The sequence below is a fragment of the Phaenicophaeus curvirostris genome, chromosome 8, assembly GCF_032191515.1.
Source record: "Phaenicophaeus curvirostris isolate KB17595 chromosome 8, BPBGC_Pcur_1.0, whole genome shotgun sequence".
NCBI lineage: Eukaryota > Metazoa > Chordata > Aves > Cuculiformes > Cuculidae > Phaenicophaeus > Phaenicophaeus curvirostris.
The window spans coordinates 39,829,561-39,901,128 of record NC_091399.1 but is presented as its reverse complement, the minus strand read 5'-3'; the positions used below and the strand labels follow the sequence as shown (position 1 = coordinate 39,901,128).

At 44.4% G+C, this 71,568-nt stretch overlaps 1 protein-coding gene and 2 pseudogenes across 1 annotated transcript; 2 read left to right on the top strand and 1 right to left on the bottom strand.

The window, feature by feature from the left end:
• The first annotated feature begins 12,351 nt into the window (after nucleotides 1–12,351).
• Nucleotides 12,352–16,827, top strand: LOC138723391 (tRNA wybutosine-synthesizing protein 3 homolog; annotated as a pseudogene).
• A 26,369-nt stretch (nucleotides 16,828–43,196) lies between these two features.
• LOC138723260 (tRNA wybutosine-synthesizing protein 3 homolog) lies at nucleotides 43,197–46,432 on the bottom strand (annotated as a pseudogene).
• A 2,445-nt stretch (nucleotides 46,433–48,877) lies between these two features.
• On the top strand, nucleotides 48,878–54,181 carry LOC138723389 (quinone oxidoreductase-like). The gene is made up of 8 exons (XM_069862351.1): nucleotides 48,878–48,998; nucleotides 49,328–49,480; nucleotides 50,472–50,635; nucleotides 51,411–51,462; nucleotides 52,683–52,832; nucleotides 53,232–53,333; nucleotides 53,421–53,516; nucleotides 53,772–54,181. Exons 1-8 carry the CDS (start codon nucleotides 48,888–48,890, stop codon nucleotides 53,931–53,933), a joined length of 990 nt encoding a protein of 329 aa, XP_069718452.1. The 5' UTR covers nucleotides 48,878–48,887; the 3' UTR covers nucleotides 53,934–54,181.
• The last annotated feature ends 17,387 nt before the right edge of the window (nucleotides 54,182–71,568 follow it).

Sequence of the window (71,568 nt, the reverse complement as noted above, 5' to 3'; positions counted from 1 at the left end):
GGCAGGTTTGCTCCAAATCCTGCTGTAACATCAAGTAAAGCAATAACTCAGGTTTTGTGGCCAACACTTGTTGGTTCTTTTGTTTTTAATTTCTCTAATAACTGTGGGGGGGAATGGGAGATTGAAATTGCATTCTTTTCAGTTTCTCTTCTGTTTTTCCTACCTAACAGAAATGTAAACAGCTAGAAAACAAAGCATTTGAATGGCCTTTTGAGAGTGTTCCTCTTCTATAACCTGGAGTCACAACTTGTACAGTCAGGAGGCTCATGTAAGAGGCCAGAGTTCCTACTCCTGATTCACTTTACCTGCAAATGCCAAGAGCCACCCCCCACGCACTGCAAGCATCAGGATGCTATCAAAACTGCTTTTTTATGTAAGGCTTCATTACAATTACCCTCACGTTCCAGCTGTTCACAAACTACAGTGAAATTCACAACAATCAGTCTAGAAATCCTTTCAGTTTGTGGGCATGAAATGTAAATGTGACAATGTGACAATTTCTGATAAAGGTCCTACCTTTTAATTATTTGTTCGTGGTATTTTTTTCAGGGACCTTTGAGATAGTGAAGCACTTTTCCTGTAGAGAAATGCTGGACCCAGGCAGCAAAAAACTCTCTGTGCAAGGATCACAGCATCAGCATAGAAATCACTGCAGTGTCCCCTCTTTGTGAATCAAAGCCTTAACCCAACAGGGAAAATCAACTAGGATCTTTACTGAGAATCAGAGTGGGTATTTAACATGTGGATGTGGTCCAACACGCAAAATAGGAGTCAAACATAACTGCGTCCAAATAATTGCCATTTATGGAGAGTATCTGGTTAATGGAGATGATTTTTAGTCACCAGGCAAGGTTGGCTGGACTGGCAAGAAACAGGAAAACTGAGATATCACTAAGATTAAGAGGGGAAAAAGAACAGAAACTGAGGATGACTCAGGAAGATATTAATTCCTGGAAGATTATATTCATTACGAAAATTCACTTCAAGTCTCTCTAGAAATCACAGAGAAGCTGAGATCTGGGCATTTCCTAAACTCTTTTGGTACTATATCCGTTCTGAATGCAGATACTTTTCACTACTTTGAACATACTAAGGAATTCACTTAAAGAAACCATGTTCAGTGTTAGATTGGAGTGGATAAAGCATGGTACAATAAAGCAGATTTTTTTTTCTTGGAATTGAGTCCTTATCCAGAAAACATAGTATAGCTCTATGGATGGTCTCTTCTTCCAACTGGTTGTTGCTCTTTTAAAAATTACTTACGAAAAGAACGAAAAAGTTTAAAAATCACCCATGTGTGCAGAAGTTTACTTGTCTAGCATGGCTTAACAATCTCAGGATTTTATTAAATGTAAGGTTTCTTGGCAAAATGACAGATGTTGCTCAAAGCATGGACTTTTGCCCCAAACCAAGAATCTTCTACACAGATTTGTTGTCTGAAACCTGGCTAACATTCAACACTATCTTATTCGGCAGCCAGGGGTATTACAGCAGAATCCCACCTTAGAGGCAGAGCTGTTTAAAAAGAAATTATCCTGTTCTCACAATCACAAAGAAAACCCTGAAGACTACAGTTAACTCAGCAGTACTCCTAATATTTATTCCACTATCACTTCCACCAGAAACACACAAGCATCTCATGTATACCACCCACAGCTACTCCTCCACACTGGACTGCAGAGAAAGTGCTAACTGCCTCTAGACAAGCTGACAGATCCAGTGCAAACACTGTCCACTGCTCGGCGTGCTCAACAGAGGGACTGACGAGGCAGCACAAAGAATCATAGAATCATAGAATGATCGGGTTGGAAAAGACCCACTGGATCACTGAGTCCAGCCATTGCTATCAATCACTAAACCATGCCCCTCAGCACCTCGTCTACCCGTGCCTTAAACACCACCAGGGAAGGTGACCACCAGGTGAAAAATTTTTTCCTCATGTCCAGCCTGTCTTGTACTCCCCTGTCACTTGGCAGAAGAGCCCAGCACCCTCCTCTCCACAACCTCTTCAAAGGTAGCTGACCTGGATGGCATCCTTGGATGTGGGACCCTGAGGAATAAGCTCAGTTCTGCACATTTCTTAGGGAGCTGAAAAACAGACCAGGTTCTATAGAAAAGAAAGATTAAAAGCTCCTTCTACATTGAGAAAACCAAAGTATCCACGTCTGCCTCCCAGCCTGCTATTCTTGTGATGTTTGTACTCACAGCAACAGCTCAACCTGTCCACTTGCATTCCATTGAGGAAAAAGGTGAGGCTGAATGGGAAACCATGGTGCCTTTTCGAGACGAACTGGAAAGTCTCTGTAATCACAGAAAGGAAACGGATCAAAGGAAAAGGCAATGCCTTTCTATCAGCCAGTCACAATCGTTGTGTCTCATCTGCATCACCACCAAAGTGTCCAGCACTCTGAGGTCAGGTACATGGTTCACAGGTGTATTAATTAGCTGATAAGACTCTACTTCCTCCCCACACAGCAGCCTTGTCTCTTCGCTGTCGAGGAGTACCAAGATGGACACCCCTGCGACAAGCAAATACATCACCAATTTGGCCACTCAGTGCTTCAGCAGAACCAAAACCAGAGCCTCCTGTCTCAAAAAAATTAACTGTCACATGGTTTACGAGAGGTTAAATTACGCACAGAAAGTTTAGGATTCCTGGTGTGTGCCTGGAGCTGTTTCAGCTGCTCTGCAGAGGCACCGTTCAGCATCCAGGCCTGAAGGGCACTGAGGCTGCTACCCAGACCCGTGCTGGGGAGAGTGGGTTGTACTTCCTTCACCCACAAGTCAGAGTATCCTTCCTAACTGACCCGAGCACGTTCCAGCAGGAAGGAAGCCCCACCGTACTCCAGCAGTTTCCCTAGCAGGTGTGAATGGGTCTGGGGACAACAGGATCACACACAAAGAACACCTTCCAGACAGCTGCAATGAATGCCTCTCTGTGGGCACACTGCAGTGCACCCATAACCTCAGGGTATATAGGGAAGTGCAGGGATCTCTGCACCATCTTTCCATAACAAGTGAAAACACAAATCCACACACAGTGTGTCCTGTGAGCAGAAATGAGTAGTATGGTCTGTGAAATCAGTCTTTTTCCTCTAGGCCATTTCCTCTTCCCAATTTCCCAGAACACAGTTCACCTTTCACTGATGTGATGGAATAGCAGTGGCATAAAATAAATGGGAACTGGGCTCCCGCTATGCACTTTTCCTTCTGCAGCAGTAAGCAACACACATTGATGCACTATTGCAAGTCAGAAACAAAGAACCCCTATTTAAGGACAGTTTACTGATACAACTGCTTTATTAATCACACATCTCTGTACAAAACTAGTCAAACCTACAGCATTTTGTTAAATCAGTTCTCTAAATTCATTCTTTTGTTATTTGAAAAAGTAATTGTAACATCATTTTCAGTCATGAAACAGCAGATAAGGTTTAGTCTGGAGGCACACGTCTTGACTGAGCTCAGCTGAAATCATTTCAGTATCACATCAACATTTTAGCCAATCAAGAAGATGTTACTAGAGTCAATACAAACTCTTTGACTCTTTATCCTTACCTCCTTCCAACAGCTTGCCTTTGTAGACACAAAGGTTTTATCCTCCACAATGCTGCTGACAGACTTCAATTTCATCTCTGTAGTCAGTACTGTCATAACGTAAATGCAAACCTTTTCCTAGGAAGATCATGGTAACAAATGCGTTGCTGTGTAACAAGGGCTTAGGGAATCCTCCAGAATTCTGCAGCAGAAAATACACAAAAAGTGCATTTGGCTTCCAGCTCTAATAAAAGGTGAACTCAAAGACCACATATATGTGGAATGCACTTGAGGTTTCCAGCCCTTTAAGACAGGCTTTGAGATGTTTAAATTGGGAAGAGTTTTGTAACATGCAGAAGGGCAATAAAATATTTTTAATTGAAAAGCCATTGCATTGAATTTCCCAGAATGGCAGGGACCAAGTTTGATTGTCTCTCCCAGTCCTGGGTTCCTACAATTTCCTTGCAGCAGTCAAGACTGGCTGGAGTGTAACAGAAGAAGTTTTCACACACTCACAGCATTTCCCCCATCCTGCTGAAGTTCTGGCACCAGATACAGTCAGAGGCAGGATCTTGACTAAGACAGAAGGATTGACTAAGACAGAAGGCCATAAGTAAGAGTTCCTACGCCTTTTTGTTCAAGCACCTTTTTAGCCCCAGCTGAAGAAAAACACCCAATGTTTTAGTATACAGAGAAAAGGGTGGCAGCTATGTATTTTAATAGTTATAATTTTTTTTTCTTTCAAAAATTCAGGGAATCTTTATGCAAACTAGATAGCCACATCTTTCAGCTTTAGGCAAATACACCCACAGGGAAGGTAAAGTAACAATAAACAGAGAAGCAGACAGGAATAACTCACCTTTGGTAAAAGCTGCCCTCTGTCATTTGCTGCAGTGGTGGGATGGAATAATCTGCCTCTGAGCATCCTAGTTCTCACTGCTCTCACTGCATTTACGCTCTTGTCTCCCTTTTGCAGAGCGGGAGGTGGCACTGGTATCATATGATTGATGACTGGGAGTTGATACGGGGATATACCAGTTACGTATTCCACTGAATTCATAAGTGTTAACTCACTCCTCTCCCCCTGCAAAAACATGTTAACCAGGTTAAGTAGGTGACACAAAAAATAGCTACCAAGCATATTGAACTACTCATGGTTTGACTGCTCTTTACAATTAGTAACACTCATGCCTCTCGAACAATTTCCTCACTTGGTGCTTGCCATTACGTTTATGAAAACCTTTATACGCTAAACCTCTTCGGTTTAATTTGCAAAGCAACGGACAGGCGGCTTGAAAATGTGGCCCTTATAGATCTAGACAACATCATTGTTAACCACATACTACTCGTAACCATGCAGAGTTCTGCTTCCAGGCAGGCACAATACTGCACAACCCCACAGCACTGCTGCATTCTTTCCGATGGCAAGCAAATTCCAAAGCAGTCACCCAGAATCTTCCAACAGTAACACTATTTGGCACCAATTATACAAGAAGTTGTTCAAAACGCTTCTTTGCCTTTGTAGCAGAGGTTTAGTCCTCCTTCTGAATGAATTGCAAACAGAGGACCAAGGCCCTGAAAAGCAAAACATCTCTAGAGAATAAATTCTGCAAACATTGCGTGCTCTGGATCCGAGTTCTGCATCATCTTCATGCTTTATGACTGATTTAGCTGTTTTGTCTGTTGTGAGCATTAAAGAAACAATGCAAATCACCCATAATTATAGAAGACATAGAAAGTGTCAGCAAATTCTTGGAGGGAAGATCATGACCATCATAATATGGAACAAATGCACAGCAGCACAAAGTTATTCATGCATTTCCTGCCTGTCAGTGGTCACAGATCCAACATCCTCCATTCCCATGGAACTCCTATCATACAGTCAATTACATAATGCTTTTCCTAGAAGAGAAGTCCAAATCTCACCTGAAAGTAACTGAATGCATATTAAGATCATGTTTGACTACACCAAAAAGCTCTCATTCTCTGAACCCGCTAGTGTGATTTAGTAGTAGTAATGGTAAAAGAAGAAAGATGGTTTTTGCTACTTTTCAGCTGTAGATGAAGATGAAATCTTGTAAGACTGTGTGAAAATATTCCTGAGTTCTTGATCTTACCCAGATGGCTACTTCCCTCTCTACATAAAAGAAAATCTATGTAGAGGTAGAAAAATTTGCACATAGAGAGATTTTAGACTATAAAAGACAAGTCACCACATTTTTCCGGGCTGTGATGAAAAACTGGGCATTAGACCACTAAGACAATGTCTTGAAAATTAAACAGAGATCAAAAAGGAGCATTTAAATAAAAGCTGATAAATATTTGGAAGGCGTGTTGCCTGCAGTATGCAGTTCTGCGAACTGCAGTACTAAAGCACTATTATAAAACTCTCCATGAATCTGCATTATCTTCAGAACGAAATCCAGCCTCACCCCACTGGCAAACTGCTGATCAGGCTCAAGTGTGTGGTGCTTTTGTTTACAGCTTGAAGCCTTCGGCGCAGACCCTATGGCAGCAGAGATACAAACTGGCGGGAGGAGAAGAGGTTGTAGCGTATTTCCTGGAGCTGTATTTGGTCACCAAGAAGTCTAAAAAGGAAAAAGAAAACAGCTACAAAATCTCAGTGGATCATTTCCAGTGCAGAGTAGACTCTTAAAATAAAACATAGCACTGATCAATATATTTGGAAGTGATGAGTGACTCTCAGTTATCCTGGGGAAACAAAATTTCCTGGACTGCCTCCAAAGAGCCAGAGCACTTTAGGCATCTCTAACTGAGCATCCACAAACTGGAGCATCCAAAAGAATTCTTGGCCATAAATACAGTTTTTGCTACTGTCTCTTCACAGTGCAGCCTTGAAGCAAATGTAATGAACTGAAAGGAACTGTAGCAGCATGCTGTTTCGGTGGCTTCACCACGTGGGCATTCAGACAGTACACCACAAAAGCACTTTTGTGCTTGAGGCCACAGGAGCTTGAGGCCACAGCCCCTTGTCCCGTCCCCTGTCACTTGGGAGGCCAGCTCCCTCCTCTCCACAACCTCTTTTCAGGTAGTTACAGAGGTCTCCCCTCAGCCTTCTCTTCTCCAAGCTAAACGACCCCAGTTCCCTCAGCTGCTCCTCGTAAGGCTTGTTCTCCAGCCCCTTCATCATCTTTGTCGCCCTTCTCTGGACACGCTCCAGAAAAAAAAAGCATCTAAATCATCTGAAACAGAAACCTAATTTTGTTAATCCACTAATTGATATAAATGTGACCATAAATCATACCACAGACAAAAGCAGATGCAAAGACAGAAAGCAGCATTTCTTATAAGCTGCCTTCTCCATATACTTACCCCCCCACTGGCTCCATGCACTAGCACGCTCTCTCCTGCTTTGGCATGCCCTCTGAGTGGAAAACAGAAAATATTGGCATGAAGATTGCAGTACACAGCCGTTACGCATCAGATTGTATAAACCAATGTCAAATCTCATCTTTCACACAGTATGATTTCCAATTCATGTTATGGCTAAACAGGTACAGTCAGCTGGAGGCAAAATAAACTATATCACTTATAAATTTACGTACTGCACAGTTATGTTGTGCACCTAGCAGCAAGTCATGGTCTGGTACTGAACTTAAAGATTTTCACCTGTTACAGAACATAAAAGTAAACCATGCTGGTTCTAACAATTTGTTCCATCAAACTAAACCAGATGTCCAGACCTGAGCTCTCACCTAGCTGACATGAAGCCTGGCTTTAACTCATTACCCTGCCCTATGGCACAGACAGGGCTGTACATGAAGCCTCTCTGGCACAGAGGCTCAGGAAGAAGAGAAATTAGAAGAAGAAATTAGAAGAAATTAGAACTATTCCTGTTCTTCACTGGCTAAAGTAACAATTAGCACTGAGAGAGAGTTATACATTTTATTACAAGAATCTTATCGGAGAAGCCTTTCCAGGCCTGTTCTCTTGAGAAGAAATGTGTAACAGGAGAACACAGTTGCTAGCTTCTAGGTGACAATGATATGACAATGCCATCAGCATAACAAATTTAACTTAAGAGTTTTAAACATTTCCACTCATTGATCTCCTCTCCTTTTAGAGGACAATGAAAATGTGGGCTTCAATATTTTAAATATTCATAAGCAAAATGGATAAACTTAGATTTGACACTTACTTTTGGAAAAGAGCACGATAAGCAGTGAAGTAGGGTATTGCAACTGCTGCTCCTTGTTTAAAGTCCAGTTTATCCGACAAAGGAAACACTTTATTAGCTGCAGCAACTGCATAATCTGCATATCCTCCAGAGATTGTACCAATGGTAAAAATCCTGTCACCTTTCTAGAAAGGAGGGAAAAAAAATAGAGACATTAATCATCTCGCTTATATTTTCTTTAATATAGTTTAAGAACCAGTTCACAGATGTTTAGCTGATTTCTAACAGCTCTCCTATTAAAACTAACCGATTATATTTGTCACAGAGAGGATTTTTATAATGCTAATACATACAATCCATGCAATACAAACCATATCATTTCATACACCTAAAGTGTCATAATTAGAACCCCGGCTCTAGAGGGTAACACACAAACCTACTGTCTCATTAATATTGACCTTAATGAACCTGAACACTAGAGAATTCCAAACACAGATTCCAAATGCAAAACCTAAAAAGTTTTCACAAACACAAAATAAACATTTCTCAATTATTTTTGCTTAAACGTGGAAAAGAGATATTCTCTTAATAAACCTTACAACACCTCAATATTGCCACTGTTCTGCAGAAGGGCCGGCTCAAGCCAAAATCCCACAGGCGATGTGGACATGCACAGCGGGCAGCACGTCACCTATGTATGCCCAGCGCCGTGGCACAACACCAGCTGTGGGGCCAAGACAGCACCCAGCCTGGCCCTTGGCCACTGGCAGAGCAATGCCAGGGCCCACAGAAGGCACAGATACACAGCTCTGAGTCTTCTGCTGCCAGCATGGTGACCTCCATAAACATCCAGCATGTGGATGGGGTGGGTCCGGTCTGCGGACACCGGGTAGTAACTGCTGCAGGGTAGTGCAATGGTTTCCCAAGCAGCTCGAGCATGCAAATGCACGAGCTTGGCCACTCGGCATTTTTGGGATGTCTGTCTGGGGCACACACACGGATTGCATCAGCTCTCACTCTGGACTGTCAGGGTGACCCCACTGTGTGCTGCCACTAGCTGGCAAAGGTGAAAAAAGCCAGCAAAGCAATAGAAACAGGATTAGCAGCAGAGCAACCACACAAAGATGATCCCATAAACAATCATGAATTAAAAATGAATGTATTTTCTACACCTGCCTTGAATGCAGTAACATGTTCTCCAACCCCTTCAATTACACCAGCCACATCTGAGCCTGGAGTGTAGGGTAAAGTTGGTTTTCTAGCATAAGTCCCAGAACGAATATACTGATCAAAAACTACATATTCAAGATGAAAAGTTTTGGTTTGCATTCTTTATTCTGTTCTGAGTACGCCTATTATCATTCAATGCCATTATTTCTGTTCACAGAACTCATATATACCTGATTTTCTTTTGGAACAGGAATTACGACGTCTGACTGGATTTTAAGCACTTCAGGGCCACCAAATTCAAAAACTCTGACAGCTCTCATCAGATTTCTTGTGGCTGCCATAGTTATCAGAATATCTGCAGGGAAAAAAAAATATGATATTGCCATCATAATTTATTTTGCATTTTCAAAATAAAGAAAGCAAACAACCACCTGCCAAGCAACAGATTAAACAGAGCTTCACTCTTTATTTAAACTGGGGGAAGGAGAGTTGGTTTGGGCTTTTTTCTCAAAACTTGCAAAACGCAGAACATTTACCCCACCACTTGCAGGGCTTTATGGGTATTAAGAGAACCACATGCAAATAATTTTCCCATAGAAATGTTTCTACAGCAGCTCCTGTGAACAGGAGCTGTCACATCTGTACAGATATACAGCACTTTGGGGGGAAAACTGCTACAATTTACTGCTACACTCTGCCAAAAAAAAAGCCTGCTACACACAGGCCAACAGGGTTGTCTAACCAAGTGACATTCCAGTCACCGCTCCTGCAGGCTGTCAAACCTCCAGGTAAAAAAGGCAAAAAAAGTCTATTAATCAGCTATCACAAACAAAGGTACCCCTAGAACATTAAAACAAGCCAGGAAAGACTGAAATGCAGACATTTAAGATTCCAGTCCTTAATTCCACAACTGCATCTGTATGTGACAGCCCTGTGCTGCAGCTCACAGCTCACAGGCACTGCTGGACACAAGGAAAGCTTATCAACACCGGGAGGTGCAACTGCTCCAACCACACTCATTCCTGATGGGCTCCAACAAACCACCATGAGCATGGTACTCCTGCTAGGAAAGTTACACTTAAAGTAGGATAAAACACTGATCATCGACTAATCAGGAACTAAGACTGAATGTAAAATTTCATGATTCTGTTGATTCTTAACGTATCCTAGCAACAGACCCGAGGTACTTGCTCAAAGGACCTCATGTGACAATAGGATCCAAGTGTGCTTAGGAAAAGTACATACTAGCTACCCTACCCAAGTAGAACATACACCTGCAACAGCCAAAAGACCATCATAAATCTTGTGAAAGACAGAAGAATAGGTTTCAGGAGGCAAGAAAGATATACCTGAGCGGTCAAGTGGAGATAAGTGCGGGTCCAGCCAAGAAAAACCGACGAGTTTGCCAAAAGAACAAGAAGTAATAAAGACAATGCGAGGAAGACTACTTACTTCATCTGAGGAAGACTACTTACTTCATCAGGACGACCACCAGAGGGGGGCTACGCAGGCGCAATAGAGACTGATGTCGCAATAAGGCGATGAAGTAACCTACCTATACATATGTATTAGATAATGAAGTAACCTGTTGAATATACAATAGATTGCGAAACTTTTAGAGAATAAAAAGCGGACGCGATGTGACGGTCTTTGGAACCAGATCTGGGTGCGTACCCCTGGTTCCCGGGGCCTCGAAATAAAGCACCACATATAACCTCCTAGTGTGGTTATGTGTTTGTCATTCTGCTAACACTCCCACCACAGGACAGTTACACACAGGTCTGTCAGGAAGCTGATCCACTCAGAGAGAAGCACTTTACTTGTGACCTAGCAAAAAATCACGGAACAGCAGAGGCACATAGGAACCTTATAGGTATCAGGAGATCCCACTGCTGGCCAGCTCCAGTTATGGAACTTCAGGGCTGCAGACAGAGGCAGGCTTTTCCCAAAGATGATAACAGCTTTCACAAGGACCTGACTTCAACATTATTTTTTTTCCTAACTCTAGTCTGTAAGAAGCCTGCGTAGTTTTGGTTGTCTGTTCAAGCCAGAAAGAGCACTGGTCACAGGGATGTACACTACTAAGATTTCCCTTAGGACGTGGCAAAAATCCACTCTGCCAAGCAATTTCTGCAGTACAGGTCACTTTTATATGTTGTGATAACAAACCAAAAAGCAGCTTCTATTCTGCTCAGAAAAAAAATGGACCCATAAGTTTTAATAAACTATTCTGCAGCCCGGTGATGAACCTAGTATGGGGCCACCTTCAGAGGACTGGAAGCAGCCCGGTACTGGCTGGAGTGGCTGCAGGCAGGCAGACATCATCCCAGTGGCTCCAAGCACCTGGGGAACCCCAGACTCATCGGCACAAACCAGTTGCGGAATGGGGCAGGGCCCAGGGCCTGAGAGTGGGGGAAGCAGGGAAAGCAGCAGCAGCACAGCCCGTACAGAGAGCTCTGCCCCTCGGGATCATAACATCATAGAATGGTCTGCTTTGGAACAGACTTTAAATACCATCCAGTTCCAACTCCCCTGCCATGGCGGGGAACTCCTTCCACCAGACCAGGCTGCTCAAGGCCCTGTCCAACGTGGCCTTGAACGCTTCCAGGGATGGGGCATCCACAGCTTCCCTGGGCAACCTGTGCCAGTGCCTCACCATCCTCATTGGGAAGAAATTTCTCCTTATGTCTAGCCTAAATCTGCCTCTCTCCAGTTTATATCCACTGCAGCTAGTCCTGTCACCACAAACTTTTGTGAACAGTCCCACTCCAGCTTTCTTGTAGCTCCTTTCAGGTACCGTAAGGTCGCTAGAAGGTCTTTTCAGAGCCTTCTCCCAGGCTGAACAACAACAACTCTCTCAGCCTGTCCTCATAGCAGAGGTGCTCCAGCCCTCTGATCATCTTTGTAGCCCTCTTCTGGACCCGTTCCAACAGCTCCATAGTCTTCTTATGTTGAGGATTCTAGAACTGGACACAATACTCCAGGTGGGGTCTCACGAGAGAGGAATAGAGGGGCAGAATCACTTCACTCGCCCTGCTGGCCACGCTTCTTTTGATGCGGCCCAGGACACGGTTGGCCTTCTGGGCTGTGAGTGCACATTGCTGGCTTATGTCGAGCTTCTCATCAACCAGCACCCCCAGGTCCTTCTCTGCAGGGCTGCTCTCAATCACGTCGTCCTCCATCCTGTATTGAAACTGGGGATAGCCCTGACCCAGGTGTAGGACCTTGGCCTTGTTGAACCTCATGAGGTTTCCCCAGGCCTATTTCTCCAGCCTGTCCAGGTCCCTCTGGATTACATTCCGTTCTTCCATGAGGAGCATGGATAAATCCGTTTTAAACTACTCCTATATGAATATATTTTCGTACCTTGAGAAAACACGCTTTTTTAAAAGCAACGTTATTTATGATGAAGGACTGTTTTCTTTACACAAAATCAAAGATCATGTATCTGTAGTGCCGCTTTAATTCTTTCTCTCTGTCTCCAGGATATAAACAGGTCTGAGATCCAGAAGAAAATCTGCACCTGGCTCACGGTAACACATGAAATGTGTAACAAAGACGATGTGGTAAGAGGACATTATGGTACAACTTCTGTATTTATGTAATGCAGGATTCCTAATGTCATGGAAAAAATGGCATGTAAATGGAAAGAAATGTTCAGGTGTTTTTATGACTGTTACTGAGATGAATCAGCACTCTAATTAAAAAATAAACTGTCCTCTAGTTGCTCTACTTAACAGATTCTCAAGACCTGTTTTTAGGAGAATGCTTTTAAGCTTAAGACCAAGTTCCCTGCGTAGTTGTAAATGCAGCCAATATGAAATGTGACTGATTTTGTATGGTCAGAAGTCAGATAATCCCCACGTCTCAATAGCTTCTCAAGAAGTCAGGAATAGGTGTTGCTTCTGTCACAGAACACTGACTTTCAGAAAATGATTTATGAAAATCTCGGATGAAGTGAGCCTTGGTTTTGCAAAGCTGTGGCTCTGTTCAAAATGAAAGCTGTCCTGTCCAGAAGTGAAATAAGCTCAGTTTCTGTCGAATGCTTGCTGGTCTTTGGGCAGTGATATAAGAGTCATTAGCAGGTGCCACAGGGTGAAATACAAAAAATGTATTCCTCACTGACACCACAGTGACAATTGCTGTATCAAACCACGCATTTCACTGGTTGAAGTTCTGTATCAGGCAGCATTGAGATGATGCTTTCTGGAAAAGCAGCGCTCCAGAGAAAATAGGAATTACTAACTTAGCTGTTCAGAAAGACCGGCTTCCAACTTAAAATAAGAACATTTACAGAGGAGATTCTACACAAACACATTTAAGTAGTTTTCAATTTTTGAAGGAAAGTGGAGAGTGCTACTTCAGCAGTTTTCTTTTATGCCATCATGTCTTAAAAAAAGCATATGAATCTGATTATTTTATTGAATATTTTCATTTTGCAAGAAAGATGAGAAGGGCTGGACAAGACAGCAAAGGAAAGGGTAACAGCTGACATCTCTCCAGTTAACGCAGCACATTTCTTAGTGCTGTAAATTGAGCAAGTGAAGGCAAACGGTGGGGGATGGTGCTTCTGGTTAAATAATCATGAAACGAAATAAGTCATATAACTGCCTCAGAGCAACTTTTCTGAATGGAAAAATGTAGTATCAGCCCTTAGAGCCGCTCTGCAAAAAAGATAGCATAGAAGAGTAGGGAAATTGTACTGATAAGCCCTGTGGAATATCATACAGCTTTCTCCACGCTTGCAAATCCAGGAAAAACTGCCATTAGTGTCTCAGTCTTCTGGCACAGCTCAGGGGGTCTGAAGGTGATGTCTTGCATTTTACAGTTATGAAGTTCCTTCCCTCTTTTTTTTCTTTCCTTGTCTTGTGTATATATGCATCTAATTTCAACTTTGACTTTTTTACCTTTGTAGGTGTTATTCTTTAAACTAGGATTCAAACGTGATCAAGTCTGTTAGGCCACAAATTTAATCTGCTGAACCTGAGAAGAGTTTCTAAAGTTGAGGAATGTGCTTCAGAAGTAAATGTCTTTTATTTTAAAGAACAGCTTTAAGTAACTGAATAGTTGTGCTTGGGTTTCACATGGTTGCAGCAACACAGCCCTCAGTCTGTGCTGTCTGACTGAATCTATTTGTTTGCATGTAGGAAGACACAAACAGAGAAGCGTACATCTTTAAAGTCTCTCTTGCTATGAATTGCTATCAAACCTCAAGCTTAGCAAACTGAATCATGGAAATCCATGAGATTTCTGTGTATTACAAGCAATGAAAAATTAAAAGCAGCTGAACGTGATTCCTTGGAGTTCATGGGCTGCATTTTAATGCTTGTTTCACACATGGACTAGGTACTTTTTTTCTTTCTTTTTGTTTTTGTTTTTTCTTTCTTTTGTAGCCCATCTCCAGTGTTAATATAAATATTTTGGTGTTTTTTCCAGATGGCAGCACTTGAGAAAGCTACTGGTGATGTTGTGCTCAAGTTTGAACCATTTGTTCTTCATGTGCAGTGTCAAGAGATGCAGGATGCACAGCTTCTGGTAAAATTACATTGAGTAACAGTATCACAATATTGTTCTCTTATATTCCGTGCTGCAAAGGTCAAAGTGTTGGCTCCTGAGCAAGCTCTAGCACTTTAGAATAGTCCCAGATGTGCTATATGTTTAATAACCAAGGTATTAAAAGTAAGCTAATGAAGAAAACACAGCTTTAAAGTGAGTAGAGATTTTGCTTTCCATTTTAAAATCAAAATTACTCAACTGCAGCTTGGTTTGCAAGCTGAAGCAGATTGCCTGCTAAAAAGCTTTTCCAGCGAGCTCAGGTTGCTTTCATGGGCTGAAAGTGACGGTGTTTGTAGACAGCATTTTGCTGCCAGCCAGGCCATTTGGCTCCTGTGTTGCAGCTCATTGAATAGTACCTTTGCCTTCTGCTTTTCTAGCCTGACTCCAGAGAGTAATGCATGATGCGTTTGTTCCTTCATTGATCTAGAAGAGAGCTGATTAGCTGCTTTTATAGCATTGCTGCCCTTCTAGCTGTACAAGAGTAGCATGACTGAGTGCATGGCTACCAGATAATGCAGTGCCGTGCCCAGAGAGATGGTCATGTCCCATCTGCAGTGACGGGTTTAGATTGGACAGTCAGGATTGACTGGAGCTCTCTTAAAACTGCCCACTATTTGTGACACTACATGGGTTTGATCTTAAAAACATTTTAATGTATCTATTTTCCTGTATTAATCTGGGGAGATGGTTTGGAATAAGTTTTTTGCAAAACTGAGACTGAGCTGCATTGCAACCTACTGGGAATTATTCCTTGCTGTGAAAGTGTGTGAGACTTGTTTAAGGTATCTTTTTTTTTTCCTCAGCATTCAGTGGCTGTTGATTCTGGGTTCAGGAACTCTGGTATTACAGTTGGCAGAGGAGGAAAAAATATGATGGTAAGGACTTTTCTACTGACCTGTAAGGAATATAACAGAATCCCATCATTACTTGTAGCCTCAGTTTTTTTACAAGCCAAGATCTGTGCTGTAACGTGATTGACTGCTTTCACAGGCCATGCTGTAGCACTGCAAATTCTTTCTGCCTCATTTGACAGCAAACTAAGCAATTGTGTGGGAGAGTGGTTTTTTTCCTTTAGTAAATTCCCCATAATATTCAAACAACCTTAATAAAATAAAAAACTTTATTCTAGAGAAATCCTTCTCTGTGTGTTTTTAGGCTGTCCGGAGCACTCATTGCTTAGAAGTTCCATTGAGCCACAAGGGGAAATTGATGGTCTCTGAAGAATATATTGAATTGTTGGATTCCACTAGTCCTGTTCATTACATCTAAATCTGAAAGTGAAAAATGCACAGGAGAGATTGTTTAAATAAAAAAAACAAACCAAAACACAAACTAGACAGCTCTTACAAAGTCTAAAATACAATTTCAATTAATTGTAGGAGCTCCAAAGGCTATAAAGTATTTAAGGAAAAACCTGTAAGCGACATGAGTTTGCAGACTTTGTTATTAAGTGTGGTTTGAGTTTCTTTTCTCATGTTAACAGCATTTGTTATTCTAACACAGTGGCCATCTCAGCAGAATTCAGGTGGCAATACATGCTTTAAACCACTAAATGCTTTGCATAGTTTGCAAAACTGAGGATTTTTGAGGGTGGTGGAGAGTTACACACAGTACAATTGTGTCCAGCTGAGGAAGAGAACAGGCAGAAGTGCCAGAGTGCGAGGGACACAGATACTGGTGAGGCACCTATGTATACGTAACCAGAGGAGTTTCTTTTTATATGTCCACTGGGAATCTCTGTAGTGGTTAAAGTTAGCAGTGACTGCTCATAGCAGCAGTCCATCTGATTGCTAATGCTGTCAGTCATTAAACATTTAACCTGATACCGTTTCTAGTTTCTGTAAGGTTAACAGGGTCTTCATGGCACTTGAGTGCCTCCACCACTTGATTGCTAACATCCAGGCATTACAGAGTGGAGTAGCAGGACACGCACAAGGACACGCACTGGTATTTCTGATTATCCTTCCAGTGTTGGCTAGAACATCTCAATGTCAGTAACAATTTTCTTCTCTTGGCACACTTTGGTGATATTACAAAAGCATTTGTTTGTTTAGTTTTGCAGATCCTGAGCAAACCTACAAAAGTAATACTGACATAATTTGTTTCTTTCTAGATTCTACAGAAGCTTAGAGTCAGCTTTGCAAACTGCCGCTGGTGCAAATGACTTGCATTCTGAGGGGATGGAGAGGAGTCGCTCTGTGTATGTTCGTAGAAGGAAGAGGAAGACAGTTCACAGACAAAGAGTATGCCCCTCTCCCAAGGATCAGCATGAAGAGCTGGAGCCTGAGGATGATATAGAAAACAGTCTTGATATTTTTGCTGATATCATGATCTAGACTAAAGCAAACTGAATAACAATTGTAATGCTCTTTGTAAGAGACAGAAATACTGCTCTGTTCTAAGCAGTAACACTCCTATGGATGTTTACCAGAAAAAAGGTAATTAAACAGAATTGTGCACAGGTTCAATGCCAGAGAACAAAACCTTAGAAGGTTCTGGGTGTTGTTTTTTTTAAAAGCACTGTCTTTTACTCTGTCTGCTAGTCATCACAGAAATAACTGGTTTGGTACAGCCTTTTGCTATGTCCTCAGTGGTGGCGTTTTGTGTCCATATGCTGAGTTTAGGCCTTCTGATTTTCACAGACCAGAGAAACTCTAAAAGCCTAGTTGTTATCCCTGAAGGTTTTTAATCCCTGTAGGAGCTTTGCCAGCAGTACAGATGCCCGTCTCAGAACAGGACAAAGCTACGTGTCAGCCAGCTGAAGGACAGTTGCTGGTGTGGAGATAAGAACAGAAAACTAGAAGTTGGGTCCTGCTCTGTGCCAGCTTCAGCCACTGTGTCCTGGATCCTTTCTGGCCGTTGCACTGGGCAGCAGTGTTGATGTTGTTTTCCTGCACTTTGCTGTGTTTCAGGCTCCAGCCCCCTGTGTGTTGCCATGTTCTGCTTCCCTTGGCCAGTGGCCGTTAAGTGTTATTTTCCTTTGAGTCTTGTAGCCAGCTCCATACGTTGATTTTGCTCCCTTACATCTCATTCCATGTGGCTGGTGCCCAGCCTCCGTTCTAGCTGTCGGGCATAAGGTCATCCGAAGTGTACCCTAACAGGCTTTCTTCCCAGGCTGTGAAGCATCGGCACTCAACAACTGTTAAGCACAAACCAGCGCAATAATGTGCACATTCCTGTATTGCACCCCTGGAAAATTCACTCCTTACTCCAGGTGTATTTTGCAGAACAATGGTGAATTTGTGAGCATTTGCAGCAATGGATCCTGAGCCTGCCCTGCTTTTTATGCCCCTAGTAATACACTAACACTGCAAAACAAGGCCCTGACTGAAGGAAAATGGTTTATTTGGTGCGGTAGCTCCAAGTTCACAGAGCAGGGAGTTGTCTGTTGGGAAATGGTTAAGTGAACAAGGACATGTTCCCTTGAAGGAGCTGTATAAACCATCTCCCTGATGAGCTGGGAGCAGCTGGCTGTACAAGCTATTCTTTTTGATAACATTAAGCCTGACTCTAAGATAAGTCAGCACGTAGCCTAGAACATTGTAACCAAAACAGGACTTTTTGTCCTTGAACATAGAAACTATAGCAGGATGTTAGAAGCAAAATAGCACGTAGTAGTTAATGAATATTAACATAGGGGGCAATATGAATATGGCCAATGAACATGTATTTGCATGCTGTTACTAACCAATGAAATTATAATACGATGATGTAATCAAGTAGAAGAAAAGTATATAACCTGACTTGTTTTGAATAAAGACAACCTTGCTTTATCAATCATATTGATTTGACTGCTTGAGTCCCTCCCGCCGTGGCAAGTGGCGCCCGAACAGGGACCCGAAGACCTGACTGGACCGGGACCTGATATGGTCACCATCCTGACCGGCAGGAGCTCGGAAAAGCACCGGTAGCAGCGACCAGGGGGCAAAAGATCGACGCTGGCTGGAACAGGAAACTCGATCCGTGCCTGAAGAGACCTTATAGAAGGGGTTCGCCGTCCGACGAGGGCCAATGCAAACGTAAGGCTGCACCATTTATGTGATATAGGGAAAGTTACCGGTAACAATGGAAAAGCAAGTGGCCCTAGGTTTACTTCAATGCTTTTTAGAAAAGCGAAAGGTACAGGATATAAATCTTAAAAAGGAATTACCAGGGCTGACAATCCCTTTGATCCGGGTCCGACAGACACCGACAAGGAGCCCAATCCACCCCCTCACTGTCCCTCAGACCAACAGGCGCGAGCCAGGAGGGAGGCACAGCAGCAGGGAGAAGTTGAAATATTGCAAGCTTTGATCTGTGTGCGGCACGGCAGTCTGCGCTGGGGACTAATTAGTGACGAAGCGATGCGGGGGATGTGGGCCATTCACAGGGGAGGTTTGGGATGCAGGGGGTGCGGGACGGCAGCGGGTGCAGGGGTGGCTGCGGTGCAAAGCGTGGGGGCAGGTTCATTCCTGCACTCCAAAACTGGGAAGAAGGGAAAAAGAAAATGAAAAAGTTTAGTTTGGGATTTTGTTTTACTGCCTTTTTCTACCTCTAATGGAATTCGTAGACCTAAAATGATTTGGCAGAACATTTTTCACCCAGCTCTAATCTTGATATTTTAAGCTGCTTTTGACATGGAAACTACTGAACAAACAGCTCTGAATCGCTACATCCATAGCTGTGAGGATTGGCATCGTTGCCACACAGAGGTATTATTGCCTGTGCCTGTCATTTCAGATTTGGCTTTCTATCTTTTAAAATGCATTTTTCCAATTAATTTGTGAGTTACTTTAGTTTTCTGTGTGTTCATAATAGTAGTAATAATTCCAACAATTATTATAAAAATAGCATACGGAACTGGTAGTTACAATCAGCTATAGGAAAAATCTGAGGCATACCTGACATTAAGCTCACTGAAAAGAATGTGTCTATATGACAACCAAAGCAAAAAAGGTGGCTTTGGTTTCAGCTATTTCAGTAAGAACATATGTTCAATTTCTTGTAATTCTTAATATACCTAATTTTTCTTTAATTTTTGAGCAATTAATGTCATAGTTTTATTTTCATCCTTACTACTTATTTTTTTATTTAATTTTGTAAGACTAGCTTTTTACTTTGGAATTCTTCCAGGCCTCAGACTGTGGGTGGGAGGGTCCAAGGAGGAGACATGAATCTCCTTGGTGACCAGTCCTTTGCTGTCTCTAATTCACTCCAAGCTTCAGGAACAGAGGGGGTTTGTTTTATTTTTGTTTTCTCCCTGGCAAGGCTGCACATCAGGACCCCTTGGTGGTCAGCCTGCCCTTTGCTGTGTCTTGTGCTGCAGTTTCAAGCCCAGGAGCAGTGGTGTGAGTTTGGGAGTGGTGCTTCCAGCTGTGAGGATTGTAGCTTGCTGGGGCGCTCGGTGTGGTGTTTGCCTGAGAGGCAGTGCCATTTGGCTGGTGCCCATCGATCCCGCTGGCTGTGCCGCAGTTTGTGGTAGCTGGACTTGCCATGTCTCTTCCTCGTGTGCAGAGAAGTCAGCCACAGCACAGTCCCTCTGCCCCCCAAGAATCAACACTGTGTTACTCCACTGCTTTTCTCCTGGCAGACTCAATGAGATTTTCAGGGGACCATGATGAGGATGTCATCACCACTTAGCCCTAAATGCACCTGGATCCTTTAGCTGTTTTAGGATTCGGGCTTGGCAGAGCCCACATGGTCACTGCTGTGCCTGTGTCCAGGAGTCGCTGCCTGGGGAGCAGACCAACAGTCAGGCTACAGGTATGCCAGTCCTGTGGGTCCTGCAAAGCAGCTGGAGGCATTCCTGGTCCTGGCTTTGCTTCCTCTTCTGCTGCAAGATCTCAAAAGTTCTGCAGTCTTTGTTACCTGGTGCTGGGTTTTCCCTGTCCTAAACTCATGGTGTTGTCCTTCCTGTTCTGTGCATAGTTCCAGATGCTGAGCCATACATGGCACTGCTGCATTTCCAGGAACTCCTGCTCCTCTGATATCTTACACATTCTTTGGTCAAACTATATAATAAATTCATCTTAGAGAAATTATTGTTATCATCAGTTAATTTCTTTAGAGAGAGGGAACAAATAATTTTCTCCCGTGCCTTGTCAGCTGGCTTGGCACTGGCTTTCAACAAGGAGCGTTGGGTCCAGGGACAGTCTGAGCAGGGAAGCACATAGCTCAACAGGAACAGAATTGCACCAAAAGCAAACAAAACAGCATTACAAGTGCAACTTTCTCTGTGTTTCAGTGCTGTTAGTGCTGAGCCAATGTAGGCGTATCTGCAAAAGCTGCTGGAAGTGACGTCTGTGCTAAACCCTGCAAGTGGTGTCCCATCTGTCCTGCTCAGAGCAATGTCTGCTTCCCCTCCATGCTCTCAGCTCCTGGGCTGTGGCACTAATGCTGCAGAAAGCTCAGCTCCTTTGGCTTCTCTTGGACTGAGTCTATGAGGATGAAACTTCTCTCAGAAGAGGGCCCCGCTGCCTCCAGGTCTTGACACTGGCAGGTTTCTCCCTGCCTGTGGCTGCTGGGGTCCAATGCCTGGGAGGCAGACACCTGTCCTTGCAGGGATCCACCTCCCCTTCTGGAGCCAGGCACCTCAGGGAGGCCGAGGTTGTGTGAGTCACTATCCCTGGAGGTATTTAAAAGACGGGTGGATGAGGTGCTCAGGGACATGTTTTAGTGGCTGACAGGACTGGTTGGACTCAATGATCCTGGTGGTCTTCTCCAACCTAGTGATTCTGATTCTGTGATTCTGAGTGCTCTGCCTGCAGTGGTGGACACCTCGCCTGGATGTTTTGGTGCACTTACTTCAAACATTAGTGACCTGGCACAACTGACCATGGGCACCAGGATTTTGGAGACCAGCTCTCCCTCTATCCTTTCCCAAGACAAGGAAGACTGACTGAAAATGTCGTATGAGTTGGTGGAACGAGAAGGTGCACATTCAGCATACAAATCTCAGTAGCAGTTGACACAAAGGTGTTGAAGAAGCATTCCTGGATAGATGGGGGTTGAGCCTAGGGCCCCATGGTGGAGATGAGCCTGAGGCAGCTGGGCAGCAGGTAAGTGTTGTACTCACCTGGTGCTACGCTGGGAGACAGTGCTGAGCTCTGGACTGCTGGCATAGGACTAAAGGACTGGTGTGACTGCAAAACACAGCACATAAACTGCTTATGCTGCTGAAGACAAGGAGGGACCATGAGTTCAGAACCAAACATTTCAGGAGGGGTAAAGTGAAAAGGTATGGTGGGCTAGCCACTCCAGAAAAAAATGCCTTAGAACTTGGTTTCTGTGAAGTTAACTGTGCATTGCTTTACAGTGTGTTAGTCAGCAGTTTACTGTTCAAAAGCAGAAATTGCAGCTAATTTCTGGAGGAGAAACAAATTCTTGTGTAATACTGGCAAGGTGAAAACCCACTGTAGAGTTGTGCCAGTCTGATCCTGGATTGTACGCCTGGAGTTCCCTCCTTGTGAGGTTGCTAGAGTGAGGGCACGTTGATCCCTGGGGAATGATGACATTTGATTCACTTTAAACAAAAAGAAAAGTTAAGAGTTTTTTCAGGTGTTTTGGTTATCACTAAAGCCCTTTGCTTCTGTAGTGAAGAGTTAGCTTCAGGCTAGCACAGCCAAGATAACTGGCACAAAGGCAGAGCCCTGAGCTCTGGGGAGAAGGGGAGGTCTCAACCTCTGCCTCTCTGGTCTCGTTTTTCCTGTGTGGAGTAGTTACACTTTCCAGAGTCACAGCGCTGTGCCGCTGTCAGGGCTGTTGATTTCCTTGACATCATTTCTCCTTAAGGTTAATAGTATTTCACTTTTTTGTTTAAAACTACTAACAGCATTCTCTGTGTGCACTGGGACTTGGATATCTGAATTATAATGTCAACAGCCTCTGCTGTTTTACTTTTGTGGAATGAGCTGTAGTTACCAGAACCCAAATTACACCCTCTGCTTCTGCTTTTGCTCAGATCTTTCCTGTGCTACCTTTCTTGAAAACTTATCTGCGTGTCCTTTCCTTATTTCCTCTGGGCCCATTCCTGAAGCTACTGTGGATGTAACTGTGTGAACTGGGGATGCTCACACAACTGCTTTGTTTGTTAATTAACATCCAGTGACCTAGGCTGCAGATGGTGAAGGCGAGTGATCATAATCATCAAGCTGTTTTTCTTTCTTTTCAATATGAAGAGTTTGGGGGTAGGAATGGAGGTGCCTTTGCAAAGCAGTGGTAGAACCAGCTGGCATGCTCAGGGCACAGCAAGGTTGTTTGCCTTTTTTAGCTTGGTTTTGGAGACAGGTTTTATATCTCCATATGCCACTTTGATTGAGTTATCTTTATTGTTTGCCTCTTGGTTTTTTTAGTTTCCACCTTGCTCTCTAACGGTGGAAAACACACATGCTAGAAATTTTCCATGACAGGAAGTTCAAACTCGGTACAAAGATTCCTTCTTGGGAAATAGCTGAGGAAACAGGTTTTACTGTGTGCCCTGAAGATCAACAGACCTGGATCACCATCAGTCAATGACAGAAGATAATTCCAGAGTCAGGGGGCTGAAAAACTTCATCTTTTTTTCCTAGAATAGTTAAATTCAATGGCAATGGACCATTAGATCGTATGGAAATCCTAGGGTCTCTCAATGCCTGAGCTATATAAGACCCCAGTTAGATGAAAACAGAGAGAAGGATGAGGTAAGATGCTAGGAGAACTATGCTGAAGTAAGTCTGCAATTGACAAACTTGCTTGAAGAAACTGTGCTTTCAAGATTGACTTCAGTGACTGATAAACTTAGGTGACACATTTATAAAGATGTGAATGAATATCTGGCACTTTAGACCGCCTGAAATTTCTACCCTGAATTTTTTATTGGCTGCAGCTCTAAAATAGTGGAAGCCATTTATGTAACTCTCTGAACACCCTTGATAGGAGTGGCTATATATCCTATTCCTAAACAACTCTGCATGAAAAATGGTTTTTACTTGACTCTGCAAAGAGGCTGGAGAACTCCACAATGATACGTTGCATACCCTTGAAAATTAGCAGAAGTGGGAAAAGAAAGGTAGTGCAACAGTAAATCACAGATTCAAGGGGAGCAAGCTAGAATGGTAAATCCCAAATTATTGAATGAGGGTTCATTACTATGTGCTGTGAGTGCTGTGCGATTAAAGAATTGCGCCAGATTGCCTATGGTATGCTGGTATAATCACATTGATTTTATCACAGCTATGCCAGTGTGATGCAAAGGAGAATGTGGTCCTAGAAATGTTTATGGTTAAGTGTTAGCAACTCAGAGGAAGCAATCTAATTTTGTGCCTTCCAACGAGACAGAGCTCCTGGTGAACTCAGCCGTTCAAAGTGGCGTGTCGCTTCCATGAATGCCTTCTGTGGATGGCAATGCTGGGGAGCAGCAGGGCTAGCAGCTCAGAGTGCCTCCTTCTGTTATGTTTCTGTTGCATCAGGTCCCTGCTCCCAACACTGACAGAGAGTTGTGCCTGACAGTACCACAGGGTTCAGTCCTTCAGCTGCAGATGAGGAGTGAACATCTGAAGTCAGTTAGTCAGGATGGCTCTTCAACAACTGGCAGCATCTGTGCAACATTCATGGCAAGCACACAGTTTTAACAGTTTTAACAGCTTAGTTCTCAGCCATACCCATGCTTCTCTGTAAGACTGCAAAGCTGAAACAAGCTGTCCAACACTTTTGCAAGCTTTTACATTAAAGTGGATGATAATAAACCCATTTTTTTTTGAGACCTATGCATGTCAGCATGTTTTTGTAGCGACACGCCTTCATACCTCCCGTTCCACCGGTGATGGAATTTCAGCAACTGGCTTTTAGTGATACCAGAAATTTCTGGTGCCTCTAGGAAGCCCAGTGAACAGCTACAAGAAATGCAATTGTAGACACCTGTGATGAATAACAGCATTGATGTTATATGGTTAGCGAAGGCATAACTGCTCCTCTCTTGTACTAATTTCCCAGCCCTGTGCAGGCAGTGACTGTGAATGCACTCAGGCAGTGTGTCTATTAGCTCACTTCAGTTAGCATCGTAATGATCGACTCGCTAGGATAACCTATAACCATTATAAGGGATTTTCAGCCTTACTCACTGTGTATTCTTTTGCAAGGATGCACACTAGCAAACAGTTACTTTTCCAGATTGATATTGACCAGAGAAGGTGAAGCCAAAGGTGGGAGAATGGATCTCTTAAAGTCTCAAAAGCAAAGATTCATGTTTGATTATGTTTTAACGCCCTATGGACAGTTTGTTGCGATCAGTAACTTCTGTTCATCTGATATCCAAAGCCGCCTTCTTGAATCACTTTTCCTTTGTGATCTAGAGTTTGCCAGTTCTTTTTTTAAACTCAGGTTAACTCCTGCTGGCATTACATGACACTACATATTATGTTAGAAGTTTGTTTAACTCCGTACAGAAATATGTGGTGACAGATAGTTCCTCAAAGAGCTCATTGCTTTCACTGATTCTCCAGCTTGACACTTTGCTGGCTACTCAGAGACCTGTTTTTTGGCAGGGGTCGTGGATGCTACCAGAAGAGTATTTGAAGAGCATTTGAAGGTGAGAGTCAACAGTCTCCTGCTTTGCCAGCTATGTATAGTGCCAAAGTAAAGCTATCATATTAAAAGAAAATACACTCTAGACTTTTTTCATTTATTTATTGAAGCTAAAAGTGACCAGTACATTCAATGGTACAAAATGTGAGCCTAAACTCTGGTCTTGTTTTCTTCTTACAACACTCTGGGGCCCTTCTTCCTAAGGAAATTTCCTGCTGTTGTGTAGATTTCAGCTGTTTGAGCTCTGCCTCCAGATGCTCATGGAATTAAATGTTCAATATTGGCTGTCAATGGCAATGAGTGCTGCTGGTCGGAACCCCCATGCAAAGGGGAAAACATAATTTCTTCTCTCGGAGCTTGTTAAAAGGCTGCTTGGCTGACCAGAAGCAGCCACATATAACCTCCGTGACGGTAACCATAGTGGATTGAGGTTGGTGCTGTGACTGTGTGTGGGAGAATGGGGTGCAGCCCTTACTTCTCCACGGTGACTGCCAAAATGACTCTCCCAATGTGTGAATGCCACCGCTTTCCCTCTTTAAACTGGGTGCCTAAAACCCCACGGGCTGCCTTTTGGCATGACAGGATTTGGTGAATCCACTAAGAGCTCACACACACTTAAAATCCTCAGGCTGGAGACGACGCTGCTGATTGTCTGCTGAGGATAGGCTGGGAGGTCGAGCATCTCCGGGTTGAGAAAGGAGTGCAAGCTGGCTGGGTGCAGGCAGACTTCTGTCCTCAGGGAGGGTTTTGGCAGGTGCCTTTGGTGGAGTGGAAAGACCTGGGCTGGAAAGAGCCTGTGGTGAAGGGCCCTGGCAGTGTCAGGCATGGGGAGGGTAGTGAAGCATGCATGTGTGCTGCCCTGTGTGCTTTTCTTGTTCCTCTTCCCCAGGCTGTTCATCAGTGTGTGCAAGCGTCTATATCACACTGGGACATTCGACTCCCTTCACCTGCCTTTCCTGGGAAACAGTGTTCATGGTGCTGACAGTTGCATGTAGGTAAGTCGTCTTCTGGAATGCTCTGGGTGGTCCCGGTGCCAAGCTTTCTACCCAGCCCTGTGAGTGATGTGTGTTCTGGAGGTGGCACAGAGCAGTCTCTGATACCACTTGTCTGCTCTGGAGCCCTTTGCTACACCACCCTTCTTCAGCAAGGGGAATTTTCCTTGTCTAGTTTGGATTTTACTTTTGAATGAGGTTTCCAGTCTTGGGCCTTGGGTAACCTGCCTACTCCAAGGAATTACCAGTGCTCAGACTGTGGATGTGGTTATCGCCTTCCTGTGTGGGCTCTGCCTCACCGACATGGTAATGACATTGCTGTGACTCGTTACAGGCAAGCTTCTTTAAATTATAACCCCCACTGATAAAACAGAATAATGACCTCCCTATGTCATGCCAGCCAGAGGAGTCCCACTGGGGGCTATTGAGGTCAAGGGCAGTAAATTAGCAAATGCCACGACAAATAAATGAGAGTTAAGGGAAAAAAATCTACGCACATGGCACATTCTTGCTGAGCGTAGCCCACGATGGGGATTGTGAGGCTTTTATGATGCAGTTTGGGTGGGTGATTGAAATCCTGTAGTTTTGGAGAAAGGTGGAACCTTCTCCTCCCCACCCCCCTGCCTCCCTTGATCCCTGAGCTGGATTGATGCACATGGAAGACCTTCTGATGGGCTCCTTGCTAGGCTTCTCCTTTGCGAGCCTGAAACTGTCTAGGAGCTGCGGAGCTCCAGTTCTGCACATAGAGCTGTATTCCTGCTGAGCGGCTCAGCACTGTGCTTCTGCAGCACCTGTCCATGCTGAGTGCCTGCTCTGTACAGTTGGCATGGAGGTCCCACAGGCAGCTGGGGCTGGGCAGGCCACGCAGGCAAGCTGGAAGGGGTCTGATCTGACTGATAGTTGAGAAGCACAGTCCCCAAAATGGTGATCTAGGCAGCCTGTGTGACCGCATGCCAGTGCTGAGGAAGAGGTGGTGTGCCCCGAGCTCTCCTACCTGCGTCTCCTGGGTCATACGTGGCACCACCAATGAATCATAGAATCATAGAATGGTTTGGGTTGGAAGAGACCTTAAAGATCATTCATTTCCGACGCCCATGCCATGGGCAGGGACATCCCCTGGACCAGGCTGCCCAAGAACCCATCCAGCCTGGCCTTGAACACTTCCAAGGAGAGGACATCCACAACTTTCCTGCGCAACATGTTCCAGTGCCTCACCACCCTTGTTGTGAAGAATTTCTTAAGGTCTAGTCTATATATTCCCCCCCTTCCCCTCCCCCCTCCCAATTTAAAGCCATTCCCCTCGTTCTATCACTACATGTCTCTGTAAAAAGTCCCTCCCCAACTTTCTTGTACACCCTCTTTGGTGCAGCATCCCTCTGCATAAAGAGGGACCAGAGTCATTGCAGAGGAGAGAGAATGAAAGAGGGGTCGAGAACTGGCTCTTGGGCATTCAAACATGGTGTTTGACAGTCCTGGGATCTGTTCCCAGTGTCCCATGCTACTCCTGTACATTGCCTAACACAGAACATAAAAGTTGTCTTGCTGCCAGACACGTGAAGCCAAGAGGTGGGTTTTTTTACTGAGAAGTGCCCAGAAGTTAGGGTTTGTGGTACCTGGCTGCTTGTTACCTTGGGCCAGGTCCAGTAAAGCGTGTCAGCAATACGCAGTTCGTTAAGTGAATGTCTGCGATCTGCCAGACTGCAAAAGTGTCTGTGTGCTGTGAGTCATTACACCAGAAGCACACCCTAAGCAACCAAAAGTGCATTGCACTGTGTCAGGCATAAAATTTGGACAGGAAACAGAGGGGTTTTGGCTTCAGCAGACAAATCGAACCCCTTGTGTAAAGAATTTGCAATTTCAAGAGGAAAACTTGGAAGGAGGGAAGAATGTACAAATAGTGCCAAGAAACAGACTCACTTATCTGGCACAAAATATGAAGAAATCTTTCCAGCTGATGGTGAGATACCCAAAAGCACTGCAGCGGTCACAAGTTAGCAAACTTATTTGTCTCTTTGTTCCAGGTAATATTAGTAATTTTCCAGTAGATTCTGAGGACCCTACAGTATGTTATAAAATCCCTTTTGGGTGACAAGAGCAAGAACATAAAGCAGATTCTAAGTTTGTCAGGCACATATATTCATGTTTCACTGATGAAAACCAACAGAACAGAAAGTTCTTTTGAACTTGGCTGTAGGTGTATACAATGAGCTCATGTAGATCCAGGTGCAGCCATTAAGGAAACATTTGATATTGTGAAGTTGCTTGAACTTCAAATACTGATACTTCTAGAAAGTGTGTTATTTAATATAAGTGTAAATACCAGGAAAGAAAGGGAACTGCTTTTTTTAGCTTGGGAAGTCATGTGCTTTCTCAACAATAAATACAATTAACCATTGACCTCATTTTGCACACATGAAGTGAGATGTAGTGAGGTGTAATGATGTAGAACCTGTGACATTATCCCTCTGTGCATTGCTGATAAATGAACCTATGACAACATTGCTAACCTACCGAAGGCCACGCTTGAGCTCTCTTCTGCCTACAAAACATAAATCCCCTGCTTCTGATCCTGTTCCCAAATGTTTCTTTGCAGAGCTCATCTTGGTGATTTTCCTGCCTTTGTACCTCTAAACTCAGGAAAGTGTCAAACTCATTTCATGTGCCAAGAGGTGGCTGCTGAGCAGGATGAACTTGGCCCGGGGCTGGCCAGCCCAGGGTGGCAGTGTCCTGGCAGGGACCCTCATAGCTGTGCCTGGGGAGAACCGAATGCTGCTGGGGCAGCTTCCCTGAGCTTAGCATTTTTCCTTCAGCTGTTGAATTTCAGTGTGGTGTGCTTGGTACATGCCTGGTGAGAAAAAGCTGATGGTTCGTGTTCATGAATGCGTTGAGGATCATTCTTGGCTAAGGAAGTTGTATTAATAAGTAGTAATAAGAAAGACAGGCCTCCTCCTGCACTCCAAATTAATTTGTTTCAACATTGTAAAGTAAGAATTCATATTTTTTTCACTGTTTTGTCTCCTTTTTAAAATTATTTCCAACTTCTAGTGGCCTCTAAAGTCGGTAAAGAATTTAGACAGTATGTTGCCTTCCTTTGTATTGGTGTTAAGTGGAGGCGTCAGCACAGTTTACAGTCTTGGTGGGGAGAGTAAAATGATAGATAGTTGGTCAACAAAACTTTAGACCAAACTCTTCTCTCTGCAGATATTTGTCCTTTGAAATGCTGACACCAAATCTCTTCAGATTTTAAAGGCTGCATGTTACTCTTCAGTTTCTGGTATTGAAGTCAATTTCTCACAAATATTGCCTAGAAGTCTTATATTCTTGCCTTCATTGATGTATTTAGATCCTGAAATGTATTGATCATATCTTTTAAATTCCTTTGTGCAAGACTAGAAATAAACTCCCCTAGGTCAAGTTCTGTTTATACAGTGGACTGTTCTTGCAGAATTACCTTCTTGACTTAATAGCTTCCTTTTGGATGACATTTCTGCCAGAAAGAAGACAAATTGTCGAAGGTCAGCGTGCAGATCAGCTCAGAGTGTGGGAGGAGATTGTAGCAGATCAGCTAAATTGCAGCAGGCCTGGCCAGCAGCGTTGGGCAGCATGATGCCGGCCAGCGGCAAGACACTGTGGGAGCGCAGCTCCCTCCCCACACTGTAATGTGCAGCAAGAGCCCTTTGGCTTTTGGATGCTATCAGGCTGTAATTTGTCCCGTTTAGTCTGTTCTTCAGCCTGAAGAACTTAACTGGCACGGTGACAATGAATTAGATCAGCATAGCTGATCCTTTCAGCTTAAATGTTGACAGGTTCAGTGGTCCTCCAGACTCTTTACATTAAACCTAGCAATTACCTGGCTGTACCCAAAGTAGTCACGTTCGTTTGCAGATGTTACACAGTGCAATTTTCCCTGCACCTTGCCTCCCACTGATTCCTGCAACCTTCTTTGAAACTGTTGTCTTACAAATAGTTGGGAGCCGAAACCTCGCTGCTGAATCTGCTCTCCTAATTGCACATCGGCTGTGATGCTGAATTGGTCTCCTGATGTGTAACATCAGGGAACCAGGACTAAAGGACCTCATGCCATAACCCTACTCTTGGTGAACTTGATGCTGTTCCATATATATATGTATGTTATATAGAACACATTATGTTATATAGCACACATTCTATATACGATACATATACATACATATATACGTTACCTATATAACACAGTTTGTTTTGTTTTTATATATATATAAACAAATAAATATGAGTTGATAGAGAATAGTTCTGCTGAAGTTAAGGGCTTTAAATTGTATGAAGTTTATGGTAAGAGGATAATCAGGGCTGCAAGCACCAATAGAAGTGGCACCAAAATCTGTGCATTTTGCAGATGTACTTGAAAAATGAAGCTAAAACTTGACTCCATGCTTGTCTTGTCATATACTGTGTTCATTGAGGTGGGGATCAGTGTTTTTCTGTGGCATTTCTAGCTACTGCACCTTAATTCTGTTTAAAGTATGCCTCCAAAGCCTGTGCACATAGGGGGAAAAACGCTAAAGCACAACTGCGTCATAATTAAAACAAGGGAGTTGTCTTTTCCCTTTGCAAATTCTTCTATTTATTGTATGTTCTACAAGAGAAGAAATATAAAAGTCTCCTTTTAATTTAGCTTTTTATCCTTTGAAGTTATTTTGGTTTTTTTTCACATTGGTGATGTAATTTATGTAAATAATCATCTATCTATGAAAGGAGTGTGTCTGTCAAAAGCTAAAATAAAAAACATCCGTCATTTTGAAGTGATTAACATTCTCCAGATGTTTAAATCATCAGATTTCAGGAGTTTCCCCTTGTTGTGATAATGATATAGTATCGAGAACAAGAATGTTTACTTTTTTGTATGGGTCAAACACAGATTTTTCACAATCTTATTAAAGCATGCAGTTTATTGTAATTGTATGTGCAGATGAAAGCATATGCAGTTATTATTTCCTTTAATTGTAAACTGCTGCTGGTAATTTTACTGTACTGCTGAAACAAAAGGAGTGAACTTGAAAGGACCACCACTGCCCACTTGTGTAATCAATTTATAGATGTCAAGTCTCTACAGAGATGGTTATCCTGCTCTGTTCGAGGAGTGGTGACATGCTACCACCCTGCAGCCAGCCCTCTCCCCCTCCTCTGCTTTGGGGGAGCTGCTTGGGCATACAGTAGATGTAGCTGATAATATTAAGTGACAGTTCTGAACCGTTGTAGTCAAATGTGTTTAGCTTGTTCAGCTTTAGACTTCAGGGAAGAAATCAAACATGCATTCTTCTCTAATGCGAGGGACCTCGTGGTTGATCAAGAGAGATTTATCCGTCCTGCTCCAGCCAGCTCTCTATGGTAACTAGAGCCTCAAAGCCTTGCTGGAGACTAAGGGCAGGGGGGGTTACAAGCAAGGAAAAGGGCTACACGTGGATAAAACGGGTCATTTCCTCTCCTTTCTGTTGTCATTGCAGAGCAAGACCCTTCAATTCATAAAACTAGCTAACGTACAAGAGAAATGTGCAGATCTTGTGTGTCACCACCTTGGCAAACTTTTCTCAGTGCTGACAAAATACACCTGGACAAAACTCTGAGCAGGCTGCTTGATGAAGGCAATGAGCCGACATGTTTGTTTTTAAAAAACCTCTCCTGAAATAGAAATTTTGGTAGATTCCCCTCAAAAAATAATAGATAATTGTTCCAGGTAAATAACCGCCCTTTCTTCCCCAAGATTTAAATTGAGCTGAAATGTTAACCAAAAAATAGTTCAAAATCTAACATTTTTTCAGTTGATGGAGGGTGCTTGTGAAATGAATAACTACGCCCTGCAGGATCGCAGTATTAAGTAGCCAAGGCAGGGACAGTGTGTGATGCTGCCTCCCAACACCTTCCCCACAGGGCTTGTTTTAGCACGCAGCTGTCCACTTAGTGGCTCCAAGCAAGCTTTTCTTCGAAAGATGTACAAATCTGTCAGAGCGATTTCTGCCTTGACCCATCCAGGACTCGTGTTTCTCAAAGGCTGCGCTTGGATGGGTCCGCAAGGGGGAAGCTCAGCCGGGTCCCAACATCTCATGTGCATTATGGAAAACTTGCCTTTCCCCAGGCATTATAACACCCTCCTGGGTGTCCTTTACTCCATGGGAAAAAGGCAGAGAAGCGAAAGCTGTGTTTTGTGGAAGAGGAGAAACCAGGACTTGTCTCTGTTCTCTCCAGTCCCTGCCAACATACTATACATGATTAAGTCTCTAAAATGTTAGTCTGTTTTTTCATCTGGATCCTTGGATTTGATTTTGCCTCAGGCAAGGTAAAGAGAAAAGTCATCGAAACACAGTTTTCTGTGGCACGCAACCTTTACAGCGTCACAAGGTACTTGCCTAGGATGGCCAAAATAATTTATTAAGGACTTTAAGATTTATTTGCGAAGAAACCAGATTGTTCCACAGAAACCTGTGCTGCACCCAAAGGGCTGAAATGGTGAGCTAGATCAGCCGAGGAGCTGAGATGCGAAGGGAGAAAAAACACACACATGTGGTCAGAGCTCTGCGTGCTGTCCCTAGAGCAGCAGGAGAGAGTTGGTAATGAACAGACAGAGCTCATTGGTGGTTTCCTGAGCCCTCACGCATCAGGAAGTTGGGCACTTTGGGGAGTCTGACACCAGCTGGGGGCTCTGCTCTGCTGTGCGGGTCTGATTCTCCATCCCTAGGGCTTCTGTGCAGCTCAGCTGCTCTGCCAGCTTAGCAGGCACAAAGTCCTCCCTGGTAAGCATGGGCATGAGGATAAGGTCAAATCCTTCACCCTTCTCAGTGTGCTCCTATGCTCTCTAGAAACTGGTGGGCTTCAGAATATGTAATCAATTATGCAAATGTGCCTGTTACAGACTGGGTGAGCTGCTCAGATGGGCAAATGCAACCAGGCGCATTTGTCTAAGTACAAGGAGAGTGGGTGGATGGGTTTCGTTCTTAGCATTGGATCAACTGGGAATAAAACAGTTCTCACTTGGAGAGTTACGTCAGCGACATCAAGTGTAAATGATGAATTAAAGCCAAAGGCTCTCTTCTGTTTTGTCCTACCTTGGTATTTTCATACAATAGTGCTGTGCAGTGCACTCTGGACTCCTTGTGCTAATTAAGAAGGTAAATGCAATTATTTGTATTGGGGGTCTGGCTGAGGGGTGGAGGAGGTGGTGGGAGCATGGGGACAGGAGCATGGGGAGAGGACGGGCTGGGCTCAGCAAGTGGGCAGGTGCTAGAGAGGAGCAACTCAGAGGCTACCAAGTCTGGGGAGGAAAAGCGGGTGTCTGGGCCACCACTCGCCGCTGCCACAGTGCCACATTTGTGCAGGACTATTCCTACCAGTCGGGGGGAAGGGGTGATGGTCCCTGTGCCCCGGGGTCCCCTCCTGCCCCTCTGCACAGCTGGGCAGCTCGCTGGCATGAGCAAGGGCAAGAGAAAGGACCTTTTTCCTTGGCTGAGCGCTCCACTTGGGTTGTATTGACTCTCTCCGGACCATTGGCCTGATGCTACTTTCAGGGTAAGAGGCGTGGTGGTGCTCTGCAAGAATGTGTTGTAAATACAGGTGTAAGAAAGGAAATCATTTCTGCCATTGTGTGTTGGCTTCACTGTGCATTCTGTATTCCCTCTGAGTCTGACTAACTTTTTTTTTTCTCCCGAATAATGCTGAAACAGACTCTTCCTCTTTCTGGAGTAACTTATTTTTGTGAGTCTTCCATTACCTCATTCATATAAGCTTGCTAATTGGGCTGAAATATGAGCCAGTTGTGTGGTTTTTTCCCCCCTTGATATACTGGACCCTCCTAAATGACAGCTTTGGAAAACAAATGATAGCTGTGAAAGTGAGTTAAAAATCTCCACTAAAATGGTCATTCTACTGCACTACAGCCTTTAGCACCCAGAAATATGAGTTCTGCTATCTTCCTTCTCCCTGGTTTTGTACACAGTAGCAAGTGCTGCCTTTCTAATGCAGCATTACATGAAATGGTGCAGTTTGACCTCTGTGCTCCCAGTGCCTGTCCCACCACTGCAGTCATGGATGTGGCAGCGCTTCAGTGCTAAACTTCTTTTAGAGATGTGCCAGTGGACAGTGGAAGTGTTACAGAGTTTCTCCCTGTGAACATACTCTGAAGCAAAATTCAGCTATTTCAGAGCAGTAGCAATTAAGTAAATTTATTTTAAAGGTATGCATGGCTTCCTACAGATGGGTGTATGTGTTTCTGAACCCCGAATGCCTGTGAGTGCTGCAGGTTGGCACCTCAGTGGGGCTGGAGTTGTCAGTGCTGCCTTTTCAGTGCTGTGGGCTGGAGTGAACCTTGATGGTCTCCAAGGCATTTTCCCCTTGTACCAGGACCCCCTCAGGTGTGCTGCACACCTCTACAGAAAACTTGGGAGGGGTTATAAAATAAATACGATATGCCAGCAAAACAGATGATTTCTGGTAAGAAGTGGTATAAATTCAAGCTCTTGTCTTGAATCTGGTTCCCAGACAAACAAAACTCTAAACTCCAGCACCTACACACCCATCAGTGCTTTTAATTGACTTCAGTCATTTGAGCATTTCTTCATCCCTATTTCCCATGTAACTGCAGGTTTGTTATGTGCCATGGAGTCCAGATGACATCCCAGCCAGCTTCTGCTGCTTTCTTTCAACTTCATACCTGGAATTGAAGTTCACACAATATTTTCAGCCCCCCGACCCCCACAAAAAAAAAAAAAAAGGGAAAAAAAAGGAAAGATACAGAGTGAGGAAGTAGAGGGGCAGGAGGAGAAAAGACAAACAAAAAATACAGTTCGCTTAAAAATATCTCTGCTTGATAGAGGCTAAAAGGTGGCAGCTGTGCCAAAGCAGTGGACCCTAAATCGTTGAGGAAAAGAGAGCAGGGAAAGCTCTGATTGCTTCTGGTACAGTGGTGAATGTGCGCTCTCAGCCATAAATCAAGCAAGCTTAAAAAAAAAAAAGACTCAATCAAGGCAATAATGGCCTCCACTTCACAATCAGACAAGTGCTCCTACTTCAGAAATCTTACCATTTAAGGCTGATTACTAACCCTGGCCTCATTTCTAATCTAAAGGGCGAGTAATAATTTGGAAAAGGAATTATAACAACTTCCCAACCATTTGGTAAATCGTTATTATTTTAAAGGGGTGTTGGGAGGCTGTTGCTGTTTGTCAGACAGTTTGTCCCTGCTGCTGCGCTACCACTTCCACCGCACTGATTCTTGCTAATGTCGGACTAGAAGGAAAGAAATGCACAGCGCAAATATATAAGAAAGAAAAGCCCAGTGCGACATTCTGATCACAGGTCTTCAGCGAGTTACAAGTTTAGATGAAGGCACACAAAGAGAGAAGAAACGGCTCCTTTTTTGTTACTGTACAGTGCCCACAGCCTTCTGTTGGGATGAGGGCTTGTGCGGAGCAGGGATGCTGTTTCTACTCCAGGAGCTCCTGCTGGAGTTGTCTTGGGTGGGAAGCTCTCCACCTCAGAAAGGCCCCAAGCGCGCAGGGTGCTGCAGTGCCTGAGATGCTTCTGTGCCTGGGCTGCTGCAGTGCCTGGGTTGCTGTGGGGCCAAGGATGCTGTGGGGGTCGGGGTGCTGCGGCAGCCTCCTCGCAGGCCATCGAGGTGCTGGGGCAGCTGCCCCACTCCTGGATGGCGGTTGTGCTGCCTCGGCCCTCACGCTCAGGGGCTCCCCAGCCTAATGGGGACGAGGCTTTACTGGCCTGACACCACCTACACCGTTCCTCAGATGCAGTGCCACCAGAGCACATTAATTATTAAATTAATAATTTAACTGACAGGCTATCAGGAAGAGAAATGCAAGTTATATTAGTGTAGAACCCTGGCACCTTAATTACATTTATTGCACTTGTTTTCCCCTTTCAAGCATGCAGAACTGCATGTGTAAATATTTCAATATTTATGTAAATATTTATTTAAACATCTGCTCCAGATCTGTTGTGATTTTCATGTGGTTTTTTCTAGGGAGAAAGCCCTGAATGAGAGGATTTGGGCAATGTGCATTCCTGCCATGAATTTGGGGATTGCCACACCGCAGAACATGGGATTCCATCAGCCTCTTTTCCGAACGACAAAGCATTGAAAAACAGATGCAATGTGACCCAGAGTGAAAAGAATGAGGGAGATCTGTGCCCGGCTTTCCCTAGGTTACTGGATCCTGCTGAAATCATGACAGTGTTTTGATAACAGCAGGCATTTGTGACCAAAATACCTCTTATTTTAGAGAATCGAGGACAAAATGGGATGCCATAATTTCCCGCATGACTGTGATACATTTTGTAAATAGGACTGTCAGTAGGTTTTGGAGGAGCGCAAAATTTCATTCACTGACTCAGGAGTTAAATGCAGCACCAGCTTTAATGCACATTATAAACCTTACTGCTGGTTTGCCTCGTGAAGGGATCTGCTGCCACGGTTATTTCAGTCTGTCTTTTAAACATGATTTGAAGACAGACTGATTCGAAAATTTTCAGCGACCTAGTGAAATCTGAACTGCTTATTGCTGGACAAAAAGTATGATGCTTCCATCAAAATAACAACTTGGAATGTGTTTTATTAAAGGGACTCCATCTAATATTACCCTGGAGTGCTGGGGATTTGAAAACACATTCTTGAATTTGAATTTTTGTATCTAGGTAATAGGAATGAGGGGGAAACGGTAATTTGTAATATTTGTAAAATACGCACATTTGGGGCCAAATTCTGATCCTGCGTAGAACCAGCCACAGTGTTGCTGCATATATTTTCCAAAAGCGGCACATCCCTGGGTGCTGCCTATCATTCCAAGGCGAAGATGGTGCGGGGAAAACATGCAGACCCTGCACAGGGCTCTGTAAAAATTGCTGTATTTTGCTCTCTCCTCACTGCTCCATTTCTGCACAATTTCTGCAGTGAATGTCTTTTCAGTGAGGGAAAAACGAAACCAGGTTCAGTCTCTGTGGAAAAATTCTGCCTAAAATATGCCGCCAAGGGATGGAAAATAACGGGAAAAAGTAAATTGTGTGCATAAACTCTGAGCGCATTTCACTTGTAAATATTCCTTGGGTTTTGTTAGCAATGTTATGCAAAAATATGTAAATCAGCGGATTATAAAAGAGCAGTACTGCCAGTTTAATATTGATACAGGACCGATCGGGACGTAGAACACTACTTAGAAAGCAAAGGGATCCATTTACATCTCAGTTAGTGGAGAAACAGCGGTCAGTCCCAGAAAAAACGGGTTTTGCAGTCGAGCTGTTTGGTATTTCAGGAGTTTAAATGATTTATGCGACACGGGTGGGACAACCCCCAGGGGCTGATTTTTCTCTTTGGAAGATGGTGGTGTGAGTCCAACCGGCCCCAGAGACCACTGAGCCAGGCCGAGGCGAGGCCTGCGGCCGACGAGTCCTGACGTCGAAGTGCAGTGACAGTTGCGTTGGGGTCCTCGAGCGAGGGGGCCGTGCTCTGCCGTCTGCGTTGGGACTTCTCAGCCCTGTACCCAGAGCCGTGTTCCATCTTTGCCTCCTGCCACTGGTGCCGTGTCGCTGGGTCACTGCGGCGCGCAGGCATCCCGGGGCTGGGAAAGGGACACTGCGGCGTCCTATTCCCTCCAAGCAGACAAACCCAGGGAACGAGAGCCATTCCAGCGGAACAGCCCGAATAAAACACACGAGGGTTTGTTTAGGGGCTGTGAGTTCCAGATGCGGGGGGACCCTTGGCTTAACGTCGCGGTGTCACTGTTGGAATGATCACAGGGAGGGGGATGCGGGTGTTCCTGGCATCGGTGTCACGGGCACCGCGAGCAGGACGCTTCCCGGTTTCGGAAGCTGCCTCTGCAGTTCACGCACCGGGGCAGACGCGGTCCTGCTGAACGCGTCACGCGGGGCGCTCGGTGCGGGGTCGCTGCGGCGTCCGGAGGGCGGCGGGACGGGCACCGCAGGACGGGCTGGGGGCCACGGACGAGCCCCGGGGGGCTCCCCGCGGTGGGGAACGCGGCTGCGCTCCTACCCGAGGCGGAGGGCTCTGCCCCGGGTGATCGGGGCCGTGTGCGGGGGCCGTGTATGGGATCGGATCCGTGTGCGGGACTGTGTGCGGGTCTGTGTGCAGGCTCCGTGTGCGAGTCCGTGTGCGGCTCTGTGTGCGGGATCCTTGTATGGGATCCACGCGCGGGTCTGTGTGCGGGACCCTTGTATGGGATCGGGTCCAAGCATGGGTCCGTGTGCGGGTCTGTGTATGGGATCGGCTCCGTGTGCGGGTCTGGCTCCGTGTGCGGAGTCCGTGTATGGGATCAGGTCCGTGTGCGGGACTGGATCCACGCGTGGCTCCGTGTGCGGGGTCCGTGTGCGGGTCTGTGTGCGGGACCCTTGTATGGGATCCGTGTGCGGGGTCCGTGTCTGGGATCGGCTCCGTGTGCGGACCGTGTCCGAGCTCTCCCCGCGGCGGTGGCAGCGCCGCCGGCACCTGCGACCCAGCGCCGCGCTCGCCCATCACCGCGTTTCCCGTGCCGCGTCCAAAATGCCGTAAAATCGCATTTAAACGGTATTTAGAGAACTCAGCCAGGAAATAACGCGTTTAGGGGCATGAAAGAGCGCGTCCTGCTCGACCGGGCGCAGCCCCGACGCCTCGGCTGCCACCCGCCCCCAGCTCGGGCTGTTGGGCCCCCTCTCACCCCTCGCGACTCTCGGCTGTTGGATTTTACCCTTTCTGCTGCCCTGGCCGTGCCGTGTCGAGCCTCGTCCCAGCACAGCGCTGCGATTCCTCGGCTCCGTGCCGGCGGAGGGGAAAAGCCCCGAGGAGATGCGCGTCCACCCCGCGGGGAGGTGCTGGGAGCGGCGCGGCTGCCGGCGAGGGAATGGTTAAACGACCGGCTTGTTCGCTTCTAGTGGTCGTCTTCAAAGAAATCTAATTACAGTCACTACAAAGCTTGATTACGGCGTTATTCGAGGGAAGAAATTACCTTCTTTTTGATAAAAATTCAGTTGGCTTTGAGAACAGTATTTCTCTTCTCGTGGGGTCGTGCGGAATGAAAACAAAATAAGATCTATTTCTTTTCCCCGGTATAAAATTGACCAAAGTACTGCATCTGCTCAGTTACCAGAGAGAAACCTCATCCAGAAAGCAGAATAAAAGCTTATGTGTAGTTTCTGTGTGGAACAGGGTTATTGTTCTCTGTAGTTAAAAAGGGCTGAGGATGCTCTGCTCCTGATGTCTGGATGTCTGTCTGCTGCTGTCGCACCAGAGCTGGGCGGTTTAAAACAGCAGTTTTTACAGGATTTGCTTTCTCTTCCTGTAAAGAAATAAAGAAAAAAAAAATCGAGGAAAGTTTAGGTATACGATTATCTATTTTTTTTTATAGACTCAAATTTCTTTTCAAGGAGAAAAAGCACAGCGCACACCACTGGTGTTGCTTCCAACCGGAAAGTTAAATGTCCTCCTTAATATCACATTGTGTAAAATCAAATTGAGAAGATATTGCAAACTAATTGTGTATTTTCAGTAATCAGAAGTATTAAAGACTTTCTAAGACTCCAGGGCACGGTATATTTAAGAGTACAAAATTGTTTTAAAAATTTGAGACTAAATTTTATACAATTGCATGTAGTTGTTAAGTGCAGGGAAATTCAAGTAAAGGATTAATAGGAGTGGTGGCTGAGAATGGATAACCCGTCCCATCCTGAGGCTTTAACTCCATTTGAAAACAGTGCTTTTTACTGCAATCTGATGCTGTTACTGTTATGTTCTTGTAAACTGATCTAAGTACTCAAGTTTCAGAGGAAGAAGTCGTTTCAAGCAAATACTTGTGCTTGTGACACCTGTGATTTGTATATAAAGCATTATCGCTGAGTGACTCCCGTGCTGAAGTGCCTGCCCGATGCTGTTTGTGAGCAGGACTCTAATGCCAGGAACAGCAACTTGAAGTGATTTTCTGGTACGGATGACAAATGTTATGGTGAGAGAAGATCATCAGTTACTGGAGGGAATGAACACAGCTGCCTCGCTAGAAACAATTGAATGCAAAGTGAATGAGACTGTACTTTTAAATGTTCCAATATTTAGCAAAAGCAATTATGAAAGTTGGGCTGTAAATACCCTTTTGTTAACTATGGCTAAGCCCACTTAGAAGTGGTAAAGATTTGCCAGTTTTAGGAATCTTATTGCTTCTCAGTAAGTTTCTTTTCTGCCATGAACCCCAGAATTACCTTTCCAAAGGCTCCGTGCAGCCTTCCTGTCTGCTGGGATCCCTGCAGTCTGCAGTTGAGTAATGCATTTAGGGCATGACAGAATTAGTTGCAGGAGCTGGAGATAAAACACAGCTTGACAAAATTAATCTCAAAAGGAACTTGTGAAAGTCGAGTAAGACTCAGGAGAAGTGTGGTTATCCCCTAGAATTAGGGCTAATAGGGGCAGTGATGCAGGGAGCAAGGTGGTGCTGGCATTTGGCACCTCCCCAGCAAGGCTGCAGGACCCCTGAAACTCCCCTTGGTATCGCCTCTGGAACATTCAGGGGAGGAAAAAAATAAGAAAAATTTTGTTATAACTGTTTGATCATTTAGGCAGTGAGGTAACAGGATTCTCTAATTACACTGAGAATCACACAACTACATATTTTTTCTTGTTGTGGGGTCGTTTTGATTTTTTGTATGAGGTCCCCAACAGTCTGCAATAATTGGAGTTAACAGGTATAAAGCAACAAGATGGCCATAGTTAGGGTCAACTTTCTGGGTTAAGACTGTCAAAAAATGTTCCTGAATTTGATATATAACTTCTAAGAGGAACGTGGGATCACATTGCACTGCAGTTGCTGGCAAACCTTATTTCTGAGAACGTAAATCCTGTACGGGCTGTTACACGCTGTCAAGGTTTGGGCATTATTGTACTGCTTGGACTAATTTTTTAAAAGAAAACAAAAGTAAAAGGAGTTTCCCAAAAATGAAGTAGTTTCACTAAATACCTTTTCCTCCAATGCACAGCCCCACAGCTCTGCCCTTGAAAGCACACTGGCATCCTGGGTTATACATAAAATTAGTATCCCTGCTCCCTCTCCCACCTTGCACAGGTGCAGTCATGACCATACACAGCTGGAAGTAAAGCCTTCTGAGTTCTGAGGCAGGCTGCCTCGGACACAGCAATGGCAACTCTTTGGGCTGGGGTTGAAGTCTGATGCAGTTTCTTCCAATCTCTGCTTTTTCAGTACTAAATTTTTATCTTCCCATACGTGGGGCAAGGTGACAGCACTGTGAAGTGCACGGCAATGGCTCCCGTTCATTAATGACATCTGCAATCCCTTGCAGGATTGCCAACAGATCAGAGCCAGACCTTGCCAGCATCGCTTTGGAGGTAGAAGGTTGTTCTGGCTGCTCCAAGCAAACCCTCTGCAATCCACACACACCCCGATAACGTGTGGCAGAGCCACATCCCCAGGCCTTGAGAGGCTGCTGACTCCAGCTGCTGTGGGGACCCTCGGCTGCTCCCACCCGTGGTCCTGCTGTTGCACAGGCTGTGGGATCCCAGGTTCACTTGTCCCTGTGGTGGCAGATTCTCTCTGCCCATTCCAAGCCCACCAGGACTCAGCACTTGCTGCAAGCCTCCCAGCAAGCAGCTCCTCAGCATTAGAAATGGTCTCCCCCTGGTTCAGTCAGAATTAAACAAGGATTAGTCCACCCAGATACGAAGGCTTCTTGCAATATTTCAAGATCTTATGTACACATTCACCTCACAAGCTGATTTTCTTTCATCTTCAAAAACTTATCACTAGTGCCTCACCCCCTCCACAGGAGGAAAATTGTAGCGACTACTTTTTCTGTTGTTTGTCCAATTTGTGCTTGCAGCCAGCAGCCAAGGGCAGCATCAGCCTCCAAGTACCTCACTTGACACAACCACAATCTTCTTGCATGGATGGAACCGCGTTGTCTTGATCACCTTGCCACACTTCTGCTGAGATCCTTCGAGCCACCAGAAACAGAGTGAAAGCACGTGCACCGAACTGCTCAGGCTGTACATTAGAAACACCACAAGCAACACAAAAGGCTCAAGTTTATTTTTTCTGGCATGCATGCTGCTGGAAACACAGCCCAACAGGTCTTCCAGAATCTATTTAAAACCCCCAATTACTTTTCCCTTTAGCTGCCACGTTGTATGTCACTTTTTTTTTTTTTTACGGTGGAACTAAAACATCCCCAAGACACAAGTTTACGTAATGGAAACAATGACAACTCCCTGCTACCGCACCAAATAAACCATTTTCCTTCAGTCAGGGCCTTGTTTTGCAGTGTTAGTGTATTACTAGGGGCATAAAAAGCAGGGCAGGCTCAGGATCCATTGCTGCAAATGTTCACAAATTCACCATTCTTCTGCAAAATACACCTGGAGTAAGGAGTGAATTTTCCAGGGGTGCAATACAGGAATGTGCACATTATTGCGCTGGTTTGTGCTTAACAGTTGTTGAGTGCCGATGCTTCACAGCCTGGGAAGAAAGCCTGTTAGGGTACACTTGGGATGACCTTATGCCCGACAGCTAGAACGGAGGCTGGGCACCAGCCACATGGAATGAGATGTAAGGGAGCAAAATCAATGTATGGAGCTGGCTACAAGACTCAAAGGAAAATAACACTTAACGGCCACTGGCCAAGGGAAGCAGAAGATGGCAACACACAGGGGGCTGGAGCCTGAAACACAGCAAAGTGCAGGAAAACAACATCAACACTGCTGCCCAGTGCAACGGCCAGAAAGGATCCAGGACACAGTGGCTGAAGCTGGCACAGAGCAGGACCCAACTTCTAGTTTTCTGTTCTTATCTCCACACCAGCAACTGTCCTTCAGCTGGCTGACACGTAGCTTTGCCCTGTTCTGTGGCGGGCATCTGTACTGCTGGCAAAGCTCCTACAGGGATTAAAAACCTTCAGGGATAACAACTAGGCTTTTAGAGTTTCTCTGGTCTGTGAAAATCAGAAGGCCTAAACTCAGCATATGGACACAAAACGCCACCACTGAGGACATAGCAAAAGGCTGTACCAAACCAGTTATTTCTGTGATAACTAGCAGACAGAGTAAAAGACAGTGCTTTTAAAAAAAACAACACCCAAAACCTTCTAAGGTTTTGTTCTCTGGCATTGAACCTGTGCACAATTCTGTTCAATTACCTTTTTTCTGGTAAACATCCATGGGAGTGTTACTGCTTAGAACAGAGCAGTATTTCTGTCTCTTACAAAGAGCATTACAATTGTTATTCAGTTTGCTTTAGTCTAGATCATGATATCAGAAAAATATCAAGACTGTTTTCTATATCATCCTCAGGCTCCAGCTCTTCATGCTGATCCTTGGGAGAGGGGCATACACTTTGTCTGTGAACTGTCTTCCTCTTCCTTCTACGAACATACACAGAGCGACTCCTCTCCATCCCCTCAGAATGCAAGTCATTTGCACCAGCGGCAGTTTGCAAAGCTGACTCTAAGCTTCTGTAGAATCTAGAAAGAAACAAATTATGTCAGTATTATTTTTGTAGGTTTGCTCAGGATCTGCAAAACTAAACAAACAAATGCTTTTGTAATATCACCAAAATGTGCCAAGAGAAGAAAATTGCTACTGACATTGAGATGTTCTAGCCAACACTGGAAGGATAATCAGAAATACCAGGGCGTGTCCTTGTGCGTGTCCTGCTACTCCACTCTGTAATGCCTGGATGTTAGCAATCAAGTGGTGGAGGCACTCAAGTGCCATGAAGACCCTGTTAACCTTACAGAAACTAGAAACGGTATCAGGTTAAATGTCTAATGACTGACAGCATTAGCAATCAGATGGACTGCTGCTATGAGCAGTCACTGCTGACTTTAACCACTACAGAGATTCCCAGTGGACATATAAAAAGAAACTCCTCTGGTTACGTATACATAGGTGCCTCACCAGTATCTGTGTCCCTCGCACTCTGGCACTTCTGCCTGTTCTCTTCCTCAGCTGGACACAATTGTACTGTGTGTAACTCTCCACCACCCTCAAAAATCCTCAGTTTTGCAAACTATGCAAAGCATTTAGTGGTTTAAAGCATGTATTGCCACCTGAATTCTGCTGAGATGGCCACTGTGTTAGAATAACAAATGCTGTTAACATGAGAAAAGAAACTCAAACCACACTTAATAACAAAGTCTGCAAACTCATGTCGCTTACAGGTTTTTCCTTAAATACTTTATAGCCTTTGGAGCTCCTACAATTAATTGAAATTGTATTTTAGACTTTGTAAGAGCTGTCTAGTTTGTGTTTTGGTTTTTTTTAATTTAAACAATCTCTCCTGTGCATTTTTCACTTTCAGATTTAGATGTAATGAACAGGACTAGTGGAATCCAACAATTCAAAATATTCTTCAGAAACCATCAGTTTCCCCTTGTGTCTCAATGGAACTTCTAAGCAATGAGTGCTCCGGACAGCCTAAAAACACACAGAGAAGGATTTCTCTAGAATAAAGTTTTTTATTTTATTAAGGTTGTTTGAATATTATGGGGAATTTACTAAAGGAAAAAAACCACTCTCCCACACAATTGGTTAGTTTGCTGTTAAATGAGGCAGAAAGAATTTGCAGTGCTACAGCATGGCCTGTGAAAGCAGTCAATCACGTTACAGCACAGATCTTGGCTTGTAAAAAAACTGAGGCTACAAGTAATGATGGGATTCTGTTATATTCCTTACAGGTCAGTAGAAAAGTCCTTACCATCATAATTTTTCCTCCTCTGCCAACTGTAATACCAGAGTTCCTGAACCCAGAATCAACAGCCACTGAATGCTGAGGAAAAAAAAAGATACCTTAAACAAGTCTCACACACTTTCACAGCAAGGAAGAGCTTGCTCAGGAGCCAACATTTTGACCTTTGCAGCACGGAATATAAGAGAACAATATTATGATACTGTTACTCAATGTAATTTTACCAGAAGCTGTGCATCCTGCATCTCTTGACACTGCACATGAAGAACAAATGGTTCAAACTTGAGCACAACATCACCAGTAGCTTTCTTGAGTGCTGCCATCTGGAAAAAACACCAAAATATTTATATTAACACTGGAGATGGGCTACAAAAAAAAAAAAAAACCAAAAAGAAAGAAAAAAAGTACCTAGTTAAAGTTGAAACTAGATGCATAAATACACAAGACAAGGGAAAAAAAAAAAAAAGGGAAGTAACTTCATAACTGTAAAATGCAAGACATCACCTTCAGACCCCCTGAGCTGTGCCAGAAGACTGAGACGCTAATGGCAATTTTTCCTGGACTTGCAAGCGTGGAGAAAGCTGTATGACATTCTACAGGGCTTATCAGTACTTTTCTATGCTATCTTTTTTGCAGAGCGGCCCTAAGGGCTGATACTACTTTTTTCCACTGAGAAAAGTTGCTTTGAGGCATTTATATTACTTATTTCATTTTATGATTATTTAACCATAAGCACCATCCCCCCCCGTTTGCCTTCACTTGCTCAATTTACAGCACTAAGAAATGTGATGCATTAACTGGAGAGATGTCAGCTGTTACCCTTTCCGTTCCTGTCTTGTCCAGCCCTTCTCATCTTTCTTGTAAAATGAAAATATTCAATAAAATAATCAGATTCATATGCTTTTTTAAGACACGATGGCATAAAAGAAAACTGCTGAAGTAGCACTCTCCACTTTCCTTCAAAAATTGAAAACTACTTAAATGTGTTTGTGTAGAATCTCCTCCGTAAATGTTCTTATTTTAAGTTGGAAGCCGGTCTTTCTGAACAGCTAAGTTAGTAATTCCTATTTTCTCTGGAGCGCTGCTTTTCCAGAAAGCATCATCTCAATGCTGCCTGATACAGAACTTCCACCAGTGAAATGCGTGGTTTGATACAGCAATTGTCACTGTGGTGTCAGTGAGGAATACATTTTTTGTATTTCACCCTGTGGCACCTGCTAATGACTCTTATATCACTGCCCAAAGACCAGCAAGCATTCGACAGAAACTGAGCTTATTTCACTTCTGGACAGGACAGCTTTCATTTTGAACAGAGCCACGGCTTTGCAAAACCAAGACTCACTTCATCCGAGATTTTCATAAATCATTTTCTGAAAGTCAGTGTTCTGTGACAGAAGCAACACCTATTCCTGACTTCCTGAGAAGCTATTGAGACGTGGGGATTATGTGACTTCTGACCATACAAAATCAGTCACATTTCATATTGGCTGCATTTACAACTACGCAGGGAACTTGGTCTTAAGCTTAAAAGCGTTCTCCTAAGAACAGCTCTTGAGAATCTGTTAAGTAGAGCAACTAGAGGACAGTTTATTTTTTAATTAGAGTGCTGATTCATCTCAGTAACAGTCATAAAAACACCTGAACATTTCTTTCCATTTACATGCCATTTTTTCCATGACATTAGGAATCCTGCATTACATAAATACAGAAGTTGTACCATAATGTCCTCTTACCACATCGTCTTTGTTACACATTTCATGTGTTACCGTGAGCCAGGTGCAGATTTTCTTCTGGATCTCAGACCTGTTTATATCCTGGAGACAGAGAGAAAGAATTAAAGCGGCACTACAGATACATGATCTTTGATTTTGTGTAAAGAAAACAGTCCTTCATCATAAATAACGTTGCTTTTAAAAAAGCGTGTTTTCTCAAGGTACGAAAATATATTCATATAGGAGTAGTTTAAAACGGATTTATCCATGCTCCTCATAGAAGAACAGAATGTAATCCAGAGGGACCTGGACAGGCTGGAGAAATAGGCCTGGGGAAACCTCATGAGGTTCAACAAGGCCAAGGTCCTACACCTGGGTCAGGGCTATCCCCAGTTTCAATACAGGATGGAGGACGATGTGATTGAGAGCAGCCCTGCAGAGAAGGACCTGGGGGTGCTGGTTGATGAGAAGCTCGACATAAGCCAGCAATGTGCACTCACAGCCCAGAAGGCCAACCGTGTCCTGGGCTGCATCAAAAGAAGCGTGGCCAGCAGGGCGAGTGAAGTGATTCTGCCCCTCTATTCCTCCCACCTGGAGTATTGTGTCCATGTCTAGAATCCTCAACATAAGAAGACTATGGAGCTGTTGGAATGGGTCCAGCGGAGGGCTACAAAGATGATCAGAGGGCTGGAGCACCTCTGCTATGAGGACAGCCTGAGAGAGTTGTTGTTGTTCAGCCTGGGAGAAGGCTCTGAAAAGACCTTCTAGCGACCTTACGGTACCTGAAAGGAGCTACAAGAAAGCTGGAGTGGGACTGTTCACAAAAGTTTGTGGTGACAGGACTAGCTGCAGTGGATATAAACTGGAGAGAGGCAGATTTAGGCTAGACATAAGGAGAAATTTCTTCCCAATGAGGATGGTGAGGCACTGGCACAGGTTGCCCAGGGAAGCTGTGGATGCCCCATCCCTGGAAGCGTTCAAGGCCACGTTGGACAGGGCCTTGAGCAGCCTGGTCTGGTGGAAGGCGTCCCCCGCCATGGCAGGGGAGTTGGAACTGGATGGTATTTAAAGTCTGTTCCAAAGCAGACCATTCTATGATGTTATGATCCCGAGGGGCAGAGCTCTCTGTACGGGCTGTGCTGCTGCTGCTTTCCCTGCTTCCCCCACTCTCAGGCCCTGGGCCCTGCCCCATTCCGCAACTGGTTTGTGCCGATGAGTCTGGGGTTCCCCAGGTGCTTGGAGCCACTGGGATGATGTCTGCCTGCCTGCAGCCACTCCAGCCAGTACCGGGCTGCTTCCAGTCCTCTGAAGGCGGCCCCATACTAGGTTCATCACCGGGCTGCAGAATAGTTTATTAAAACTTATGGGTCCATTTTTTTTCTGAGCAGAATAGAAGCTGCTTTTTGGTTTGTTATCACAACATATAAAAGTGACCTGTACTGCAGAAATTGCTTGGCAGAGTGGATTTTTGCCACGTCCTAAGGGAAATCTTAGTAGTGTACATCCCTGTGACCAGTGCTCTTTCTGGCTTGAACAGACAACCAAAACTATGCAGGCTTCTTACAGACTAGAGTTAGGAAAAAAATAATGTTGAAGTCAGGTCCTTGTGAAAGCTGTAATCAGCTTTGGGAAAAGCCTGCCTCTGTCTGCAGCCCTGAAGTTCCATAACTGGAGTTGGCCAGCAGTGGGATCTCCTGATACCTATAAGGTTCCTATGTGCCTCTGCTGTTCCGTGATTTTTTGCTAGGTCACCAGTAAAGTGCTCCTCTCTGAGTGGATCAGCTTCCTGACAGACCTGTGTGTAACTGTCCTGTGGTGGGAGTACCGTGCTCATGGTGGTTTGTTGGAGCCCATCAGGAATGAGTGTGGTTGGAGCAGTTGCACCTCCCTGTGTTGATAAGCTCTCCTTGTGTCCAGCAATGCCTGTGAGCTGTGAGCTGCAGCACAGGGCTGTCACATACAGATGCAGTTGTGGAATTAAGGACTGGAATCTTAAATGTCTGCATTTCAGTCTTTCCTGGCTTGTTTTAATGTTCTAGGGGTACCTTTGTTTGTGATAGCTGATTAATAGATTTTTTTTGCCTTTTTTACCTGGAGGTTTGACAGCCTGCAGGAGCGGTGACTGGAATGTCACTTGGTTAGACAACCCTGTTGGCCTGTGTGTAGCAGGCTTTTTTTTTGGCAGAGTGTAGCAGTAAGTTGTAGCAGTTTTCCCCCCAAAGTGCTGTATATCTGTACAGATGTGACAGCTCCTGTTCACAGGAGCTGCTGTAGAAACATTGCTATGGGAAAATTATTTGCATGTGGTTCTCTTAATACCCATAAAGCCCTGCAAGTGGTGGGGTAAATGTTCTGCGTTTTGCAAGTTTTGGGAAAAAAGCCCAAACCAACTCTCCTTCCCCCAGTTTAAATAAAGAGTGAATCTCTGTTTAATCAGTTGCTTGGCAGGTGGTTGTTTGATTTCTTTATTTTGAAAATGCGAAATAAATTATGATGGCAATACCATATTTTTTTTCCTGCAGATATTCTGATAACTATGGCAGCCACAAGAAATCTGATGAGAGCTGTCAGAGTTTTTGAATTTGGTGGCCCTGAAGTGCTTAAAATCCAGTCAGACGTCGTAATTCCTGTTCCAAAAGAAAATCAGGTATATATGAGTTCTGTGTACTGAAATAATGGCATTGAATGATAATAGGCTACTCAGAACAGAATGAAGAATGCAAACCGAAACTTTTCATCTTGAATATGTAGTTTTTGGTCAGTGTATTGGTACAACCTGAGACATCATGTTTAACAAGTGTGGGCTTTTTACTTTTACATGGGCTACATAATCTATAGAAAGGATTTCCTGAAAATAGCCTCAGTTCAGATTTTTGCTTACTCTGTTAAAAATCTAGTTAAAGTGCCATGATCCTGTGCTGTGGATTCAATTTCTAAAACTCTTTAATTATTGCTTAAGGAGCATCTTTTCTTTAGGTGCTAATTAAAGTCCACGCCTGTGGGGTGAATCCTGTCGAGGCATATATTCGTTCTGGGACTTATGCTAGAAAACCAACTTTACCCTACACTCCAGGCTCAGATGTGGCTGGTGTAATTGAAGGGGTTGGAGAACATGTTACTGCATTCAAGGTAGGTGTAGAAAATACATTCATTTTTAATTCATGATTGTTTATGGGATCATCTTTGTGTGGTTGCTCTGCTGCTAATCCTGTTTCTATTGCTTTGCTGGCTTTTTTCACCTTTGCCGGCTAGTGGCAGCACACAGTGGGGTCACCCTGACAGTCCAGAGTGAGAGCTGATGCAATGCGTGTGTGTGCCCCAGACAGACATCCCAAAAATGCCGAGTGGCCAAGCTCGTGCATTTGCATGCTCGAGCTGCTTGGGAAACCATTGCACTACCCTGCAGCAGTTACTACCCGGTGTCCGCAGACCGGACCCACCCCATCCACATGCTGGATGTTTATGGAGGTCACCATGCTGGCAGCAGAAGACTCAGAGCTGTGTATCTGTGCCTTCTGTGGGCCCTGGCATTGCTCTGCCAGTGGCCAAGGGCCAGGCTGGGTGCTGTCTTGGCCCCACAGCTGGTGTCGTGCCACGGCGCTGGGCATACATAGGTGACGTGCTGCCCGCTGTGCATGTCCACATCGCCTGTGGGATTTTGGCTTGAGCCGGCCCTTCTGCAGAGCAGTGGCAATATTGAGGTGTTGTAAGGTTTATTAAGAGAATATCTCTTTTCCACGTTTAAGCAAAAATAATTGAGAAATGTTTATTTTGTGTTTGTGAAAACTTTTTAGGTTTTGCATTTGGAATCTGTGTTTGGAATTCTCTAGTGTTCAGGTTCATTAAGGTCAATATTAATGAGACAGTAGGTTTGTGTGTTACCCTCTAGAGCCGGGGTTCTAATTATGACACTTTAGGTGTATGAAATTATATGGTTTGTATTGCATGGATTGTATGTATTAGCATTATAAAAATCCTCTCTGTGACAAATATAATTGGTTAGTTTTAATAGGAGAGCTGTTAGAAATCACCTTAACATCTGTGAACTGGTTCTTAAACTATATTAAAGAAAATATAAGCGAGATGATTAATGTCTCTATTTTTTTTCCCTCCTTTCTAGAAAGGTGACAGGGTTTTTACCATTGGTACGATCTCTGGAGGATATGCAGATTATGCAGTTGCTGCAGCTAATAAAGTGTTTCCTTTGTCGGATAAACTGGACTTTAAACAAGGAGCAGCAGTTGCAATACCCTACTTCACTGCTTATCGTGCTCTTTTCCAAAAGTAAGGTGTCAAATCTAAGTTTATCCATTTTGCTTATGAATATTTAAAATATTGAAGCCCGCATTTTCATTGCCCTCTAAAAGGAGAGGAGATCAATGAGTGGAAATGTTTAAAACTCTTAAGTTAAATTTGTTATGCTGATGGCATTGTCATATCATTGTCAACTAGAAGCTAGCAACGGTGTTCTCCTGTTACACATTTCTTCTCAAGAGAACAGGCCTGGAAAGGCTTCTCCAATAAGATTCTTGTAATAAAATGTATAACTCTCTCTCAGTGCTAATTGTTACTTTAGCCAGTGAAGAACAGGAATAGTTCTAATTTCTTCTAATTTCTTCTTCTAATTTCTCTTCTTCCTGAGCCTCTGTGCCAGAGAGGCTTCATGTACAGCCCTGTCTGTGCCATAGGGCAGGGTAATGAGTTAAAGCCAGGCTTCATGTCAGCTAGGTGAGAGCTTAGGTCTGGACATCTGGTTTAGTTTGATGGAACAAATTGTTAGAACCAGCATGGTTTACTTTTATGTTCTGTAACAGGTGAAAATCTTTAAGTTCAGTACCAGACCATGACTTGCTGCTAGGTGCACAACATAACTGTGCAGTACGTAAATTTATAAGTGATATAGTTTATTTTGCCTCCAGCTGATTGTACCTGTTTAGCCATAACATGAATTGGAAATCATACTGTGTGAAAGATGAGATTTGACGTTGGTTTATACAATCTGACGCGTAACGGCTGTGTACTGCAATCTTCATGCCTATATTTTCTGTTTTCCACTCAGAGGGCATGCCAAAGCAGGAGAGAGCGTGCTAGTGCATGGAGCCAGTGGGGGGGTAAGTATTTGGAGAAGGCAGCTTATAAGAAATGCTGCTTTCTGTCTTTGCATCTGCTTTTGTCTGTGGTATGATTTATGGTCACATTTATATCAATTAGTGGATTAACAAAATTAGGTTTCTGTTTCAGATGATTTAGATGCTTTTTTTTTCTGGAGCGTGTCCAGAGAAGGGCGACAAAGATGGTGAAGGGGCTGGAGAACAAGCCTTACGAGGAGCAGCTGAGGGAACTGGGGTCATTTAGCTTGGAGAAGAGAAGGCTGAGGGGAGACCTCTGTAACTACCTGAAAAGAGGTTGTGGAGAGGAGGGAGCTGGCCTCCCAAGTGACAGGGGACAGGACAAGGGGCTGTGGCCTCAAGCTCCACCAGGGGAGGTTCAGGCTGGACGTCAGAAAAAAATTTTTCGTGGAAAGGGTCATTGGGCACGGGAACAGGCTGCCCAGGGAGGTGGTTGAGTCACCATCCTTGGAGCATGCGTTTCGGAACATATCCTGTAACTGTGGCTGCTGTGGGAGCTGCTGAATCGGTAGCCTCCGGGAGCTGACCAGCTGGGACTGAATCCTGGGCAGGCAGTGTCTGTGTTCCCCCATCTTGGTCTCCCATGCTGTTGCCATGACACAGAGCAATGCCAAGAGATGGCATTGCTGTGCCTGGATGACCATTGGCTCCAGCACCAGGTTTTTGTGGAGGCATCCAACACCTCCAAACATCCTCTGGAGTGCAGAGCTGATACGAGACCCAGAGAATTTGGTTTCTAAAGGAATAATTTATCTGGTTGTGCAAGGTTCATAATGTTAACAAAATTTCTGCTTGCAGGTTTTCTTTGCAGTATGTAGTGCTGGTATCAATAGCAGATGATTCTGTGAAGGCAAGAATTGCCTTGGCTTTGTATCAAGTATCTATGGCCCAGCTTTAACAAACAGACTGCATTCTACGTGGATTTATATTAAATGCTGATATCTCTTCAAAAACCCCACAAAGTTTTACCACATCTCTGTAAATATCTTTTCTTTATTTGACTGATTCTAAGGTGCAAATAACTTATAGCTAAAAATATGTTTCCAGGCTAACTTTTTTAATTGGTAAGTTCCAATTTGCAGGTGAAATATATGAAATCGATGCTAAGAAAGAAAGAGAAAAAAGACTTAATTACTTAATTTTTCCTTTTTGTGGGTTTTTTTTTTTTTTTGCTTTTCTTCCCTCCCCCTTCATCCCCTCAGGTTGGAATAGCGACATGTCAGATTGCCAGAGCTTGTAGTTTAAAGGTTTTGGGTACAGCAGGAACTGAGGAGGGCATGAACATAGTCCTGAGAAATGGTGCTCACCAAGTATGTAATCACAGAGAAGCAAATTACATTGATAAAATTAAGGTAAACATGTATCAGGGCTAGGTGATTCTTCTTACTAACAGAATGAGCAGTCATTTGCAGAAGTTTTTTTAAGTAGATTTATGTGGGAGCAATAGCGTACTGTCTTTTTCATTTCTACACAAGGAAAAACTTTCCCAGGCTAGAAGAGCTGAGCTTTCTTCACTGGCGATGGAATTTAGAAACTCTTGCATTCCAGCAATTTCCAATATGGTAGCATATTACAATTCATCAGATCAAAATACTCTAAAATTAAATTTATTACCTGTCAGTCTTAGTACAAAGGCTGTATTTAAAATGTAATCAATAAACTGTAAAATGTGTGTTATTTATAGGATATGAAATAAACGGTAGTACCCAAGCACTAATTGGACTGATAATAAGGTATTATATCCTGTATAGGAATACACAAAGATGGAAGGAGTTGATATAATAATAGAAATGCTCTCTAACATCAATCTTGCTGCTGACTTACAACTGCTGTCCTGTGGAGGAAGGGTGATGGTAAGTGGTTTTGTCACTTACTTTGTGCACGTAACACCGCAGTTGAATAGTTATGAGTGGAACTCCATCGTAACTTATTTGTAACAGGTTGTGGGCTGTAGAGGTCCCATCGAGATAAATCCCAGAGACACGATGACTAAGGAATCTAGTATAATTGGAGTCAGTCTGTTTCTTGCAGCTGAGGTAGGAACATTTTCATTTTAAAGCATGTTTTGTTGGCATATTCCAACACTTCTCTGTTTTCAGTTAAAACCTATTGTAGGGATCATTTCACCGTAAATAACTTGTTGGTTCATTCCTTTACATTTTTATCTAATCTCAGAACATCATAAAATATTTTTGGGTTGTGAAATTTGGTTTAACTTTTGCATAAACAGTAAATACATTTCTAGAATGTAAAGGCCCTGTGGTGGTAAATGCTGTCTTTATTACATGCAGGAGGAGATGCATGAATGTGCAGCGGCACTTCTTGATGGCATAGAAGCTGGCTGGCTGAACCCAATTGTGGGCCCAGAATATCCACTGGAGCAAGTAGCTAAGGCTCATGAAGACATTATTCATGGCAGTGGTGCACGAGGAAAGATGGTGCTCCTTCTGTGAAGCCTTTTCCCATTTATTTTGTAGCTGTTCTAACTGCATCTTTGCTTACATGATTAATTGGATGTATGGTATAAAACTTACTTCTAATCAGGTTTAGCAGTAACAGCAAATGCTGATTTACATTAATTATATCAATCAATTACCAATCGGTTTTCTTTTTGTAATAAGCAGAGTTGTGTATACTTTAAAGTAATTTTTGTAGCTCTTTTGGCTGATGTGGAAATAATAAATTTTCTCTGGTGATGTGGCCTTGTGGTACAAGGGAAGCGAATACCTCAGGCAGGATTGGATCTCTTGCTCTCTGAGAAGTTACAATGAAGCTGCTGTGGGCAGTGCAAAATGATTTTTAACAGATACACATATGTCTAGAACTAGCTATACAGATATAACTAGGACTTTGTTAATTTTTTAACCGTAATTAGTCTTATTCCATTTTTGTCACATAATTTACTTGGAATAAAAGCTTTTACTGTCAAAACAATTCACTTTTGAGCTCATGGCCAAAGAATCTGTCAAATGAGAACTACTAGGACGCAGAGGCATTTTTGTTTTGCTATGTCTGACTTAGTATTTGAATTGCAAATGTCACAGATAATTCAGAGGGACTGTAACTCTGAAGTTACTTGCTGTTATTGTATTTGCTACTCTGTAGCTGATGATATTGGGAGAAACAGCTAATTCCTTAATGGTAAGTGGCTGGGTAGCGAGGATTTAAATTCTTCCTGCAAACTTTATTAAATTTAAAGTCACCCGAATCTGTGGCTAAAGTGAGGAGAAGAGAAAGGCTGAACAGCTTTCATTGGTGCTGAGAATTGTGTTAGTTCATAAATGAAGGTGGATACATTGTTGTCCATATCCAAATACAATGCAGTTCAGGAAGAACAATTTCTTTGTGTTGACAGTTTTTACACTCAAAATGTTTGGTATTACAGGCACTTCCTTTTAATGATCCAATTCTCTAATGAGTCATGAAGTCATCACTTGCAGATGAATTTTCTCAACTTCAAGGAAGAACTTCTCTGTTCCTCTGAGGAAAAGTGAGTCCTTACTGACCATAAACTTTAATATAGAGGCATTTTTGTCTGCGAAACTTGTTTTTTAACATTTGATTTAGATTTGTTTAGTGTCATACTATCATAAATCAGCACACGTTCTCTGAATCCAAGTGTAGTTTCCTCAGGCATTGCACTACCTTCTTCGAAGCTGTGATTTTATTTTTTTTTTCTGAGACGGCATTAATTTCTACTGATGTTTTGCTTAATGCCAACTAAGAAAATAATTGGCAAAATCTTTTAAAATGTCTGGATTTCTCCCCTAGGTTTGTCATCCCCTGTTAAAATATTAAGGTGAGAGAAGAGTATTTTACAGGGAGGCTTATGGAACTAACTTAGTTAATATTGGTGGTGAAAGAGCAAGGTCTCAGTGTCAAAGAGGAAAGGAATGTTCTTCTAATGGAAGTTAAGTCATGTAAGGAAGACATTGTCCAGCACCAAGCTTGTCCCTGTGGAAGTGCATCTCTGGTGTTTTGCATTAACCTCTCAGTAGAGAGGAGAGCGCTCCAAGTCACCGATTCAGACTTGCAATATCAGCCTTTTTCAGGTATGAAAGCGTCTCTTTTAATGCCATGTTTGGGATTGCTACTCAAGTGATAATTTAAACTTACAGGTGAGTAAATTTTCTAACACAGCATAAATATACGCACCTCTAAAAAGCTCTACCTATTTTTCCCAGCAGGAATTAAGAAAGTGTTTGAATTTCTGATGGGGGGGATAATACTAAGATATTATAGCTATTAAACATAGGTCTAAAGGAATATGCTGGGTGACTGAGTTAAGTCCTCATTTCTTTCAAGATGTGTGTAATTGGTTTGGTGAACTACTTGAGCTCTGTCTTCTACAGCAGGCAGATCACAGTGCTGTTTCTTCTGTGCAAATGTAAATGTGAGGTCCTTCTGCTATTATACGGAGTCATTTAACTGTTCCTTGTTCATACAACCCTTATAGCCATTGCATCAAATGGATGCTTTTGCCAGGGATAAAGATGGGAGTGTTTCTGGAGTTAAGTATTTCAAACTAATTTTAGTAAGTGCTTTTGAAAGTAGTTGCTGGGGAAGAGAAGGATTATGAGGACTTGGCTGTAGGAGTGCAGTAGTGTGGTCCTTGCCTGCCAGTGTCACAGGTTTGGCATCTGTCACAGCTGGAGGCTGTGTGGATGTCCCAGTGGCCAGATGCTGGCTTCCCTGCAGGTCAAAATTCCAACATGAGTAGGGAGCTGCATTCCCACTTGCTCTGAATTTGAAGGTTTAAGAATGATTAGCCTAGTGTAAATGATATGGGTAGGTAGTGTTTAACTGATTATTAAGGTAAAAGATGCTGATTATTCCTGTTCCTTCTGGTGAAATTATGGCAGGTAGGGAATCTGTGATTCTGCTTGGCAGCACTGTTAGAAAAAGTAAAACATCTCTTAATGTGAAGGTACTAAATAGCAGGTCAAGCATAGCAGTTAATGGTTGATATGATGATGTGTGTATGAAAATACACATTTTCTTTATACACGGTATGTTTTGAAATCTGTGGTTCTTTTTAATTTGTCCTTTGCTCAGAGGGTGTTACAGGAATGAGAGGCTTATGGTTTACAGTGACTCCTTTCTTGCTTCACGCCGCCTCTGTGCTGGAGCTAATGCTCAGAGATGAAATTCAGAGCAGTTTCCCTGTCAATGCATTTGCTGATGTTCATAGGACAGGGTTTGTTACGGGCTCCTGACCAGAAGGTGTCAGAGGAGTTCTTCTGTTTCTCTGACGCTGCAGGCTTCTCCTGGCAAAGCCAAGCACATTGAACCCGCAGCACTCAGACAGCTGTGTCACAGAATCACAGAATCACTAGTTTGGAAAAGATCCACAGAATCATCAAGTCCAACCATTCCCATCAACCATTAAACCATGCCCCTCAGCACCTCATCCACCCATCTTTTAAACACCTCCAGGGATGGTGACTCAACCACTTCCCTGGGCAGCCTGTTCCAGTGCCCAATGACCCTTTCTGTGAAATTTTTTTTTCTGATGTCCAGCCTGAACCTCCCCTGGTGGAGTTTGAGGCCATTCTCTCTCATCCTGTCCCCTGTCACTTGGGAGAAGAGGCCAGCTCCCTCCTCTCTACAACCCACTTTCAGGTAGCTGTAGAGAGCTATGAGGTCTCCCCTCAGCCTCCTCTCCTCAGGGCTAAACAACGCCAGTACCCTCAGCTGCTCCTTGTAAGCCTTGTTCCTTCTGCGGGGCTTTGGGCTGATAATTGTTTTACTTTGGCCCTCAATACATTCTTTTAAAGCAGAACAAATTGGGCTTTTTTGGTTTGTGTGTCCCTTCTGTGTGTTAATTTGTGTCCTTGTACTTGGCTTTATTAATTTATTACTTTTGGGAGAAAAGAAGAGTTGTCTCTAGCAACAGCAGTTTGTTTTCATGAACAGGCAGTTAAGGTTTTACCTAGGAGCGCAGATGGTACCGAAGGGTGAGTGAGCACCTGGCATGCTGCTGGTCTCAAAGGGTGGGAGGTCAAGATGCCCACATAAAGCAGAGACAGACCTGGGAATGGGATGCATCTGCCTCCCAGGGTCCCCTCCTTGTGCCAGCAGGTGGGGAACTCCCTTCATGTACTAAGTTCTTCAGGGTGTCCAGAGAGAACATGTGCTCCATGCGCATGATGGTATTTGGTAGACTTCCTTGGTGCCTGGGGGAAGGAAGTTACCTGGTTTGGTAACTCGCCCTGGCTGCCCTTGGACTGGGAATTGCACCTGCACCTCATCCTCTGGAGTGCCGAGTCGGTCTAACTCTTTGGTGTCAATGGGATGCTCCAGAGGGACTTGGGACAGGTGTCAGCATGGCCCGCTCCGGCTGCACTTGCCTAAAGTCTGACAGGGGAGGATGAACCAGTCAGTCAGCATGAGCAAGAACTGGGAAGCAGCTGCTAGTGGGCACAGACTTGCAGGGCTAGATGCTGCTTCTGCACACAGTTTGAACCCAAGCTTGAGCCAGTGCCCGGGTGTTCAGTGAGGCTCTGCTTGTGCTGCTCTTCTAGGCAACTGAGGCATTCACCTGGGCAGAGAGCTTGGGTGTCTCTGGGAAGTCAGGCTCTGCCAAAGCCTAGTGGATGCCCTTCCATTCTTTCCAGTGGTTTCCTGGGTTTTGTTTCAGGCCCAAAACATTTCCTCGTTTTCCCCAATACTCTCTGAACTTTGAGTTTAATTCAGCATTTTTAAAGACCAGCCTGTTCATAATTTAAATGAGAAAACGTGTGCAGAGTTGTCTTTGAAACTAAAGTTGCTGTGTCACCGTGCTCAGGTGGGAATTGTGTTTTGACTAGTTACATGGTCCATGAAATATTAGATGGAAGGGAGTAAATGAAGAGGAGTTGGATTGAGTTTCTCCTCTGCCTCTGTATGCAACTGCCAGGGCGTACTGTAAGTCAACATTTAGCATAATTGATGTAATCTGGTGGTTTCAAATGCAAATGGTTTTAAAAAGTAATGTAGAACAGTTGCTATAGTACCGGTATTTGATCAACGTGCATAACAGGGTAAGCTAAATTGTTTGTTTAAAGTTTAATTTATTGTTGGCAGGCTACTTGGGCGATTATTGTGAAACCCCAGATAAAATTCCTGTAAATTCATGATCTCCTTGCTTTTTTTAAATTTTTTTTTTTAATCAAATTGTTCTTTCTTCCCCTGAACATGCTGTTGTGTGTGGTGCCCTGGCCTAATAATAGACATTTTTCATGAATCGTCCCATTGAAAGACAGGCAAGAGAGGTACAGTGGCATTTAAATTTAAAGCCAAAGAAAACCAGAGAGATCAATCTCTTGTTGTGTAATTAAAATATTTCCTGCCCAGAGAGCCTGAAGGTCAGGCTGAACACTATGCAATGTGTGGCTGAGTGTGTGCATTTAACAACGTGAATGGATCTAGACTATTAAAAACTTCAGCTGACTGAAATGTATTTCGTTGTTTGTCCTCTTTCCAGAGGGTGACGTAAGATAAGGTTGTGCTAAGAACTCTTAAAAAAGGTATCTGCTAGTTACGGATGCTTCTGGTTTTGTGTTTAACTCTCATATCTTGGGTTCAATTTTTTGAAGCTCTGATCTTTGGCAGCTAGGAAGTTGTAGCTCTGTTGGCATTCCAGAGGTGCAAGGCATTTCTTGTGTGGAGCAGGGGAGGGCCTTACTCTGACAATCTACATGATCAGGGTCTCTATGTTTGTTGATTTGGCGGATTTTCACCAATAAAGAGAAGAGAGATGCAGTTTGTTCACTTTGGATTGCTCAGTGTATGCATTAAAGACAATCTTGAGTATTTTAGCATGGGAACTGGAAAATACTCGAGAGGTTCTTGCATTTCATATTGGACCCATGTTTATTGCTCCAAATACAGAAAAGGACTTTTGCATAACATGAGGGGTCTTTTGAGGGGCAAAGATTGGCAGCAGGTAGTGTAGCCCAGCCACGCTGGCCGCTACGACTGCCTAGTCCCAGGACTCTTTTAGACTGAGCAGCCCTTCAGAGCTGTTGTGCTACTGGCTAGTCAGTCTCGTTAAAATCTTGAGAGCATGGTGTGGCAAAAGCCTTGGGTCCTTGGCTCTGAGCTGTGCAGGCTGGTACCGAACTGAGCGATGGGTTGCCCGGTGTCTGTGCTTTCTAACCCGGGAAGACCTGGGTTCTCAAGAGAGATCCTTCATCACTTGCCTCTTTTCTGACACCTGGGTCTGGAGGGGGACTTTCTTCGGTCCTGCCAGTGCAAAGCGTGCTCTCCACAGAAAGGCCGAGGTGGTGAAGAGGTGGTAGCTGGCTGAGGGCTGGAGCAATAGTGATGGGATTCCTGCAGACACAGGAGTCTGCTTGCTGCCCCCACTTTGGCACAAACTCTTCGCTTTCTTGCAGAGCATGTTTGGATTTTATTGAGTTTGAGGAAATAGGCTACACAGAGCAGATCTGCTGATTTTTGGTAAAAGGTAATAAAGTAAATGTAAAAATGTAAAAATGTAACACAGTAACTGTATTTAGAGAGCAAAATTGTTCTCATCAATGCAAGTTGCACTTCAAACTATAGCCATGTGGGGCCAGCCAGCAAAACCGTAATGCCGTACCGTAGGCTTCCTGGCCTGTAAATACCATGGAAGGTATGAATCTTGCCCTGCACAAGTTTTGTGCAATTGAATTTATCAATATGTTTGTGGGATAAACATTCTTGTCTGTCTGTTTAAATAATAGCCTGGAGTCACTGCTGTGTTCACACAAATGCTCCCTGAAATGGTTTAGGATGGTTCCTAATGTTGCTGTTGTAGATTGGTTTTCCTGAGTTGTTTGTGAGTTCTATCTGTGTAAAGGCCAAATGGAGAAATGCTTTTTGAGGCAGGCTTTTTTGTTCATGAGCAAATTAGTGGTTAGCCAGACAACATTGTAACAGATACGTAGCTGAATCCCAATTGAGAAAATTGTTCAAAACAGAAGGTTATATTTAAGCCTATTTTTTGACATCTGAAATTGAAGCAACTTAGTTTTCTGTATAGGTGTTCAAAGTGGCAAATTTGATGTACACTCCCTCTGATGGAGGGAACATTAAAGAAGGGGAAATTGCTGTTAAAATAAAAGGTTGGAAATGTGGATACAGAAGGAGGCTTTGGCTGAAAACACAAATAAATAGTCCCTTCATCAGAGCAGAATTTGCATCCAAGTTAATAACATGTCTGCTAACTTTCAAGCCAGTGAAAATAATATGGAAACAGTGTTCTGTCTTGAAAATATATTTTGGTGCTAGCAGTTTCTGTTAACCTGAGTAGACGGAAGAAAGCAATTTTTTTGGTGTTAGAGACCAGACAATAATGGCTCAGAGCTGGCTATGAAGACTGCAGGAAAATTCTTTTGTAGAGATAAAGTTGTATAAGTGATCTGTCTGGAGCTGGGATCTGGATTAGGTGGCTTCTGAAGATCCCTCCCAAGCCAAGTTATTATTATAGGTCTTTGCGCAAGCTGCCAGAAGCTCTATCACTGCCATGCCTACCACGAGTTGGGAGGCGGGAGGAGGAAGGGGAGCATGAGGTGCATGGTAGGGCAGTGCAGTGGTGCAGGAGTTCTGGGACATCCCCCTCCCTGGAGATGTACCATGTACTGCACTTCTGAGAAAGCCCATGGCTGGGTAGCAAGGGAGCTGGAGTCCATGCCAGGAATCCAGCTCCAGATGTTGTATGATATGGTGATGGCCTGGTGAAGGTCACCTGAGGAGGCTGTTGCGAGAGTCGGTCTTGGAGGAGACTTTCAGAGCTGGGCTTTCTTGGACCCTGTGCCTCAGTGGTGGGATGCTGGTCAATGCTGAACTGCTGTATCTTATGTAGAAGTCAGTTGTTTCTGATAGGAACATTCCACAGACAGTAAGATCTTGCTTTTACATAGTCTAATTAGCATTTATCTGACAAAATGTTGGGCTTGATTCATCAAGATAGCATTTTGTGCAGCAAACTATTGGGTAAGTATGTATAACTTAAGCTGTAATAATTTGACTATCAAAGGGATTACATGTATCTATATTGATTTTATTTCAGATTTATTGGAACCTACAATAGCCTTACAGACAAACACCTGGTTGGATATTTCAGCAATGCCAGGATAAGACGACATCTTGTGAGATCAGGACTGGTGAGACTGAAAAGTTTCCTTTTCTGAGAAAAAAAAAGAGGAGAGTTCTTTGTTTCCTCTAATAGTGGACAAATCAAACCACTAATGGATTTGTTGTTTGTTTGTTAGAGGTATGTGTTGGTGAGGAGTTGACCAGCTAGCCAAATGTGAAATCGTGCTGTGCCAGATCACAGCCATGCAATCACACTGAGACTGAGGGCAGGTTTGTTTAATCCAGGCATTTTCTGCTGCATTATTACCTACCATAGGTCATCTAGATAACAGAATCACAAGGTTGGAAAAGACCCACAGGATCGTTGAGTCCAACTGTTCCCATCAGTCACTAAACCATGCCCTCAGCACCTCATCCAGCCGTCTTTTAAACACCTCCAGGGATGGTGACTCAACAACCTCCCTGGGCAGCCTCTGCCAGTGCCCAATGACCCTTTCCATGAAAAAAACTTTTGATGTGCAGCCTGAACCTCCCCTAGCAGAGCTTGAGGCCATTCTGTCTCACCCTGTTCCCTGTCACTTGGGAGAAGAGGCCATCACCCACCTCTCTACAACCTCCTTTCAGGTAGTTGTAGAGAGCAATGAGGTCTCCCCTCAGCCTCCTCTTCTCCAGGCTAAACAAGCCCAGCTCTCTCAGCCGCTCCTCGTAAGTCTTGTTCTCCAGCCCCTTCACCGGCTTCGTTGCTCTTCTCTGGACTTGCTCCAGAGCCTCAACATCCTTCTTGTGGAGAGGGGCCCAGAACTGAACACAGGATTCGAGAAGCGGTCTCAACAGCACTGACTACAGAGGGAGAATAACCTCCCTGGACCTGCTGGTCACACCGTTTCTGCCTAAGGCTGCATTACTGAAATCTGAATGACAGAAAGCCAGAGCTCGGAGCTTAGCTCTGTGTGCTAAGCAGTTTTGAAGACAGTAGTTGCAGCTGAGGAAATGCTTCACCTGACACTGAGCGTGTTTCAGGATGACAAGGTCCAAGGGCCACCTGGGGCTCTCAAAGTGCTGCCATGAGGGCTGCTGGTGAACGATGATTCCACACAAGAAGGAATGTGCTAAGAGTCAGTATGGAGGCCATACTCCATGGAATATCAAGCTTATGCTTCCACTGCAGCTTCTGTAATGCAGCAGTCATAATGCCCGTCTGCCTGAAACTGCGAAGAGTGGCTGACATGGATTGATGATGTATCTAAACATTGGAGAGCTTTGGCTTAGCCCTGAGCTTCTGCTCAGTAAATGCATTTCCAGGAAGAAGTTACATGTGGCACTGTATTACTGTACTGTTCTGGTGATGTGAGAATGCTTGTCAATCTGCTTGCATTTCACATCCAGGCAGAAGATGATCTTTCATGGAGGTGTTTTGATAAATTTAGAATGTTTTATGTTTTTTGCTCCGTATTTCTTTTTGCTTACTGGAGTTTTTCTCTGCAAGATCTTTCAGTTTGCAAATATACAGACTCATATTGATTCTCTTGGGTTTTTTTTTTAAACTGTGAAATCTAAGCATCTTTGACTCTATTAGCAGTTTAAATAGCTTCAATGTTATTTTTCAAAAGTGTTTAATGGAAAACTGAAGGATTTGGTAAAGGTGAATGTGCTGAATATTTTTAAAAATACCTATGCACTCCTAGGTGTGACGCTGGTTAGCACAGGCAGATGCAACCCTCACACAGTAGGAAGGCGAGTGTTTAATTACCCTTCACTGACTTGGGCAATGGCCCATGAAGAGTAAGGCTGAGCCCTCAGTTGTTAGAAAACGTGACTGTTTCTCTCCTGCTCTTGTTTGGCTGGTGGGGTCCATGCAGTCAAAGAAACTACAGTTTTGTGCTGGGAAGGTGAGCTCCAGCACCACGACAGAAAGCAGAGGTGCTACTCTGTTTGAAAAAATACTTTAGTCTGTTTTCTCTTCTTTTTAGTCACTTTATATTTGATTACCACAGATCTCAAGGAGTGGAAGAATAGTACCTGAGAAAGAATACCGGCAAAATGTTCAGAGGAAGGATCAGCAAAGATACGCAGAGGAGTGCCTGGCTCAGGCCATGTTTCAGAAGATCCTTGATATGGAGGTATGCATTTACTAGGGATCTGTAAGCCTTTTCAAATACTTCCCAGCAGACAGACAGTGGCTATTATCTCATACCAGTCTGTTTTCTGTAGCTGTGCCCTCATGCTCTCCTGAAAATGTATCTCCTGCTGGGAAGAGGGACAATCTTTGTACTTGGCGTCCCCCACATGGAACCTCCACTGGCCTCTAGCTGTTAAACCATACTGCCATTAGAACCGACACTATCTTGGCTCACTTAATGCATGCTGGCAGTTGTCAGATTCTGGGGTGATAGTCACAGGCTAGTTTGCTTAAAAAATTCTAATAAAACCAAAATAATTTGAACATGGTTATATATGTTACCTGAGTATAAGATTTGGTCACATTCCCACTACGTATCAAGAGTGCAGCTGGTCCCTAGAACTTTACAAATGCTCAGTTGTTCCCTTTCTGATATTAATACACACGGATGTAATGCAAATGGATTGAGTCAGTAGTAGTTTCATAGCTGGGCAAAATGAGGATAATGGCCAGGGAGCAGGTGAGTGATAAGAAGAACGGAAGCAAATGCTCTTACTTTCACTGACATCTCATAATGTCTGTTAATGAGATTTCTTTCTCTGACATTGATAGCGTCATCACGAGCTGGAAATGAAAAGGAAACTTGAAAATTCTGTGAAGAAGGTGAGGGGGCAGGTAATCAAGGTAAGGCTCAAACGCTATTGAGTACTGATGGGACTTGCTAGTTTTGCCCTGTGCTAAATAACAGCCCTGAGTCAGGCCAACGATTCATTGAATCAAGCATCCTGTCTCTGTGGTTTATGGAAAAATTACAAGGAACAAGCACGTAGAGGATGATCCTGCCCCAGGTTACATCTTCTAGCTCTATCGAATGGCTCAGGAGCTCCCATTCCTAAACATGATTCCCTTTGAATCAACTTATTATTTTGGTTCTGCAGTATTCTTAGTTGTGGAATTTAATTGCAAGTTGAATAAAATGGTACTTGCTTGAATTTCTGCACAATAATAAATGTATCTGCTGTCTGATAATTCTGTTTGATGCTCCATTGTTCTCATTATGAACAAAATTAATAACTATTCCCCTTTTCCAAGACATTTGTGATTTTACATGTGTTTTTCATATTCCTTCTCAGTTTCCCAAGCTGAAGACCCTCAGTCTGTTTTCAGTTGTTTGCCTCTCCTCACGATGTTTATCTGAACCAGCATGTAACTAATGAAAAGAGTTTGGTGTTGTGTGGGTAGAGCTTGATCCTGTAGTTGTTACAGTAGTGGAAATCCCAGAGAAGTCAATGGTTCTCCCTATGAAGTCACTTGGACGCCTATGGGAAAAGCTTGGCCATGAACATTGAGTCAGTCACTATGTTGAGGTGTTCCACTGGGAACAGTCCGCACGCTAGTACTACGGCCATCACTTCTAGCTGCTGGACTGAAAGCGCACGATCAGTCATTTTAATGCAGTGCCATTCTCCTTCCGATTGCCATACTGCTGCTGCAGTTGAGGTCACTGAGGATGCGTCTGTGAAGATCGTTGGTCCTTGTTGGGGCCGCTCCATGATTTTACGTGGGAGGTCGATGTTGACAATTGCCAGCATTTGAGTCCAGGGGGGCTTTGTAGCATACCGGACTTCTCTGCCGAATCCGACAAGGGCTATGGCCAGATGCTCTGACATCGCCACCAATTGCGTTGGGAGCTGTTTGCGGAAGGGTAGGTATATCCTGGTGGGTTCGATGCCTAGGTGTCTTAGGACGAGTCTTCTGCCTTTCATGATGAGGTTACCAAGGCACTCGATTCCTAGAGAGAATGCACGTGACGGTTTTCCTAGGACTATCCATTGTATAGGTTGAGCTTTATCAGGGGGGCCCTGGGCTAGTGCCCCTACTCCCCCTCCTTCCGTGAAATGTACATACAGGTCAAGTGGTAAATTCGGGTTCCATCTGGCGAGTGTGCTCGATGATACCTGTTGTTTGATGAAGTCGAGAGAGTTCACTGCTTCCGTCGTCAGTGTTTTTTGCTCCCATTGGTGCTTTCCTTTTAGAAGATCATGCAGAGGGGCCATGGTTTCAGGAGGGATCAGGACGATATTACGGAGCCATTGCGAAGACCCCACTAGCTGTTGCATATCATGGAGCGTTTTGATGCGTCAACAGATTTTTATTTGGGGGGTGGGTCACATAAGAACTTGTGATTCCCACTCCCAAAAAACTGACACATGGCCCTCTTAATTTTCGCGCTCGCAATCTCGAACCCGTTTATTTTTAGAGTTTCTGAGACTGTCGACACTAGCTGGTCCACCTGACTTTCTGACGGCGCAGCGATCAAAATATCGTCCATGTATTGAACGATTGTCGTGGTCGGGTCACTGCACCGGACCGGTGCTAACACTCGATCCACTGTAATTTGGCAAATAGTAGGCGAGTCGATCATTCCCTGAGGCAGCACTTTCCACTGAAAGCGCAAGTTGGGGCGTTGGCTATTTGGGAACACGATAGAAAAAGCAAACCGCTCCTTATCTGCCTCATGCAGAGGTACTGAGAAAAAAACAGTCCTTAATATCAAGGACAGCACAAGGTTGTCCTTCCGGTATCATAGAGTTCATGGGCAACAGCGTTTGGACAGGACCCATTGGTTGAATTTTCTTGTTTACCTCACGCAGGTCATGGAGGAGACGAAACCCCTCGCCGGTTCGTTTGGGTATTACGAAAACTGGGGTGTTCCATGGGCTAGTGGAAGGCTCTATATAACCTCGTTGTAGTTCACGGTCAATTAGCTCAAGAAGAGCATCCATTCGAGGCTTCGACAGGGGCCACTGCTCGACCCATACTGGGTCGGACGATTTCCACTTCAGTCTAATTGGTGGAAGTGGGTATGCGGCAGTGGCCCTTATAGTAAATTTGTCACTCTGGCTTTTAACAGGGCTAGAGCGTCCCTTCCCAGCAGGGGTGGGACTCCTGACACAACATACGGGAAGAGGGTAATACTTTTCTCTGGTTCCTTTTCAGTGTGAAGCGTTATTGCTATCGGTTCAACACTCTTCCGAGCTCGGGTTAATCCCCCAACTCCACCCACCATAGGGGCGTCTTCCAATTTCCAATGTGGGGGCCAACTCGTCTCAGGAATAACTGTAACATTTGCTCCGGTATCGATCAAAAAGGGAACACTAATGGTAGTGCCATTTAAGGTATTATAAAGGGAACGAGTCCCCCACACCACTGGTGGGTCATCACACTTCACTGCCAGGGCCACCCTGGGGTCTCGCCCCCAGAGGGTGGTCCTTGCTGTCCCTGAGATAAGGGCAGGTTCGACTGGACCGCTGGTTGAGCCATAAAGTTGGTTGCTTCTCGGGGGGGCAGCGGGTTCAGGAGCGCCTCGCCCCATTCGGGGTTGGCATAGTTGGGCCGCCTGATGTCTCAAGTGGGAGAGGGCCGTGTGTGGCCCAGGTGCCCTCTCCCCCTCCCATTTCCCTGAGTTTTAGATCTGCATTCCTTGGCAAAATGCCCTTGCTTCCCACAGGCCCTATACGGCCCTCTGGGTCGATTTTGGCGCGGGGGGAATGCTGTTGGCAAGTCATTCAACCAAGGGCAGTTTGTTACAACGTGACCCACCTGGCCACATTTAGAGCATGCCATCACGTTGGCTATTGCAGTGCTAACAGCCATCTGGATCGGGGCTAGATGCTCTTCCTTTGTGACATACTTAATCATGTCTGCGATACTTGACCCCACTGGCAATGATCGCAGAATTTCATTGGTTGCCGAATTACACTGCTGACGTAAGCATTCTGCTACGACCGGGCTTTTCGCTTCCGCAGGCAGGCTCGAAGAGTCGACCGCTGCCTGGAGACGGTCCACGAATTGTGTAAAGCTCTCACTTTCATTTTGTTTTATTGTGGACCATGGTGACGGTTTGGCAATAACTCTAGAGGCTGTGCAAATGGCTTCTCTGGCCGCACGGGTAGTTGCCATAACTTCATGGGCCCGCAGACCCTGGGCTTGCGCCTGAGGGGTAATCATTGCTAGGTCTGTTCCCATGAGCCGCTGCAGGCTGGAGCCGTGCAGTGGGTGATCTGCCCCAGCTACTTGGGCTAGTTGCTTCACGCAGTTGTCCTCCCATTCTTGTTTAAAAACAACCATCCCTGCCCCGCCAAATATTAATCTCCAAGTTTCTTTTATATCAAACGGGAGCATGTCATCTCCCCTGAAAACACTGTCTATGAGGGTGGAGACCATGGCAGAATTAAGCCCTTTATCTGCAATTGCTTCAACAATCGCTTGTATGTCCTTAGGGTTTATTGGCGAGTGGACCCTCTGTCCCCCGTCTGTCACCCGGACCGGGAATGCTAGCGTGGCTGATGGGGCCCGATCGGCACACGCTATCTTTATTTTTCTCCAATCCGTGAGAGGGATTTGTCCCCCTCTCGGCTTTTCTTTAATTCGAGTGGGGATATGTCGGCTTTTAACTCTATCCACCCCCGCTTCCTCCTCCTCTGAGCTTGACTCGGTTGTGAACCACCCGCCCCGACTAGAGCCTGAGCCGGAGTCGGAACTCGACTGACCGGTCACTTCCGGGCCCCGATCTCCTTTTGTTGGGCCCCGGCCCCGCCCACCTCCCTTGCCGGCGGGGCCGCTCCCTCCCCCTGGCTCGCCCTGCCTGCTGCTCGGCAGCAGACGGACGCTCTGATTGGCTCTCCGCCCCTCGCTCGCACCACCCTTCTCTTTCACGTTCTCCTCCCCTTCACGCTTGCACGGGCTATTCAATTCCAGCGCTTCCTCCCTGTTCCCGCCGGGAACATTCCCGCCCCGCCTTTCCCTTTCCCGCTCGGCGCCATCTTGGGGCGCATAAGGTGCCGGTCTCCCCGAGATTTCCTCGGGCTCCGCTTTTCCAGCGGCGCCGCTGGCCTCCTCGGCCAACCCACCCCAGAAGGATTCCGCTCGTTTCTGTCCCTCCGTAAGCGGGTCGGGGTTTGGGGATTGAGGGGACGTATCACCCTCTCGCAAATATTTACACTCAGCATAATCATCACCACGTGGTGGGTGCAGAGTCCGCGTGGCCGCCCCGACCCCCAGTTCCGGGGTGGCCAACAAACAGTCCCTTGCCGCCCTCCAGGTCTCCTGCTCCTGCATGGCCTCCTGCAGGGCCTGTACGACTTTACCCCACGACTTAAGGTTTTTCCCAGGATATGAGAAAAGTTGTCATTTTGGCTGACGTGTCCTCAACATCCTATCTCCTCGTTAGAGCCTGCATTGAGAAGCATGCGCTGAGAAGCTAGCTGCTTCTTTGAGCAGTTAAAGAACAGTTTTGAATCTTTTTAATTTTAATAATGCATTTGTGAGCAATTAATCAGGTAAAGAAAGGAGGAGATTTTAATGAAAAACACTGCTCACTATGATAATTGCAAAAGCATTATTTACTGACTGAACTCCTGCTGGTAGAAAGTTGCCACTGTGTAAGCAGTGACCAAGGCACCCTATTAAGGGATTCTGGAGTTGGGTACTTTTGGAACATAAAGCAAAACTGCTTCCTTCAGTGAGAAGTGTAAAGGAGACGCCTGCAGATATACGATCTGCGTCTTTGCTGTGATGCCACGCTAGGACACAGGAACCTGTCTGCAGTTAGTATTGTAATTTAATTCTCCCTTCATACATTCAGTGAAATTGGTTGAGTAGCTAATCTGAAAGGAAAGGAGAAAACCTGATGACTGGGCAAGGGAGGATAAGAAATGTAGCTATCTATGTCCAGGAGGGTAATCAGCCCAGTGTGGAGCTCTTGAGAAGAAAAGGCAGGAAGGGGCACTGTCAGAGCAAGGAAATGGCAGATGCAGTCAGATTTTGAAAAGAAAAAGACCTTCGACTAAATCAAGAAATGGGAGATCTACAGAAATAGGCAGAGGAATTGAACTTGGGGAGATGTGCAGCTGTAGAAGGGTGCAGGGGAATCAATCAGAGACTGGAAGAAGTCTTTTCCCTCATCTCTCTCTCATTCCTTAAGCAGGTGTTCAATTGGATCTGGGCAATTTGATTATCATAGCTGTCTGATGAAAGACAGAGGGACGGCAAGCTCAGACATTGCTGTTAAGGATATTTAGCACCTCAGAGACATACATTTCTATTCTTTTAGGTGGAAAAATCCTGAAAATCAGTGGAAGGTGCTAGCTCTGTTTACACCCCACATCCACCACTCGGTCCACGAAATCATTATAGGCGCCATCCTTTTGTGGTGGGAGAACCATCTGGTCAGTCACAACTGGTGAGTTTCACCAAATGCTCTATACGCTATAATGTAAGCATGCACAGCCAAAAGTGTGTACGTACACCTATGACATCTATGCCTAGTGTAAAGCAATGATCACCCTGATTGTTCTACCTGAAGGCTTCGTCTTGCCCGACTCGAGGCTGATTTCCTTTTTGCAGGATTGTGTAGTTAAAAAGAAATCTCCAGAAGCTGAGGTTGCAAGAGTGTCAAATCAGAACCTAGAGAAAAATGGCTTTGCTTTGTGATAAATCTACTTTAATATTTCCTTTTTGTGTGCCTCGTCACCCAAGGCTAGGCTGGTATCCTTACCATAAGTATTGTCAATGAATACTGTGGCTGCAGACAAGCTTACACATGTTATAAAACCCTGAAAGCATGGGAGGTTTTTTAGAGAACAGAGTTGAAGGGGCGAAGTAAGACTAAAGTTCATTCCAGAAGGCCATGCTTTGGAGTGCTGGCTCAGAAATTTCTTACTCTGTTGATGGGAAGAGAAGGAATGTTAATATACTGTTGAAAAAGAATGATACTGAAGTCCAAGGTCAACTATATAGCGCAGTTTTATCTGGTTCTCCATTTCTATAATGATAGTTGGTGCGGACTGAAGAAAGTTGTTCAGTCCTGAATGACCTTCTCCTCTCTATCCCATACAGAGGGCACGTAGGGCTGTAGTTGATGATCATGGTGAACATCCTTCTCATCAACACCAAGCCAAGGAGTTTGCCTTTTCCAAGATAGTGACTTAACTCAGTTAAACAGGTTGTTTTTTTTGGTGGGGGGAGGTGTTTAACATTTCAATACGGTATTCTGAAGAGTATACAAAGAAAAGATAAAATAGTAAGTCAGAAAAGTGTTCAGCATTGAACAGTCGTGCTTTTGTGGTGTACTGTCTCAATGTCCATGTGGTGAAGCCACCGAAACAGCATGCTGCTACAGTTCCTTTCAGTTCATTACATTTGCTTCAAGGCTGCACTGTGAAGAGACAGTAGCAAAAACTGTATTTATGGCCAAGAATTCTTTTGGATGCTCCAGTTTGTGGATATTCAGTTAGAGATGCCTAAAGTGGTCTGGCTCTTTGGAGGCAGTCCAGGATATTTTGTTTCCCCAGGGTACCTGAGAGTCACTCATCACTTCCAAATATATTGATCAGTGCTATTTTTTATTTTAAGATTCTACTCTGCACTGGAAATGATCCACTGAGATTTTGTAGCTGTTTTCTTTTTTCCTTTTTAGACTTCTTGGCTACCAAATACAGCTCCAGGAAATACGCTACAACCTCTTCGCCTCCCGCCAGTTTGTATCTCTGCTGCCATAGGGTCTGCGCCAAAGGCTTCAAGCTCTAAACAAAAGCACCACACGCTTGAACCTGATCAGCAGTTTGCTAGTGGGGTGAGGCCACCTGGGGCTCTGAAAGTGGTGCCATGGGGGCTGCTGGTGAACGATGATTCCACACAAGAAGGAATGTGCTAAGAGTCAGTATGGAGGCCATACTCCATGGAATATCAAGTTTATGCTTCCACTGCAGCTTCTGTAATGCAGCGGGCATAATGCCCGTCTGCCTGAAACTGCGAAGAGTGGCTGACATGGATTGATGATGTATCTAAACATTGGAGAGCTTTGGCTTAGCCCTGAGCTTCTGCTCAGTAAATGCATTTCCAGG

What these genes read in the sequence shown, in the direction of transcription:
- LOC138723389 (XM_069862351.1), top strand. Translation starts at nt 48,888, where the DNA reads ATGGCAGCCACAAGAAATCTGATGAGAGCTGTCAGAGTTTTTGAATTT. An exon ending in AACATGTTACTGCATTCAAG is followed by an intron (nt 49,481 to 50,471) that starts GTAGGTGTAGAA and finishes CCTCCTTTCTAG; the next exon opens with AAAGGTGACAGGGTTTTTAC. An exon ending in TGCATGGAGCCAGTGGGGGG is followed by an intron (nt 51,463 to 52,682) that starts GTAAGTATTTGG and finishes TCATCCCCTCAG; the next exon opens with GTTGGAATAGCGACATGTCA.